We start from the raw sequence: 72,089 nt of genomic DNA, 5'->3' as shown, positions 1-72,089 counted from the left end.
ATTCTGTCAGACCTAGAGTCTGTTGTCAATCATTTCTGCTCTTTCACTGTATGAAATAATGGCCAGTTTGTAAACTACCCCAGAACCCTTCTGGCTCTCACACATAACCTTTAACTGATTATTAATCCCTTAATATCTCATTTTCCTTCAGTAGGGAACCAATTCAATCAGTTAACCAATTCTACTGTTTATGAGCATCCACTTATCCCCCCCTACAACCACTGGCCTCTATTTCTCAAATTACTGAATCCTACACCAGAAGGGCATTCCCCTCTACTAAGATGCTTCCATAGATCGCTTCTGGTGAAATCTTTAGCAATTAGGCCACCACCTTCTGTCAAGCACTACCTATATCCTACCTGCCTACCAAATGGGATGATATCCTCTTTGCTCCTTGGTAGTGATTGGGCCAATCATAGATCCCAGTCTTAGTTCCTGCTTTCTCAGGATCACCTGGGTTGGATATGCCAACAAGCAGCAGATGAGACAGGCAAGGCATTTTTTGGAAAGATCATATGCACCTACAGAGGGAGACAGGAAAGGATTGGGTAGAAAGAGTGTCAGACAGCAGTGACATTCCAAGAAAAGTTCAGCCAGGCCTTTAAAGGGGCTCTGCATCTTACCAAAATGCCCTTAGTGCCCTAGTGGTGTTCAGTCATTTGGGAGAGTCTTGGTCTCCGCGTGCAGCAAGAGAGGCAGAAACTGGGTCCATCAGTCAGTTTTGCTCCTTGCAGCTAAAGATTTGATTAGCATGTATTCATGGGCTCTACATTAAGTAACTGGGGAGACTCCTTGTATTTAATAAGTGTAGAATAAATGGTAGCTGTAGGAATTTGATGCATTTAATTTTTCCATAATGACTCAATTTTCTAATGTGGCAAATGGGAATAATTTAACATCTATGAAATCTAATTTCTAAAAGTTTTTAAAGATTCAATATAACACTTTCTAATAAAGGATGCTTGAAAAAATTAAAAAGGAAGGAATAATATTATTGACAGGTCTGTATAACCAATTGCAGTCTTAATTGTCCCCTTTTATTTAAGGGAACAAGATTGAGACTGATTAAAGAGATAATAAGCATTTGAAACTACTGAACCAGATTAAATGTTTAGGTATCAGTTTAAGTCAAGAGACTGAGTATTTACTGACTAAATGTTCTTAAGAAATACATCCCAAATTCATCCTATTGAGAACTTTAATCAAAAGTAATAAAATGGGGCTGGGGATATACAGATATATAGAGTGCTTGCCTCACATGCACAAGGCCCTGGGTTCAATCCCCAGCACTGCCCCCTGCCATATATAATAATAAAATGAATAATACTTAAGAGAGTTTGTATCTATTTAAAGTACAATGATAGTAAATTGCTAAGGTCTTTTATTTATGCAGGTACAGATTAATTTACACATTAATGTCCAGTCATAAGATTCTCTTCTAATTTCTTTAATTATTTTTTCTAACAAATGCCATATCACAAAATATAGTGAAAAGGACAACTATATATACTTTTAAAACTTATTGTAATTTAAGTAATCCACTCATTGTTGGACAGGTAGGATATTCCATTTTATTTACTATTAATACACATGTGTTTTTTTTCCCTCTTCAGAGTCTCACTAAGTTGGCTGGGCTAGCCTAAACTTGCCTCAGCCTCCCAAGTGGCTAGAATTATAGACATTCAACATCTGTCCAGAAGTTCTTGAACTATTTAATTCTGCTTATCTCTTTCTAGGCTTTCATCCTACAAGTGATCATTATTTTGCATTTATTTAATGGCATTTGAAAATCCCATTAACTAGATACTAGTATCATCCTTTTAAGTAATGAGTCTTTGTTTAGCTTACTCACAAACTTACAAGTGTCATTTGCTATCTTCCCTTCTCAACTCAGTCCTTTCTGCAGTATGTTATTAGAAGTTCCACAAGTAAGTATCTGCTGGTGGTAAATATTTTAAATTTTTGTCTGAAAAATATTTTTTCATACTTACTCCCACGAGATAGCTTACCTTGATATTCAATTTCATGTTAACATGGATTTGATCACAGCATTTTGAAAATATGATGTCAGTAATGCCTTCTGATTTCTATGTTTGCTCCTTTCAAGTCTATTATTAATCTAGTTGTAATTACTTACTGGAAAATTTGTCACTTCTCTCTGGCTTTTAAAAGAGATCTTCCTGTTGTTTTGTTACGGTTTGGATATGAAGTGTCCCTCACGTAGTTCACGGGGGAACACAGGATTATTAGAGGTGAAATGATTCTATTATGAAAGATCTAATCAGTGGATTTTTCCATTTCCTGGATTAATAATTTGAATGGCACTGTAGGCAGATGAGGTGTAGGAAGATCACTGGAGATGTGCCCTTGGGGATTATATATTTTGTTTCCAGATCTTCTCTCTTTTCTTCTCTCTGCTTCCCGGCTGCCATAAACTGAGAAGTTTACCTTTGTCATGCCCTTTTCCCATAATGTTTTACAATCAGGCCTAGAGCCATGGTGTTGGCCAATCATGGACTGAATCTCTGAAACCGTGACCCAACTAAACTTTTCCTCCATTGAGTTGTTCTTGTGAGTTTTGGGTCATATTGACAAAAAAAAAAAAAACTAACACCGAAATTGACACTGAAAAGTAGGGTCTTTGCTGTGATTAAACTGTTCTTGTTGTTAAGAAGCCTTAGGAACAGGTTTGTGGGAGGAGTTTAGAAAGTTTTAAGATGCAGGGTGGAGAAAGCTTTGAATGTTGTAGGCAGTGCTTAATGGGTGATTCCCCGGTGAGAGTTCAGCAGACCAGAATGCTGATAAAAATGCAGACAGTAAAGACTGTGCTCATGAGGTTTCAAAGGGGAAGGGGGACTCTATTTGAAATAGGACTAGAGCCCATTCATGTTACATTTCAGCAAGGAATTTGTCTACATTTTGCCCTTGTCCTGAAACTTTATGTGAGGCTGATTTTAAAGGCAATCAATCAATCTGGCAGAGGAAATTTCAAGGCAGTACAGCATTCAGATGGTGATATGGATATTGCTGCCAGCTTTTAGTCAGGTTTACTATGAGAATTGGAAGCAAAATGAAGAAAGATTTGAAAAACTTGCAGTTTGGCCAGAGAAGAAGCACATGTAAAATTGGGTCAAGAAAAATGTGATTGTTGAAATAGAAACTCAGTACTTTGCACCAAGGCAATAGGAAAGATGCCCTGAGGGCATCTTAGGAATCAGCAAGACTATACATCTGGCAGGCTCATGGATGTAAAAGTGAAAACTCATTTGGAAGACCATGGGGATGCTCTACTCACACAGGAGTACAGAAAGCTGTTTACTGGGGATTGATTTCACTGTGTTGTGCAGGTCAGGCATTCAGAGATTGCTTCCCCCATGGTTCAAGGAAGCCTGGCTACTATTTGAGATGGCATCAGACCTTAGCATCATTTACGTGGTGGTTCTGTAGAAATGCAAGATGCTGGAGTTAGGGGGTTACAGAGGTTCCACTGAGATGACTCACCATGGATTGGAACCTCTGAAAGTGTTAGCACAGAATAAACTGTTTCCTCCTCTAAGTGGTTCTTGTCAGGTATTTTGATTGAAAAAATTACTGAGTGTTAACTTTAGGCAGGTGGGACATAGCTGGAAGAATTAGGTCACTGTTCTAATAGTGGGGACATGCCCTTGGGGTTATATACGTTGTCCCAGCTTTGGTCTCTTTCTCTCTGCTTCCTGGCTGCCATGAGCTGAGAAACCTCCTTCCACCATCCACTTCTTCCATGAAGTTCTGCCATATCTCTGTTGCCCAAAGCAAGAGAGTCAGCCGAACATGGATTGAAACCACGAACCTCAAATAAACATTTAATACCTTCTTCACAGGTATTTTGGTCACAGCATGCAAAGGTGCCTAACATTTGTTTCACAGTGCTGGGAACTCAGGGCCTTCCTCATATTAGGCAAGTGCTCTCCACTGAGCTAGATGCCCATCTCTTCTTTTTCTTTTGATGCTCTGCACATTCATTATTGTGTTCATTATGTTCATTTCTTCTAACTTATCCTGTTTGGTATTCATTGTGCTTTCTGAATCTGAGAATTTGTGTGTTCTGTCAGTTATAGAAAAAATTTCCTATTGTTCTTTTCACCATCTCTATTGTTTCCTTGCGGAACTCCAATTAGACCATGAGAGATCTAATTCTGTCTTCCATGACCATTTTATCTGATTCTGTCTTCCATGTCCCTGTACCCTGATTTCAAATCTCCTACCTCTTGTTCTTTTTGTTTTACTCTAATTTTTATATGTGTATATATTTTCAAATTCTCTATTAATTCTAATTTTAATTAATTTTTACTTCATTTATGCTTAATCTACTCTTTGATTCACTATTTTAAAATGTTAGCTTTTCTGTTTTTCATTTGTGAGTTTTCATTTCATTTTTATTTAAATCCACCCAGCTTCATGTTTTATCTTGTTACTATTTCACATTTTAACGTTTACTTCTTTAACATTTTAAAGCATTATTTTATATCTCTACTAAATAAATCTATTATTGGAAACTTTGGCTTTCTGTTCCTATTTGTATTTACTGTTGCTGGTGTGTCTTATATTTTGGGGGCTATGGTATCATGTTCAGTAGAGCTTTTATGAAGGAATTTTATGGATCAGGATTGAAGTTTATTTATAAATTCTCTAGAAATAATTTATTTCTTTATTTTTCCTTCTTTTGGGCAATCAGGGAGGGGTTCTACCCATCGAGAGCAAGTTCTTATTATACTGACCTGAAATATATGATTTTTAACCCAAAGCTCCTCTGTAAGCAGTGTCATCTTTATAAATGTGCAGGTCAGATTAAGTAGAGACAGACAAGTATCCTGCCTTCTCCCATCACTGACAAGTAAATTTATTTTATAAATTTCCCATTTACCAAGGTCAGAGCTGTGATTAAGGTAAAGTAAGTGCCTTACTCACTTGAATGGAATCCCAGCCCTCACTAAAGGTATAGCTCTTTAAGTCTCTCAACTTTTAAAAGGACATTGGCTCACACTACTCATCTAGCACAGGCTAAGTCTCTGTCTCCTGGCTCCATTCAGCTACTAAAATCCAAGCATCATGGATATCAAGATTGACAGATGTCTCAAAGGCAAGTATAGTGCCAGACACAAACCACCCTAATGTTTAGCTGAGTTTTCAGTCTGGGGTACCTCACTTTCCCTACTTTTTGCCAGCTCAGCTTTACATCTAAAAAAAAAAATGCTGTTTTATTTTTCCATCTAGATATTTTGTAAGGAGTTGTTTTTAATAATATCTACTATCCTGTAGTCTTGGAAAGAGAAGTTCCTATAGTCTTATTATAAGAGAAATAAAACCTTTCCCAGCAGGATTCCTGTAGAATTTCCCCTTGTGTGTCACTGGTCACATGCTTGCATAAATCCATCAAATGCAAGGAAAATGGAGTTTCCAAAATTGGAAAGACTTGGCAGGATTTACTTCAGGGACACGCAGGAAAAGGGAAGGACCATGAAACAAAATTGGGGAATAGGGAGGGATAGCGGTTGGGGAGATGAAATAGCATGTCTGCAACATGGATAACTTAGGGGATATTGGCTGGATTAGTCTGATTAGAACAGAGTGCCTGACCTAGAGAGTAATAGGACATAAGATTGGAAAGGTTTTCCAGGGGTCAAAGTGTGGGAGTAACCTGAATGCCTAGTTAATGAGTTCATATTTTATCCTGTCCATGAAGTTGTGACACTGAGGATTTCTGAACCACAAAAAGACAATAAAAGCATGTGAGTACTGTTATTTTGACAACAGTGTTAAGAATGAATTAGATGAGGAGGAGAGTAGAGGCAGTAATTATAATTCAGGAAGCTTTTGTAGTAACTTAGGCATGGAAAAAAAATAATATGAGCCATGTTGGATTACAATAGGATTTCAAACGAAAGGAGACACATTATGAAAACAATAAATGAAATTTGGTGATGAAATTGGATACAGAATAAATTATTTTTATAAACATGAGAATTTGGTGCACTTAAATACATTTGATAGTGCACTATAGACCAGGGAATTTAGAGTCAGATTATAAGGTTCTAGTTTCAGATCTACCATTTCCTAGGTAGTAACCTTGGGCAAATCACTAAGCATCTTTATGTTCATTTTCCTAGTTTGTAAAATGGAGATGGTTATATATTTACTACCTGTATTAAAATGCTGTAATAATTAAATAAAATAGTTTCTGAATGTATTTAAAATTATATAAAACTATGTTAATATTTATTTGAGCATCTCTATTAGACACAAGGATTTAGTTTGGGCATCAAAACAGAAAGTGTCAGATATAGCTTTTTCCTAAGGCTGTCATAGCTCAGGGCTAGTAGTTGTTGTTGTAAGGAGGTACTTTTAATTCATCATATCTTAAGAAAGATATGAAGAGTAAAGGGTGATGAAGTAGGTAAAGGGATGGAAGTGCAGAATTGGATACGTTTCCCAGCTCTCTTTTACCTAGATGATGGAATATGACTGAAGAGTGGAGTCACTTCCAGGCTGAGAGAGCATCCTTCTGTAAACCTACGGAATTCATGCTATACATAGTTCACCAAAATATGAAAAGAAACTGTATTCTACTCAAAGGAAAGCTGACCAGGAGAGCTGATGACCAAGAACATCAACAACGGGTTTTACATAAGTAAAAAAAAAGATTTTAATCCTCCCCCAGTTTTATTAAGGAGAAATTGACACCAAATATTTATGGTGTACAATGTGATGTTTTTCTGTGTGTTTATGAAGAGCTTTAGTTAATAATTTAAAACAATCGAATTAACATATCAATCACTTTGCATTCATTTTTATAGTAAGAACATTGAAAGTCTACTCTCTTAATGATTTCCAAGTATACAAAACCTTATCGTTAACTATATGCACTCTGCTGTATAATATATCTCTAGGACTTAGCTTGCATTACTAAAATTTTGAGCCCTTTGACTAAAAAGTGTTTCCGCCTCTCCCTAGTCCTTAGAAGCCACTATTCTACTCTTTGATTATTGAGTTTCATGATTTTTGTTGCTGTTGTTAGATATTTGATTGTTCTGAGATGGGGTCTCACTATGTTTCCCAGACTGTACTCAAACTCCTGGGCTTAAGTGTTCTCCTACCTCAGCATCCTGAGTAGCTGGGACTACAGGCACACACCAGTGCACCTAACTTGACTATTTTAGATTCTTCAGATAAGTGTTAACAAATTGTGTTTGTGCTTCTGTGACTGGCCTATTCACTTAGTATAATATACTCCAGATTCTTCCATATTGTTGCATATCGCAGAATTTCCTTCTTTTACAGCTGAATAATACCTTATTTTATGTGCATGTCACATTTTCTTTATCCATTCATCTGTCTATGGACATTTTGGTTGCTTCCATGTTTTGACTATTTTAATAATGTTGTAATAACTATGGGAAAGAGCAGAAATCTTCAATATACTGATTTTAGGGCTGGGGTTGTTCACTCGCCTAGCATGAGCAAGGCCCTGCACCAAAACAAAGGTTTGATCCCCAGCACCAAAACAAAAACAAACATCAAGATATTGTTTTTAGGGCTGGGGCTGTAGCTCAGTGGCAGAGCGGCTTGCCTAGCATGCATTGGTGAGGCACTGGGTTCAATCCTCAGCACCACATAAAAATAAACAAATAAAGGCATTCTGTCCACCTACCACCACAAAAAATAAAAAGTAAAAAAGATATTGTTTTTAATTCCTTTGGATAAATACCCAGAAGTAGAGTTGCTGGATCATATGATAATTCCATAATTAATTTTCTTCCATACTGGCTACACAATTTATAGTCCCACCAACAGTGTACCTTAACAATTCCCTTTTCCCATCCTTGCCAATACTCATCTTTTTAAAAAATAATAGTCGTCTTAACAGACGTAATGTGATATTTCATCACAGTTTTGACTTATGTTCTCCTAACGCTTAGTGATTTTGAGCTTTTTTAGGTTTATTTATAAAATAGTTGAAAATGAATGTGCTGAAATTAAATGAATTAACATTTAAGTGAAAAATCAAGTTGTTTAAGGTTATATTTAGTATGAATCCACTTATGTAAAGTTTAACAACAAAACACAATACCCATATTGTTGAGTAGTAAGAGACCATTTATACAAAGTTTAACAATATAAAAAAATACCTACACCATTTTTACTATATCCACATAGCGAAAATACACAGGCATGCATGGTGTCTTAGTCTGTTTCTGCTGCTATAATAAAATATTTGAGACTGGGTAATTTATAAAGAACAGAGTTATAGAGGCTGAAAAGTCCAGGATCAAAGCATCATCACATTCACTGTTTGGTAATGGCTGTTTTCTGTTTCCAGGATAGTGTATTCTTGCTGCATCCCTACACAATGGAAGGGGGCAAAAAGGTACAAACATTGTCTTAACATGGCAGAATAGATGGAAGAGCAAAAGTTCATAACTCACTTGAATAAAATGTATGAAAGATGATATGTCATGAGCTTTGTAATGTTTTGAACAACCAATAAAAAAAGGGCAAAGGTAGTTCTCTCCAATTCTTTCATAATGGCATTAATCCCATTCTTGTGGGTGGAACCCTCATGACCTAAACACCTCTCAGAGACCTCACCTTCAATACTATCACTTTGTTGATTAAGTTTCAAAGCAAGAATTTTGGAGAGACACATACATTCAATCCATAGCACATGAGAGTAATATATCTAAAATAATATAAGGTGGGGATTTGGAGCAAGAGAAACATGCTTGATGTGGTGTGCACAGATTTAAAAACCGTTTATATAATCTTTTGTTTCTTATACTCAGTGGTAGGGATATGGGTATTGTTACATTGTCCTTATATTTTTGTTTGTTTTTGACATATTTATAATAAAATCTAAGAACAAATAGCATTCATCCTTCCTTTCTCACTGAGCATTGCCATGTCTGGATATGATGCCTGAAAACTGTGGCAATCTAGGCTGTCATTCTGAGGTGGGCAGTATAGTTATACATGGATTCACTGAGGGAAACCAGAGCTGAAGATGAAAAGAACTTAGTTCCTTGATGCTGTCAGAAAACCACTGAACCAACCCACACTGCAATGCCCATCTCTGGACTTCTTGTTCTGTAAGATGATCAAACAGGATTGGCATTTGCTGTTGCTGATAACCAAAAGCATCCAAACTAATACCATCCACAAAAGCCCTCTTCAGATCTTCCCATTGCCTAAAACAAGGTTTCCATTCACAGCACTATCAAAATTGTAAACATTCTTTATAATCATTCTTTACATCCTTTATTCTCAATTCAAATTCTACTTCTGCCATAAGACTTTTCCTTACCCCAAATCTCTCCTTATTCTGAATAGCTTCATCCCTTGCTATGAATCATTATTTAGGGATACTCAATGGATATGTAAATTTAATTATTTACAATCAAGATGCTTTGAAAACATGGTCTCTGGAATGTTAAACTGTAATTTTGGTTCACTGTACAAAGCTTTTATTTAAATTAGCGGAAAATCTGTTTAATTATGCACACATATACCAAGCTTTTATCATTTTTTCAATAAAAATTAATAATCATTCAATCAAGCTAAGCTGCATGCCATTGTGGATTGATTGTAAAATGGGTGGTTGTATTGTTAAACAGCTGAGGACTAACATATTAAAGGACTAAGAGCACAAAAGAGGTTTCTCAGTTCAGTAATAATCACAGCTAACTGTAACTGTTATGGACAATTACTATGTGCCAGGCACTTTGCTAGATATTTTATGTAGACTATCTTATTTAACTCACAATAATTTGGCTCTAATTCACATTTCACAGAGGAAGAAACCTACACTAACAGAATTTAAATAATCTTAGTCACTGAACTAGAAAGTGGATAGGTTAAGATTCAGTTAAGACAAGCTCTTTCCACAAGCCATACCACCATTCCAGAATTTATTTACTGACTAAATTATGGGTTAATCACTCTCTCTAACTATTGAATAAAATGGTAGGCAGAAGATACACATTCGTTCTATCATTGAACTTAAACTGGTAGATGAACCATACAATTCGGTTTCAAATATACCACTGATTATTTCAGAAATTTCAGTGTAAGCACAGCACTATATTTTATAGTGCACAATTGGCCATGAAGCTTTGGTTTTTCTTTTACCATTGGTCTCAGTAATGTAATGCAAGCAGGGTTAGTTCATAACAATGCCATCCAAAATGTGCCATCAAGAAATGTGATCCTATAAAGCAACTGATGTTGACATTCTTACAGAATTATACAAATATGACAACCCACACAGCAATGGTACAATTTAACTGCTTGAGAAAAATCGTGTTCCCCAGGATTTCAAATACACATCAGCTTTATACCTGCAGAAAACCTAAAGGGGTTGTGCGTGCTGTGTTGATCACTGAGGCATATCACTTGTACCCACCACTGGGAAGATATTAACATGGATCATACTCAGTAGACTAGTCATACATGTCAATGTCATGGGTATTTGACCTAAAACTCAGTGTGCCTTTCATTCCAGTCATGGAACAGTAGACATGCTTTTCTCCCTCAGGCAGCAACAAGAATTGCAAACAACAGTCTGATTTGTATGTTGTATTTATGGCCTTAACCAAGATCTCTGTTACAAATGTGATAGTATGTGGGAAATCCTATAAAACAATGGCTATCCATACAATTTTAAAGCACAGCATTGTGCTTTTAAAGGATTTGTTTTACTAATGTAAAAATTCTTGTAATTTTTTAAGCAATTTTCTTGCTGGAAATGCTACTCTTAACATTGAATAGACATTAAGAGTAGGCTTCGTTTCTAATACTTGCATAACAAAAGGTCTAGAAGTAATTAGTCTGGATATTTTATGTGACAGTGATTGTGTGCATGTAGTTTATAATTGGAATGATTGTTCAGGGTTAACAAGGCTGCATTTCACTGTCAACATATACTTACTTCATTTGGAATGAAGCCCATACACTGCATTTACCATTAATTCAATGACTGGGAGGAACTTACAAAATAGATTGCCAAAAAAATTCACAGTTACATTGTTATCTTAGTATATTGTGTCTCAGAACAATAGCCTAAGAACAACTGATGTGCTAGTAAATCTCAATCATGATTTCTTAGTCATAAACTACTAAAAGAAAGTGCATTTGTATAATTTCTTTACTATGCAACTCACATTTAGGTTTTTGCTGCTGTTATTTGTTCGTTCATTCATAAAACAAGCTTTCTTTTTCTTTTATTTTTTAGCATTTCTGAGGTACTTGTGCTACTGGCAATACAGATAAGTCAAATAACCTTTGTTCTTAAAGATCTCACAGTCTGGCAGTAAAGCAAAACTCATAAAATTATGCAAGAGAAAAAGCACAAATGAAGAGTCAAGCTTTGGATTTTATATGAGCCTTGAGGTAATGTTTCCAGCCCATCCTGCAGAGGAGACAGGGGAAGCAATGAGCAAAGTGAGGAGTCCAGGAAGACTTGATGATGTGGGAGGTGATGTGGTTTGAGGCCTTAAGGACAGGTAAAGTAACTTCACTAATCCAAGGAAAAGAGATTGAAGATTGAGGCAGAGATGAGGGGTAGGACATTTCTTGTCAGAATAAACAACATACACAAAGTATGAATAATAGCTCTCCAGCACTTTGCAAAGGGTGCTAATACAAAATAAGTCCTCATTATTCACTACCATATATGGTGTGTGTGTGTGTGTGTATCTTTCTTTGGGGGGGTGCTAGCGATTGAACACAGGGGTGCTTAACCACTGAATCATATCCACACCCCATTTTATTCATTTATTTTTAATTTTGACATAGGGTCTTGCTAAGTCACTTAAAGCATCATTAAGTTTCTGAGGCTGGCTTTGAACTTGCAATCCTCCTGTCTCAGCCTTCAGGGCCACCAGGATTAAAGGGGTGCACCACCACATCCAGTCATTATTTATGTTAATGGACTATTCTCTTCTTTATAATGAACTACAACAGTGATAGAAGAAAAAGAAAGAATAATTTGAGGCTTTTTAAAAATATATATATTTGAGATAATTAGAGACTACCTACCAAGCTTGGCAAAACTTGGTGATAGTCTGGATGGGGAGATGTGAGAAGAGTTCAGGACTAGCCCAAGATCTCTTAAATCTAAATGGTTGGTTAGCTGTGCCTTTATAATGGAACATAAAATGGGGAAATAAGATTTCAAATGTAATGATGATTAAGTCCATTTTGGGAATGAGGAGTTTGGGGATATTGTTAAATGTTTATGTCCAGCAGGCAGATAAATATATATGTGTGTTGCCCTCACAAGCTTTGACCCTGATTAAGAAATCTGTGAGTCATTAGCATAATTAATTATAACTGATTAAGAACATAAACACAAAGTCACTGGAAGTATGATACAGTGAGAGGAACAGTAGGCTGAGGATTGCTGAAGAACTGAGGAAAACAAACATCATAAGAACATAAATATAAAGAATTTGTAGTATCATAGGTCAAGAAGAGATCTCTGAGGTGCAGATAATCTACCCCTTTAAAGCAGCATGGAGTTTTAGACAGGTAAGCAGTATATAAGGGCACTGGATTTAGCAGTCAAGTCAACCCTGATGTTGGCAGTGGGGGTAGAAGCCAGACTACTATTCTTTAAAGAATGATTGAGAAAGTGGATGAGCAAATGAAAAGCCTACATTACTTCATATTATACACGTTCCAAGATAACAAAAACAAAATGGAATGATAAGGGCCAGATGCAGCAGTTTTTTTGCTCTAGGCATGGAACGACGTTGGTGGAGTGGCATCTACTGTGAAGTCAGCAGAGATTTGTTGGGCTTGAAAATAGAAATGGTTATAATTCCCCAAAGAATTTTCTAAGACCAGCTCTGTGAAACAAAGTATGCTACTGGATATCCGATTAAATGGAAAAAAGATTCCCTATAGGCAACCTTAGGGGCATGTAACATTTGCTCTCAATCATAAGAATTGATAGTGAAAATGCACTCTACATGGAGCACGACATGTCACAACATACCATTCGGGTATCTGAAAAACATCAGATACATAAATCAGTGTCCAAAAGGAATTCAATAAAACAGGCAGAATATGGACAAGAAATTTGTTGGTAGCTCTATGGCTCCAGCACTGATTTGTCCATGAACAGCTCAATAGATTCATAATTCATTAAAAGATAACACTTAAAGTCAATTAGAGGCAGGATTTCAAGAGCTTAGATGAGATCATTTGATAATGAATGTATCTATTTTGTTTGTCAATAAAATAGTCCATTGTTCTTTAATAAGACTTTAGATTTAGTATTTCTTTACATTTAGTTTTTTTCAAAAACATTTATTTGTAATAATATGTAATCTGTATTTTCAAATATGCAGTATTATGTACAGAAAATAAATGTAAAATTTTGTATGGCAGTTTTGCCCAGTAGTTGGGATTATACATTTCAGAATGAACCATTGACTTCTTTGTCCAATCAAAAATTCATTATTCATTACTCAATATGTGCCTTAATGCTATGTGCCAAAGGAGATGATGTCCTGTGAGATATAAAGATGAAAGCGATATGCTCCATGTTGTCTTGTTTATGGTATTTTGGGAAAACAATGCCCAAGAAATGACTACATTTGAAAAGCTAAAAGTTCTGCTAGGCATGGTAGTGCACCCCTGTAATCCCAGCAGCTCAGGAGGCTGAGGCAGAAGGATCAGGAGTTCAAAGCCAACCTCAGCAAAATTGAGGCACTAAGCAACTCAGTGAGACCCTGTCTCTAAATTTAAAAAAAAAAAAAGTACAAAAAATGGGGTTGGGGATGGACTTACTTGTTTAGTGACCCTGAGTTCAATCCCCAGTACCCGGCACCCCCATGCTGCCCACAAAAAATCAGTGATCTATTTGTTACATTGTTCCCTCAGCATTAGTACAGATCATTTTCAGCCATAGGTTTCTTTGGGTGGGGTTGCCTATAGTCATACCCAGGACAGCCTCTGATTGGCTTGAGTGTAACCTATACTCCTAAGATTGGTTCAGGAATGAATCCATGATGAAGTACACTGTAAGACTACCAAGAGGGATACAAGTCTTCTCCTATCCTGGAGCTTTATAGCAAGGTTCCTCTATATCTCTATCTCTGTCTCTATCTATCTATCTACCTGCACAAGGATGAGAAACAATGATATCTTAGGAACTGTCTTCAGCTATCTTTCATCAATGAGAAAAGAGCCTTCCTGAAAAAGAACTAGCCCCGAGGAGGCTAAGCTGAAAAATGGAAAGAACTAAGCCTTGGTCATAACATGGAGTCTGTAATCAAGTTATGCCTCATGGTTATATATGCAAACAAATTCCTTTTCTTATAATGAGAGTTGAGTTGTACAAGATATATATGTATATACAATATATGTATACTAACCTACAGCTCTAACATACCTATTTAAAAATTAATATAAATGAAATATAGGGAAATGCATTTCCCTGAAACCTGCTCCCCAACACAGCAAGCATGTTCAATATCAACATAAACATCCCAAATGAAGGGAAGGGTTATAAAACATATCCAGTATCATATTACATGCAGGTCTGTAGCACAAAACAAGTCTTTCTAGACCAAATCTAGATGTAAATCCTTCAAAAATTAAATGAGAACTCAATCTACCATACTAAAGTGGGGTTTAGTCCTCCACTTTTGTTTTTTCTAGTGGGAGTATAAAATATTTGAGAAGAAACAAACACACATATAATAATCTAAGGGTCAAGTCCTGAGGAAGATTTATAAAACAAGAAGCACCATGAAAGTTACTTGATATTCAATGAAAGACTATAAAGATCAAATAAAAACTGAAGGGATGGATAATGTATTCAATATCTAATTGATATTCTAATTAAATTACCAATTATTTAGGGATCATTAGTAGTGAGATACTTTCTCATCTCTTTTAATAACATAGATTTCCAATGTTGATCATATTTTAAAGATATATCTATAAGAATCAACACAGTGGTAACATGTAAATAGCCTTTTCAGCCCAAATGTTCAGAGGCCTTGACTAAGCAGGATGATTTTTAACCTGGGAATGGAGATTAGAAAAAAAGTTCTGCCTGATTCAGTGATCTGCCTTACCAAGTAATCTGAAAACCAGTTTTACATCTTTTAAAATTACTGTTTTTTAATTTTAAAATAATTACGTTCATAAAAAGTTGTAAATACCGTACAGAGATGTTCTATATACCCTTCACCAAATTTCCCTCAAGGTTTACATCTAACTTTTTTTTTACAAAATGAAAACCAGGAATTTGACATTGGAACAATGTGTGCATAGTTCTATGACACTGATCACAGGTAAATTTGTGTAATCATGGACCAGATACAGAACTATGACATTGCCACAATGTCATAGTTCAACCCCTTTACAGTCACTTCCACACTCCCATCTCCACCAAAACAAATTTCATGTAACAACTACTCTTTCTAGATGACTCCATTTATTTTTCTATTTAAATCTGGTCTTGTCTATTTCATATCTGTAAAATGCTTTTCTCAGTTTGAATTTGACATCCTGGCCTATTCATGGGCCTGATGCTCAATTTTGAAAACACCTCAATAAATCTGAACCTTCAAACTTATTTCCTTTAAAATTTGGTGGTGATGGAAGTCTGACTTATGGTGAATTCTCTTTTCTAATAAAAAGTACTCATTTTTGGTGATTTCAATTTTGGCCCCATGCTTCCATAGCTTTCTCTAGAATCTCCCTAGAGGTTGGGAATGGGATGGTGCCTTCCAGGTTTTAAACTCTTTTCTCACAACAGTAAAATCCAGATTCTAATTTATTATTCCAACCAAAGGAAACATTTTCAAGATAGGATTACAACATATTAATTCACCGAGATTTACAAAGTACCTATAATGTTGTTTCAATTAGGTCTTAAGACTGAGCCTAGGATTGTGGCTCAGTGGTAGAGCACTTGCTTCGCATGCATGAGGCACTTGAGTTTGATCCTCAGCGCCACATAAAAATAAATAAAATAAAGATATTGTGTCCATCTACAACTAAATTTAAAAAAAAGATAATTAAAATGATTACAGCGTTACACGTTAAATGCAGATACCATAAAAGGGCTTGGATGCTCTATGGTGGCTAAGTCATCCTTCTTGTGGGCAACTAAAGACTCTTAACTCTTGTCCTCAAAGATTCATTCCAGCTCTTAGATCTTCACATTGAAGAGAACACACACACACACACACACACACACACACACACACACAAAATTGCTACTCTTCAATCTGGCCTTCTCTTGAAACCTAGGCTAGAGGTTGGGAATGGGATGGTGCTAATTTAATTCTAACACCTGAAATTACCTCCCGAGTTTGTGCTAATTTTCTCAAAATCAATTTTTTGGGGCGTATCAGGATAACTTTCAGCTCAAGAGACGAAATGTAATTTTAGTTTGGACTTTGTAAATACTTCACAACACAAAAACAGCACCTTTTCTTATTCAGCACGCAGATTTTACTTTTGGTTTTCATTGTAGGGTGGGGCCAAAGAACCAAGATTCTGCTTAAACTTTATTCCCACCCACAGTGCCCGTAAACACGACCTTGTCCAGATAAGCCCAAGGTGGCAACAGACCTCAGTTTCTGGGATTTCAATAGTTGAGCGGCTGTGCTCAATGTAGTCTAATCTGACATGAGAAAGCTGCCCACCCTCCTCTCAGGAAGAAACATAATTTTAATGTAGATGCAGAGGCGGGGCCGCACTCCTCGGCGCCTCTGCACTTCCTTGGCGCCACATTAGCAGCCTCCGGAGTCCACCCAGGTACCGCGGGGGCAGCCTGGCAAGGCTCCAGGCCCGCGCCCCCGCCCTTCTTTCCGGGGTGGCTGCGCGCGGCCGGCGCCCTGCACCAGGCTTGCGCTCGCCTCCCAGCCGGGCGCGGGCAGGGCGCTCCGCCTCCCAAAGGCCAGCGGCGGCCATGGCGGCCAAGGCGGCCAGTCAGGTCCGGGCGTGGGCGGGCGCCGCGCTCCGCAGGCCAGCCCACACCGCCCGGCCACCAGTCCCTCTCTGGGTTGGCACAGGGTTCCGACAGCGTCTGGGCCTCACGCTGGCCTCGGCAGAGGGAGACCACGGCGGGTCCACGCCCGGCTCGCAAGGTGGGCCCGATGGAGCAGCAAAGCTGTCGGCGAGCGAAGAGTTAACCGCAGCGGAACAGCAGATCGCGGAGCTGCACGCCGCCGCCTGCGCGGTGAGACCCCGCCCGGTCCCGCCCAGTCGTCGCGCCTGCGCGCGCGGCCTCTCCCGCCCCGAGGTCGCCCCACCCTGGAGAGCCGCTGCGAACGCCGGCTGCTGGGTGTCCGGCCTCGGTCCCCAACCTGCACTATTTCGTTGGAAATCCGGCGTTCTGGACAAAGCGTTTACTGCATATTTTGAGGGAGAGCTTGACTCATTTTCTGGTTAACATCCTAGTTAAACTCGGGGCGCAGAGTGGGACCCACCACCGAGTGTGGGTCTGTGCGCCCGCGTCCGTGTGCGTGTGGCGAGGGGGGGGGCGGGTGTTAAGGCATTGATGGAAATGAAATAATTGAAATCATAGGAAAAATTTGCTGTGTTATAGAAATATGATGTATCTGTATTCTCCCTTGAACAGTTTTCTGTTTCCAGTGATTTTAATAATGAGAAATAAGACAAATTTTGCTACCTTCCTCTGTTCTTTTTCCTCTCATCGGGTGATTATATTCTTCCTAAACACTCTTGAACTACATTTGCTTCTATTTTGTGGTTTTAATGATTGCTTCTTACTACCAATATCCCCGAACTGAGTGGCTCTCCCTGCCCTCCACCACCAGCCATGCTGGGGATAGAACCTTGGGCCTTGCACGTGCAAGGCGCTCTCTCACTGAGCATACCAGCAGCTTTCCCTTGTAACTTTTCAGACTGCATAAGTTAGAAGATAGCACATTTACCTTTGTATTTCCTTCAAAAAAGAAAGGATGGGATAAAAAGAGAAACATTTCTATAACAGTGATAGAAAAGTGATATGAAATTAACTGCAGGCTCATGTGTGTGTATGCATCCATGTCCAATACTTAATAGGACTAGTGTTATAAGGTATGGCCAGAGCTAGAGGGGTAAAAAAGAAAATCTTGGAGCTTGACTAAAGTTGATTTTTTAAAATGACAATTTGTAGGCCTTGAGAATCCACTGACCCATTCAAGTATTGAAACTGAATAAAGATTCATGCCTGAAATGACTGACAGCTTTTGATTATTCTTGTTTATACTTTTTAAAACAGCATGTGTGATTTGTTCCCACACTTCACACATAAATATGGTGATATAGCCATAAGTTTCATTCTCTTTAGAGCAAACACCAGCAGCATATAAAGACAGGTTCAGTCAGCATGAGGAAAGAAAAGAGCTTTTTCTCGCTCAGGGACTCCACACTTGTTTCATCAGTGTCAGTATCAGGTAAAATGACAATCCAGGAAACCGTTAGTAAACCCAGTGACAATTTTGTTTTTCAACAAATCAGAGCTAGCTCACAATGGTCCTTCTGTGCCTCAGGCAGGATGCTCTCTTACCTTTCTCTCAGTGCTGATGTGCATCACTGATCACCTTGGTCTCCAATCAGACTGTCAACCCTCTTGCTGAATCTTTGTTGCCACCATGATGTAAGCCTCCTTTATGAAGGACAAATTAAGTGTGTATGGACAACTAAGGAGCTCAGAGGTGCTCAATCAATGTGGAAAGGAAGGCAGCCAGCGCATGTGCAAAAGCAACCCTTTATGTTTCCAAGTTGCCAGATAATTGCCCTCAGAATACACCCAGAAGCTATGAAAAGTAAAAAGAAGACTGCTACAAAGTTCTCAGTATTTTTTTCTTTTTTCCAAGTTTCCAAATAGGGCTTTGTAGATAAGGAATTGAGGTCCTGACAATTGGTCATTCAATAGTTGTGTTTAGTGTTCCTGGCTTCATGTAATCTGCTTCTGGTCCCAGAGGATGTGGAAGGCCCCTGAAACCAGCCTTGTGCCTTGCTGGATTTCTGTGGCCCTGGTCTAGCTTTACTAGAATGTCTTAGAATGAACTTGTCCTTTTGCTACACACTTTATTCACAAAATTTAGTTGGTTAAAACCTCAACCAGAATAAAATATCCAGCCATTAAATAAGATAGTGAACAACTAAAGAAGTAGTTTGTGACTCCCTACAAAAATGTATGTCTGAAGATAGGCTGGTTTCATGTGTATTTTAATGAAAAGTTTCTATACAGGAGTGATTCAGTGACTTACTACATGGTAAGAGGTTTATATAAAAACCTCATGGGGAATTTACCCTACAAAATCTCAAAGCTAAGTAGTGTCACCTATATGACCCAATCCATGAAGTTGTAATTTACTTTTACCTTCACAGAAAGTAATTGAGATGCTTTTATTCATTTGTTTTACTATGTTTGAATGTAGGTAGAGAATGTTTCCTTGACATGTGAAGTAGTCTACTAAAAGTTGACTTTGATCAAACTGGTGAAAGCAGTGAGTGTTAATATGTTAAAACAATACTTTTTCACTTAAAAATAGAATAACACTCCAGGAAAAAAAAAAAAGGAAAATAGTGTAAAACGTATGATAGGGTAACACATCATGAAAGTAAAGAAAAGCATTCAATAATAGGAAAGGCAATACTTTTCTATAAGGAATGCTGGTTTTGATTAGCACCTTTTCTGTAAGTTTAAATCATGATTCACATATTTTAAGTTCTAAAATTGCAATTGCAACTTCTGAGTGAAAGTTCATTTTCAGCCTCTTAAGCTCTTAAAATCATTTAAATCACCTGTTATTAAGTGTGTTACCTAGAAACTGAATGAAAAATATCAGAGCAGTGGCTACATTGTTATTGAGTATAGAGGAGGTCTTGTTTTCCCATCAACTTCTCATTTTTCTCAAATTGTATATTTTCTCCTTTAGTCATATAAAGTTAGATTGTATATAATGTCAGAATGCATTCAGTCTTTAATTGCAAATGCCGCTAACATTGCTGAGAAGTTTAATATTGTTTTTGAAATTGTTTTTGCAGTATTTTAGAAGTTATGTTGAGATATGATGAACATAGAGATTAATGAATTATTTTGTTTTATTACTCTTCAGACTGGCCAGCTTAACTATGTGGACCCAGCTACTGGCTACACGGTGCTCACACGGATAGCCCACTTGCAGAGAGGTTCCTGCTGTGGCTCCGCCTGTAGACACGTGAGTAACAATTCTCGCCTTACAGCAGCAGTTTTTGGTGCTTCGTAAATACCTATTATTTGAACAACAAGTCAAATAAAAAAGCTAAATAAACCTGGAGTGCACTTTTCACAAGCTACTTTAGCCAAGGACAATGAAGTCCTTAGTACCAACATAGGACCTTTAAAGTTAATGGAATTTTGTAACCTTTCACTGCAAGTATCAGTTCCCTCAAATGCTATGACTTGATATTCATGGGAGCTCTTTATTACAAGGAAACTTTTCATGAGGTTTCAAATAAGTTATGTTTACTGGGCAGGTACAAAGAGACAAGAAGAGAAATCAAGAATGTTGCAAACTAGATCCCAGAAAGCTTTTCTTTTATTATTAGCTGAATAAATAGAAATTTGCCCAGCATTGAGAGGTGGGTTTACTTAAAATAGTAAAGATTTCTTTCTTCCTTGCCCTCCCTTCCCTTCCTTTCGTATCCTTCTCTTCCCCTGCATCCTTCCCTTTTGTCCTTCCTGCTTCCTTTTGTCTTTGTTCCCACCCCCCAGTCTGTGCTTCAAATAGTCTGTGAAGTTAGATTACCCTGAATTTAGTGCTTTTCATTTCCTAATATATTTATGTCAATAGATATATTTCTATTTATACTGATTAAGATGAACTAACTACTACTGCCCTATTTTGATTAAAGAAAACCAGGATTTTTTTTTGAACTATCAAAAGGCACCTCATTAAGGTAAATTGTTATAGAGTTAAGATTATAAACTTAACATCTGTATACAGAACACTTTGTATGTTTTGTTGCAAGAAGGTGTTATTTCCTTTAACTAACCTACTTGAAAATTATAGACATTAAATGCAGGTATTAATCATAGCCAATATTAAAAATTTCACCCTTCACTTTTATGTATGCTCCTACCTACGCCATTAGCTGTTTCTAATCAAATGCATAAGAGTTTCGAGTAAATTGAGGACTTCAGTATTTTCCAAGAGTGGATTTTTGACAGTAAAATTCTTAAAGTTGGAAGGATGCATTTAGGAAATGGTTCTTGGACCTAATTAGGACCATTTGCCTGAGGTTGCCATTATTTTCCTCTTAGTCTGCAAAATGTGATAGACCAAATGATCTATATAATGTTATTAGCAGTCTTTTTTTCACCACAAGAAGTGTGTTTTTTCAAGATGATTATTAGATAACTCAATAATGCTATGTATTATTTCTTTTTCAGTGTCCATATGGTCAAGTCAATGTTAAAGATCCATCTAAAAAGAAGAAATTCAATTCGTATTTTTATGTTTGACAACAGTTGTATCTCCATTGTCTAATTGAACTTGTAATTTTTAAGAAATGAAGCCTTAATCCAGGATTGCTCTCTGTGCTGTTAAGTATTTGAGCTCTAATCTAATCTTCAATACATATATTAAAAGAACATCAATAAAAGAAAAAGCTAACAAATGTTGTGTGTTTCTGAAGTGGCACATTGATAACTATTTTCCTTTCTTTTTGCTTCATTATCAGACACATATGTTGAAGAAAGAAAATAATGACTGTTCTATTAAATAAAAGTAGCAGTTGGGTCACATGAGTAGCTCTTGATTTTTCTTAGCCTTGGGTCTCCTACTGTTTTCTCATCAGTGTTACTATCCAAGGGGGGTTGCTGGCAAATAGAACAGTGCATCCTTCATTTTATTTATATCTGGAGCTATAAGGAGATTGATATAATGTTATGTTGTGTAGCATATGAGTGCCCAAGAAGTGCCATCCTGCATTAAGAAATGCTCTCATCTTCCATCTGTTCCTTCAATGAAAACTTTAAATCATTGTGACTTGGGGGTCAGGCCGCTGAAGATGCCACACTTAGACCATTCTTTCTTCCCTCCCCCATCCTTTCCTCCTCCATCTCTTTTGATACTTCTCAGGCAAATTTATCTTAGAATGTATTATTAGCTGCATTCATTCTGTTCACCGTGGTGATGCCCCTGTGAAGTGTCAGTCTCCAAGCTGAGTAGGTGCTCCCAGGGACTGTTCTTTTCACACCATCTCAGCTTCTCCATGAGGATAGCAGCCCCCAAGAGACCCTTTTCTGCCTAGTGGAATTCATTCAGTAAAATGAGGCTGCTGCCTACTAGGAAGGCTGGCTTTGCTCATAACTGACCTTCATTGAGCCTTACACTGAATCTGAAAGGTTCTTGAACACCTCAGGGGTCTACCTCAGGCTGGCCTGTGGCCCCAAGGGCTTTCAGTTTTGAAGCAGAGGGCCCTGGTACCTTCTATACTCAATTCAAAATAAAAGCCTTTTCCTACTGTACAACATGTGAAAAGAAGCCTAGTGATTTCAGTGTTTCTCTTAATTATGGCTCTCTGTTTTTTTATGTCTAATATTAAATTGCCTCCATATATTGTGGCATTTTTCATGCCCTAGTTCTGCTGATGCCTTAACCATGGCACCCCAAACAATATTTTCCATGGGCCACGTGAGAGGTCAGTAACTTCCTTGGATACAGAAGTTTGGTGATTTTGGCCTGTTTTGTCCTCTCCTCAAATTATGTTGTGGAAGGGAGTAGAAGGTGATCAGCATTGTGATTGTGAAGATAGTTACTCTTTCCAGAAAGGCAGAAGGATTTCTGGGAGCCAATTTCCTTTCCATTCTTAGGTTAGAAATCAACCAGATATTTCCCCCCTTTTCTGCCAGATTTGGAGAATTAACAAGGCTTTTTTTCTGGTTGTTGGATGGATGGTGCTTTCTTCAGTAGCCCCAAAGGGAAGAACAGAAGGAAACTGAGTTTTTAAAGGCCATCTTTCTAGAGAACTAGGAAAGGAGGAAAGGAAGTAGTTCTTTTGAAAAGAGCCCTATACATAGGGCAGTGTTTTGAGAAAGCCTCTTGGTAGGTGGAAGTAACTCCTAGGATGCCCCCTTCCCACAAACAGTTCTTTCTTCCTCCCAGAGCACTCCTTGAAAAAAGGAAGTGGCCCAAGAAAAAATCAGAAATCACCAAGGACCCTTATGTGGGACCTTGGCAATTCTTCCTGGCAGAATTTCAAACTTGCTGGCAAGACAGCAAAGTTGCTGATGGGTCAGGGAGTGGGGTCAGGAAGGGATAGTCTTTCTCTTTCCTGCATTTTGTCCAAGGGTCTGAAGTTTGCAGTGGTTCTGGAGAGATGCATGTGAACCACACATCAGGGGTGGTAGCAGGGCGGGTGCCCCCACATTAAACACAATATGGCCACATAAATAGGCCTCACTGCAAGAGCTGTAAGCTATATTGTATTCACACATTGTAAAGTAAAAATTCAGGTTTCTTATTAGGTGTGTATACACAAACACATGTGGATGCCAAGAAATAGAGACTTCCCCATTTAAATAAACTCTGGTGCTGGTCACTTCCAAGGTTTCTGGAGACTCCTCCCCCTTGCGCCCAGGGTATAATAAATCAAGGGGATTGATTTCCACATTGTTTCTAACACCAAAGAATGGAGAAGCAGGGGTTTCTTGGGTAGGGGTGGGAACAGATTTCTGATGCTGTACTTCTTCCCTTAACTGGAAAAGGGCCCTGTCCTGGGCAGTTCTTCTGGCAAGTGAATGGTGATGTGCACTCTTCACACTTTGGAAGCTGCACTGTCCCCACAGATTATTCAAAGGGAAGAAGAGGGGGCTTTTATGCTAATAAAATTCAGGGTGTGGTGGAACAGATCAGGCCCTGAAAACCCAATATGCTCTCTGGGCCCGGTTCAGGTCTTTGTTTCAGTGAAATGCTGCTTCTCCAAAGGATTTCTTAAAGTCTGTTCCACATACACAGTTCCACCATGAGAACCTAGTGGAGCTTAGATTTGATTCTCCACATAAGGTTAGAGAAGGAGGCTCTCTATATTCAAAATGAATGACTTTTGGTATGCTGATTTCCTTTGAGCACTTTGAGACCACACAGTTGGTGGCCAGAGGAGAAAGAACCTCTATCTCCTTTCTTGTCTGTAACTGCTACTTCATCTTCTCTACATTCCAGCAAGGGCTTGAGTTTGTGGACTGACATCTATCACTGTAGAGAATTTAAAACAGAGTGCTATTTTTCACTACCTTGCAACAATTAAGAGGTACTCCTGGATGCCAAAACTATTCTCTCCCTTGGGGGGGGGGGCAGATACTTAAGTGTGTGTATATAGGTGAACTTTCTGATCACATCTGTAGAACCTGATTTAAAAAAAAAAAAAAAGGTTGTGGAAGAACCTACAACTATCTTTAGGCAGAGACTGTGTTGGCCCTACAATATCCAGTACACCCTGGACTTCTGGATGCCTTGATATGTGCCCCTGTGGGTGCTGTGTTGACCCTTCTCTCCCAAACAGTTTTGAGGTTGGGCTGATGACAGGAGACAGACTTAGGGCTCTCCTTCTTGGAATTATGTTGTAAAAGAGAATGTTAAGTCAGGAATTATGGTTTCTAGAGGCATTTGGAGCATCTGTGACTACCACATCCTCCCACCGGATTTGTATTCTGAAGTGTAAGCCTTGGTGTGCACTTAAGTGTGTGTGTGTGTGAATCCACATAATTGTAAAGTACCTAAACCAGTTTCTGACCCCCAAAGAGTTTTAAAAACAGTGCTTTGGGCATAAATGAGTTGAGAGGACTAGAGTGTTTTCCTTTTCTGGTGGGTGTCGCCATTCATCCATTCCATGACCTCCTTGACTAACTTAGAAGCTAAAACCCAGAGTCTTGGCCGCTCCTGGCTGCGAACTGACCTGACCGAGATAAGGGCATCCTGAAAGAAAGAGCTGAGGAGGCGAGGATGGAAGAAAAAAGTCGGGGGCGGGGAAGCCTAAAAGGTAACCTGGTGGGACTGATTGGCTAGCAAGACTAGTTAGTGAAGACAAGTGTTCGGGTAAAAAAGTGGCTCTGTCCCCGGTGCTCTGAGCCAGACATTTCAGGATTTGGAATGGAAAGGGGGCTCAGATTCGCGCTTCATGCTCTGTCCCTTTCTAAACTGTTTGGCAAAGCTTACGGGGCTGGCTGGCTTCCATCCCTACACCGCCCCACGTGTCGCCCCCAATCCCACGCAGTTTTTTGCTAGCTTCTAGGAGGCACACCCGCTCTCCCGGCCCTTCGCGCCCATGGCCCACGCACAGCCAAAGAGCTGTGATGGCACCCAGGGAGGGGGGAAGGCGGGTAGGGAAGGCGGGTAGGAAGGGCGGCACCATCATCCCGACCAGCATCCTAGAGCTGCCAATCTCACTGCTCACACCCCCTTCCCCACTGGCGCTGGAGCCTAGTAATATCCCGCGCCTCCCCATCTCCGGCTGTGAGGGGCGCACCTGGTGGGGGAGTGGGTAAAGAATTGACCGGAGGCCTAGCTTCGCGACTCTCCCTCCACTTTCCAGCGGCCTGACTGCGCCCGGGGCGACGCAGCCCCTCGGGAACCTGAGACCAGGTAACATGGCCCCCCGCCCCGTCCGGTGTCTGGCTGCGTCCCTGCAAATATTCGTCTGCTAGGGTTTAAGTGCCTTTTTTATTTTCTCCCGGAAGATTAATCGCTACCCCGCCCCCTATTAGGGGCTAGAGCTGGAGAGAGGCCCGGGGCCCCTGGGTTGGCCGGGTCACTAACACCGCCCTCGAGCTCAAAATACTCTTCAACGTGTTCGGTTAACGATGTCCAGCTTAAGAGCGTGGAGAGTCAAGGAAAGATTGGGAGGGGAAGGCGGGGATGCGGTGGGTGAATGATCAATGGTTTAGCCCTGTTTCCCGCAGGAGTTACCGCCCATTCACCGTCTATGCAGGCACCAGCTGGCGGCAGCATCTTTTGGGTACCAGCTCCAGGAAAGCAAAGGCTGGCTGGAGGGCCGGAAGTCCAGGGCCCGCAGCGGTACTTCAGCCCCCCACTCCAGCCCCGGCTGCGCCCAGGTCTCAAGATGCTCTCGGCTTTATGAGGTTCAGTTACCGCCGAGTCCTCCATTAACACCTCCTCTGATTATTGAGAGGCTGGAAGGGCGGAACAGAGCCTCGGAAGCGTGCGTCCCAGCGCTAGCCCGCCTCTGTCTGTGCCCTCTGCTCATTCCTTCCTCCTCCGCTTTCCGATTTGAAAGCATAAACAGAAAATAAAAGACAGGTGGAGGGAGCTGAGGGTCAGAGGTGAGGGATTCCGGGTCAGTTCTTTGGAGAGAGAGGGACAGAGAGACGGAGAGATAATAATTTTCATCCAACAGTTGATTTATTCATCTGAATTAACAGGGGGACCCTCTGCGAGAGACGTGGGAACTGGCCGGTACCTCTGGCCGCCACCTTCCGCGCTCGCTCTCTACGACCGAATTCTTGGCGGGAATATCTGACATCTGGATATTAAGGTAAGATCTGGATGGGGCGGGGGGGGGGGGGGGTTGCCCGGGCAGAGCACTTTTCAGTCCTTTGAGTGCGCCGGGCCCGCCGGGAGCTCCAGGGTGGTCTCGGGAGTCTATCCCAGAAAAGTCCGGCTTTGCTCAAAGTCGACGCGTACTCGAGGTCTCCGGCGGGACCAGCGATTGCGACGCGCCCACCAGATGGGAGGAGGTGCTTGGGGGACCCTGGCGGTGCTGCCCGGCTGACGTGTGGCTTTTTTTTTCCCCCTTTCCCTTGCCAGTGCAACCACCATTTAACTGCGTGATCAACTCCTCTTGCTCTAAGAATGCTGAACGGCACCACTCTAGAGGCAGGTGAGTTTTCATATGCCAGATTCCTTCTCATCTTCCTTGCCCTTTTCTTGGGCTGGCATGTATATCGTGTGTGCGTGTGTGTGCACGCGCGTGAGCGTGCCTTGTTGAATGGAACGAAGAAGAATGTGTGCTTGCTTAAAAAAAAATTAAACTGGGGTTTTGGAGGCTCGAAAATACACACCCTTGTTCACTGTCCTGATAGGGCAGGATCCTGAACCGGCGTTTTCTTCCTTTTGCTTTTCTCATGAATGTCTTTGATTTTCCTCAGGATCCGGTGTTCTGGGCGCCGGGCAGAGGTCACGGTGCCACTGAGTCCCGAGTAGTCACTGATGTGAGGGAATCGCTCCCGACACTCCGCTGAGCTGCTGGGGGCGTCTCCTTGATCAAACTGATGGGAGGTGGGCTGCAAAGACTCCCATTCCCTCCTTGTAGGGTGGAAAACTGGCTTCACCCACCTTTTTTTTGGTTGTTGTTGTTGTTTTCAATCCTATTCCAACGCAGCGGTTTCTGCGCGTCATCTCCAGGGAGGCAGTGTAGGATTTACCCCTTTATTTCCGGGGAATGGGGAAGGTGATAGCCGGTGGCTCCACAAATCTCAGGTAAAAGGGCTTCCGATTCTAGAAGCGCAATATTTTTAGCTTTGGCAGTAGCCCTGTTGGAAAAAGCCTCAGGGGCCAAGGAGGACATAGATTTGAAGGGAGCAAGCAGCTGGTGGGTGGCTTTGAGGACGTGAATGGGCACAGAGTGTAGACCTGAGGGTCCTGACCCAGGAGTCCAGCCGAGCTAGCAGCACGCAAAGGTGCGCCGCTGGGCTGTGACCACGGGCTCCCCTCTCTAGGTAGCGGAACTCTCCCAGCGCCAGCTCTGCTTGATTCACTCCCATTCTCTTGACCAAGGCTACTCTAGCAGGACTGAATCAGTGGGGCACCTGGGAGGCAGCACCAGTCGGGATCTGCCAACCTTGGTCTGAGGAAGGTTTGCACGTAGAGGAATCTCTGTCTCCACTCTGGAGAGAGAGGCCCGGGCACCTCCAGGCCATCTGCTCACCTCCAACACAGAGCAGTCGGGGCTTCTGAGGCCGCGTGGCACTACATTCAGCATAGTTTCTGCCCTCAATAAGACGCTGACTTCTCGAGGCCCTTGAGGTACTCCCGACAATGCTAAAGGCGGGACAGGATTTCAAGAGTTTCACCTTTCAGAGCAGAAGGGCTCTTAATAGAATCTGGGGGAAAGGTGGCACTTCCCTTTTTGTTCAAACTTAGGAACACAGGATCATTGTCTCCAAATTCAGGTCTAAAGAGACCTGAGTCAACTATGCTCTCAGATGCATGTTTACTGAGTTATTTTCCTTCCTCAACCCTAAAACCTCATCTTCTCCCAGGACAAAGCCATACATCCTTTTTTACTTCTCTTCTCCCCTCTGGGGAGTTCGACTCTATCGGGACTCTTTTCCCAGGTGGGATTGCCAGAGCCCAGGACAAGTGTGCCCTAGTTTTGTTGACCTTAATGGAAATTCTAGAATCTAGAATTAATTCACAATCTGCTGTCTCACTTGAGCCCAGCCTCTCATTTTCCTGAATGTGGAAACATTAATCAGATGGGAGCAGAAAGGAAAAAGAACCTAGTGGATTGCGAATGTCCAATAGTGAGAGGACAGTGCCAGGCTAGGGATCTACCCCATTCCTTGTAATAGTGCTTAGAACTCAGAGAGGAGACTCGAAATCCTATTGGGGATACGGGCCAGACAGAACCTGAGTGCACCTGTCCCATTGTTGGAGGTGGGGTTTTAGCCCAGGAAATGATAAAATCTAGCACTCTAACTTTTATAGAACACTTGCCGGCCATTCAGTTCCTGAGCTGTGAAAAGGGGGAATGCTTCCTCCCCAACTGCTGCCAGTCTCAGCCTCCTGATTGAGGCGTAAAAGGGTGCAAAGCTACAAAGATGCTCTCCTTATTTAAGTGCTCAGTGTCCTTTGAGGGTGGAGAGGGAAAGGGAAGGGCTCTCAAACAATCTCAGGGTTCCTAGACAAAAATGTTAGCATACTCCAGGTGACACACCTAGTTCAATTAGTAGGCCAACCTCCAACTCCCTTGGGCTTCTTCTCCAGCAACTGCCAGTGGTTCCACAGAACTAACAAGGACCTCCCAAACTCCAACAGATCCCTGCCTCACCCCCAGCTTTCCACAGACTTCCTGCATTCACTGAACAGGAAGAATCCTGGCAGTTCCCTTCTTTATGGGAAGTAGCAAATCCCACTGGGCGCTGGAACATACAACCTGAGTTTTACAAGAAAGAGCCATCATACCTAGGATTCAACTGTGAAGCTGCTTGCTGGAGGTGCTCTGCCCTGCCTGAAACTAATACATGTTTTAAATATATATGTTGAATAGATGAATGAGTGGATGATTGGAGGGCTTGCAGGACTTCTATGTTTGGCCTCCCTGGAAATTTCACAAAGTTCTGACTTTTTTTTTTTTTTTCCAGGAGTTGTTAAGCTTTTCCCTCATGAAGTCTTCAAAGTTTGTCTCTTACAAGATTGCCTTGGTGTTTCTTTTTTAATGTTCTTGCTGAGTAGGACCAAAATCCAACAATAACCAAACCTATTTCCAACTACTCTTATTTCGAATGGGGAGGGATTTAGTGCAGAAGCTAGACAGAGTGGGTTGAGGTTCTGCATTTACTTTGTTTGGAGATTCCATGGGTTAATTGAATGTTCTTCTTCTGATAGACCCCTCCTCTTTCTCCTCCTTCTCAGGTTCTCAGTCAGTTTAGCTGCTGACTTTTGTAAGGCAATCTGCCCCTTTGTGAGTGGACCTGCTGTCTCTGAAAGGGCTCCTGCGCCCAGCCCCTCCTTGGGGGCCCTTCCTGTGTGCACGTGGGTTTGAAAAGCTCATTGATTTCCATCCAAAGGGGCTAATTACATTACTTACAGTAAATAGCCGCCCTGCTGTCAGGTAGGGCTGCCAAAGTAAGGGGGTGTCTCCAGCTTAGTTCACTTGATTGGCTTCATTTTTTGTGTGAAATTGTGTTTTATGAGCTGTATTCTGGCACCCAGAGGACCTTAAAAGTGTCCAATCTGCAAATAACATTATTTTGGACCCTGAGAAAAAAAAACGAAGGGAAGCAACAGAGTCTTGGATTTCATGGAAGAGGTAACTCCAGCAGTCTCAGGTGGCGGTGCATTGGGACAGGAAGTCAGGCTGCTGCTGAGGGTGTTTTCCTCCTCTTCTCCGTTCCTTCCTTCCTTTCTTCTCCTTCCTTCCTCTCTTCCATCTTTCCTTCTTTCCTTTGTTTCCCTCCTTCTCTTCCTTTCCCTCTCATTCTCATGCTTGCTTTTTCTTTCTTCCTCTCTTCCCCTTTCCCTTTCTACTTCTCTCCCTCAATCTTTCTTGATTTGGCTACAGTCTATGTCGGGCTTCCCAGGGTGATGGAATGGAAGCGGTTGGCTCTTCTAAAATCTCCAAGATGTGCCCAAGACGTAAGCTCCGATGTTCCTGGGCAAGTTGGCGGGGAGTGGTGGGAAACCCAGGCTAGCTACAGGGACCCAAGGAGCGAAGAGCGGCCGGGCTCCCTTTTCTGGTTAAGGCGGGGTTGGTTCCTGTCGCCGCGCCCCGCTTCGGGCCCCTGAGGAGCCTCTAGCCTTTTGAATGAATCGACAATATATGAGTATTGTGGACACTTTTTAATGGGGCCGGGGAGGGGCCGCAGCCAACAGGAACAGAGAGCGACAGAACAATCCCACCTCTTGTGAGGAGCAGGTCTGCCATTCTGCTTGTCAGTTCTCACCTTCCCCTCCTCCACAGCAAGGAGTCCCTTTCACACCCTCCGGAGTGTGCGGTGCGCCCAGTTTTACAAGTGCCCTGTCTTGCGAGGGTAGTGGGAACAGCACGCACAGGGAACGGCGCGCAGTTCTACCGGAGCAGGCGCCCAGCTCGCCAGAGTCCTGCCCACGATGACAAGATTCAAATGGGACATTAGAATCTCAGCAGTTTTCCTTCAGACCTTGAGTAAGAGAGTAAATCATCCTGTATACCCGAGTGTACAAGTTTATGCCTTGTCCCATACACTCTAATTTATCCAAAAAATAATATATATATATATATATTTTTTTGCCTAAAGTAAACTCCAGAAAGATTCTCTAAGCGCCTTTTCACTTTGGAGGACGCTCCAGTGCCTGGTAGTGTCGGGTCTCCCAGGAAGGTGAGGCAAAGAGATGAACTATCAGACAACTGCTTCTAAAAGATGAGCTGAGGAAAGAGGGGTTGGGAAGAAAAGAAACATGCACTAAATTCTCCACCCCAGTGAGGGGCTCGAATTCCTGCCTAATCTTTATATATTGACAGTTTTGTAGACTGGGGATGAAAGTCCACAAGAAGGAAACCCAAAGTTTTGAGCTGGTTTTCTGTGTGCCCTGAGCTGGGGTACGATCTTGAACTGAGATCAAATAGGCCGACTCTCTGCCTCCTGCGTCAGGACGGGGACAATAACAGCTCCTTTCCCCCTTTTAAAACAAGGACTCCTTTCCTCTTTAAAACACGACTACTGAGAACTCTTGGAACGATATGTGGTTGTGTGTGTGTGTGTGTGTGTGTGTGTCCGCGCTCCAGCGAGTGTTATGGGGAGGTAAATGCCCCCCTCCTACTGCCCCATCCCCCCACCCCTTTGTAATGTTTGTCCCTGCTTGCCCATCACCAGGGGGTTGAGAGGAGTATGACAGGTCTTTGTTGTCTGAATAAAAATCCGTGGCAGCTCCAGGGAGAGAACTCCTCCTACTAAATTATCAAAAATGGGCTGGCTTTAGTCTCTTAACAAATTGGACACAGCTCCGGCAGGAGCAGTCCCCAACCCAACCTACAGGCACTGGGAACTTGCAAGCAGCCAGGGACCGCTGAAAATAGCACTTCGTCTTCTTTCTTTGTGTTCAAAACTATTTTCTTTCTTCACCAGATTTTTGTTTTCCTCCCCCCCGCTGCAGTTGTTTCCCATTAGTAACTCGATCTCTCTCGGAGCAGTAAGATTCGCCTTCGCCTTTCCCCTCCGCCCGTGTTTGTTTGTTTTCTGCACATCTCCTTCAGGGAGACGCCAGAGTCCCCCCACCCCGCCTATTTTTTCCCCCTCTTTCCCTCTGCAAGTAGGCCTATTTTCACTTTGTCTGACTCTTTCTTCTTTGCTCTCTGCCTCTTGCCCTCTGTCCCCGCGCGCCTCTGAGTTCCAACATCGCGCAGCCCTCTGCGGTCCCTTTTGCCCCAGCACTCGGATGAGCTGAGAACCCCGGGTGTGTGTTTATGGAAATAGTGGGGTGCCGAGCAGAAGACAATTCGTGTCCTTTCCGCCCCCCAGCCATGCTCTTCCACGGGATCTCCGGAGGCCACATCCAAGGCATTATGGAGGAGATGGAGCGCAGATCCAAGACCGAGGCCCGTCTGGCTAAAGGCACTCAGCTCAACGGCCGCGACGCGGTAAGAAACTGCCCCTCGCTGGCGGTAGCCGAGCGCCCCTGCGCGCTTGGTTAAAACGAACTTCCATTCCCTGGCCTGGCGAGATTGGGAATGGTGCGTCGTAGGGACGTCTTGTTGAAGATCTCTGGGTTTTCACCGGTCTACCTAGCTCTGCCAGGATAAGAAAAGTTCCCATTCTGATTTGAAGTGCCTTTACTACTAAACCCCAAGCTCATTTCCCTCTGTCGTAGCTGTTCCCGAGCAAGTAGGGCGGTCAGGAGTGGAAAGAGAGGGGCGTCCTCTTCTGCAATCTACCAACTCCTTTCTCTAGTCTCCCCGAATTCCCGGGCGCCTCCCCAGCGAGGATCCCGCAGCCCCGAGGGCAAACGGCGCAGGCAGTAGTCAGACCGCTTGCTGCCCAGGCGTCCCAGCCAAGAAGGGCCCGGGTGAGCTTAGTCTCTGGACCAGAAGACCGGGCCTTTGGAGTATACTCAGAAGCGACCGGTCCATTTCCAATTGTCAGTACTCTCAGGGTTTGGCACCCCAAACCCAGAGATTTTTGTCTTCGGCATCCCGGCTCAGTTCCTCTATCCACGCAGAACTGCGTTTGGTTCCCGGGCTGGGCGGGTGACGTGTGTAGGGGAAAATTTAAAAATGTGGAGGAGCGAGGCACCCAGTCCAAAAGCAAGAATTTTCTAACCCTTAAACGAAGTAATCAAATACCACTGTTATTATTATTGGTAATAATAAAAGTCATGTTCTCTTAAAAAATACCAGTAATCTAAATGTTTTCCTTTCCCATTTATAAACCGGAGAAAGAAAACTTAACTGGAAGTCTCCGGAAATGATTCCAGCCAAAGTGTGCTGTGTAGACCTTCTTGTATCACACCGAGAACTGTAGCTAAAATTTCCCCAGGAGACTGACTGCTCACGCCAGTGGTGTTTTGGATCGCATCAAATACAGTGTGTGCATTTGTCTACATTTGCAACACTAACTCAGCGTGGTCCCCTAATTGGAGTAAAGGGGGAAACTTTATTTTTCCACGTCTGGCAAAATATCGTGTGGAAGTCCAATTCATTTCTGCTAGTATTGAGGAAAAGATCCAGATATAACTCTTTGTTTCCTTCTGTGGTTATTCTATTTAAAACTAAAAAGCAGTAACCAAACCCGAGGCTGGGCTCCTCAAGGTGAGCTTAACATCTTGGTTATCTGAGTTAGGATCCAGGTGGGAAGCTTAATTTGAGCACCAGATTTTCAGGACAAAGTTCTCTTGTGTTTATGCTGATGCCAGGGAAAGAGGAATTGTGTATAGGAAACTGGACATTGGTCCTTCTTTAGGAACAGTCACTTCACACTCTTAGCATGAACAGGACCAAACATTCTGAAAATGGAGAAACAGTAGGATCTGCTAAATATATCCCAACCAAAACAAAGCTGACCAATTTAACAGCACGGGTATTATATTCTCTCCCTGGCTTTTGATTTCAATGTTTCGTCTGTACAAATTTAGAGAAACCGAATAGCAATATTATTGTTTTGTGCAAATACAATCTGTGCTAGTTTAAATTTCCTTTTCACTTCCTAATTACAAGTTCCGTTTGATTTTTTTGTATTTTCGAAAGCCACAATTTGAAGTTTGTAATTATCTCTAATTTGACAACACTCACCAAACTATAGTAAATAGGCTCTCCGTTCTTTTAAAGCTAGGATTGGGATGGTTGGTATGTCTTTAGTTTTGTAATAGTAGGAGGACGCCGATGCCAGTTCATGCCAACTTGGAAGATAACTGAGCCGCAAAGGTAGAAATTGCAAATGTTTTTCCCGACTTTTGCCTTTGAGCTGTGGCCCCTGACCCTAGCTTCTCTCTGGCACTCCGCTTGCGCCCTGGATTCGCGCAGACTAGCGGGGAATCCCGCATGGTGCGGAGACGCCAGGCGTTCTCCTCAGCCTTGTGTGTGCTTGCTTTGCAGGGCATGCCCCCTCTCAGCCCCGAGAAGCCGGCTTTGTGTGCTGGCTGCGGGGGCAAGATCTCGGACAGGTACTACCTACTGGCCGTGGACAAACAGTGGCACCTGAGGTGCCTGAAGTGCTGTGAATGTAAGCTAGCTCTGGAGTCTGAGCTCACCTGCTTCGCCAAGGACGGTAGCATTTACTGCAAGGAGGATTACTACAGGTACTCCACGCACTACACCTTCCTGACACCAAGTACCGCTGGCTGGCGGGGGCGGGGGCACCTGCCCGATTCTGGAGTCCCCTCTTCATCCTCCACATTTTGCCCCTTCAGGATACTGTTATCATTCTCCAGACCTGGGGGAATTTACAGCATATGCCTTTAAGCTGCACTCCCCTGGATGTCTGGTGAGGATGGATGACAATAGACACCTAAGGTCTAGCTAGAGCAGTTATCAGTGACTACCATGCACTCCCTTCTCTTCCCAGATCTGTTGACAGAACAGGGTAAAATCTGGGATAGAGTGAATGGGCTGGTCTCAGTTAATTATCTGAGACTTGAGTGGTTTTGTTTTTTTGTTTATTTGTTGTTGTTTTCGATTTTTTCCACTTACTACAAACTGAGTAACTTGGTGCCTTGGAACTGAACTGGTGGCCCAGGAAGCAGCAATTGGATGGGTGGCAGATGACCTTGTAAATGACTATGAAAAGGAATAAATCCCACTGCCAAAACCCAAGTCATTCAGTTGCCTAGTTCCCTTTACGGCTAGTTAACACTAGACCAGAGAGAAAATTCAGCATCAGGCATGTTTATTGATTCTTTCTAGTTGTTTCTGGATTGGAAAAGACAGAACTATGTATAGGTGACCTAGCTCAGCACTTAGCAGATGGGAGGTGGTTAAAGAAGAATAACCTTTCTCTACAAAATTGTCATTTCCCGAGGCTGGCTGTATGTTTTCAGGCATGCTCAAATGTACAGGCATAATAATAATACCTTCATTCAAGAATATTTTGTAGTCAATGAAGCTGTTCACTTGGATTTGCAATTTAATATTCTTTCAATAGTGCTGTGAACTAGCTACTGCAGGTTTTTGTTTGCTCTCTCTCTCTCTCTTTTTAGATGCAGAGAAAGAAACTGAAGCTTAGTACCCAATTTTCTGACTTTAATATATGGATCTTTGTCCTGGTTCACCAGAACTAGAACAGGTCAATGAGCAAATAAATTGATGTTGAAAGTGGGCCCAGTGACTTGTCCTACTGGAGCCCTCCCAAATCTCAGTCTTTGACTACTGCAGCCAAACCCAGGTATTGCATGTGGAAGTGGCTGGTCCTTAGATCAACAAGTACCCTGACCCCTCTGTTTCCTTCCAGAAGGTTCTCTGTGCAGAGATGTGCCCGCTGCCACCTTGGCATTTCTGCCTCTGAGATGGTCATGCGTGCCCGAGACTCTGTCTACCACCTGAGCTGCTTCACCTGTTCTACCTGCAACAAGACTCTGACCACAGGCGACCATTTCGGCATGAAGGACAGCCTGGTGTACTGCCGCGCCCACTTCGAGACCCTCTTGCAAGGGGAGTATCCTCCACAGATGAGCTACACGGAGCTGGCGGCCAAGAGTGGCGGCTTGGCCCTGCCTTACTTCAATGGCACCGGCACGGTGCAGAAGGGGCGGCCTCGGAAGAGGAAGAGCCCAGCGCTGGGAGTAGACATCGTCAATTACAACTCAGGTGGGCCGGCATCCTTACACAATGAAGCTCCGGTCACCAGGTTGTCAGGAGGATTCAATAAGGCCCCTTCCCTTTTCAAGATCTGCCTGCAAAGAGGGTATTTTGTCCAAAATGCCCGTGTTCTCAATACAACTTCCTCTCAATCTGGAGGAAGAGAAAAAGGGAGAGAGGAAGGAGGAAGGAAGAGGAAAGGAGTGGGAGAGGAGAGACAACACTTTATTAAGGTTGCAGCAAAAAAACACATTTATAACTATGGGGCTATAGTGATTTCCCTCAAACAGGCAGAGCCAAATCCTTGTTGCCCATTAGTTAATGAGCCCATTAGTTTCTGGCTCCCAGTTGGAGCAAAACAGCCCCAAGGCAATTCCTTTGTGGAAGCCAAATTATAGATCCTGGATGAGGTTTTCTTAAATACTGAAGGGGGGGGGGGACCCAAAACTTCAGAGCCTAACCCCAGTCTGTCTAGAGGGGGCAGAGGCTGTGGTCACCAGCCCAAACTTAATCAGCAACACAGTTGGCAAGTGTTGAAAAACTGAATCCCTGATTTTGGCAAAAAGCAGCTGTAGGGGTAGGAAGCACTCTCCACGGCTGAGCTGGCCTGAGCTCTGGTAGGTCAGGGTATTCATCCAGCCTACTCATTCCCTGTGTGATAGACCAGCCAGATATCCAGACCCCAGACCCCAGCCAAATGAAAGAAGCTCCAGGGCAGGCCCACTGGGGAGGCTTAGTAGTATCTCAGGCTGCTCTTTTGTTCTCCACCAGCCCCCTCTCTTAATTAAAAACAAAGTGCAGGCAACAGGCTGAGAGCACACTTTCCTCCTTGCTTTAGGGGCATGCCTATCATTTATCAGTCTGTCTCACACACATACATCAGTTTCCCATTTTTGGTAGCCTTTCCCCATCCTCCATCCCCCAGATGACTATGTTGACAGGACTGGAAGACCATTATTTACACTGAGTATCACAGAAGTTCCTCTGGTGAGTCCCAAATGCTGGGAAAAGGGATTCCAGAAAGTCCTGGCTCAGTTTGGGGGAGTTTAAGGACCTTGACTCTCTGACTTTGCTTTGCCTTGACCCTAGCCCTGGCCCAGGCCCAAACCTGTCTGGGAATCTTGGCAAGCAGGAGTCTCAGACCAGGGGAAACCATTCTCCTGAGAGGAATCTTGGGAACCACCTAACTGTGGCAACTCCATAATCATGACCACCCCAGATACCCTGGCAAATCATGAAGCAAAATCACACGTGCTTTTTCTCTTCCAGCCCTTATATCTGGTGTGATGCTTGATGTTGTTGCTTAATGATAAAGGAATGATGCTCAGCCAGTTAGGTGGTTTGTTTAAGGTCACACAGCCAGTGTGAACATGGGAACTAGGAGAGTTTGCAGAGGAAGCCACATGGGATTAGCAGGCACTCTTTCAGCCCTCTCCTAGCTTCTCTCTTGGGGTTCCCCTTCCAACTGCAGAGGAGAAATGCTTTTGGGCAGGTGCAGTGGGTGTCATCTCAGGGATAATGGGAATGCAGAGCCCATCCAAGCTGCTTTTGTCCCTAGCAGGACAGTGGGTCTGTGGACCAAGGCAAAAGGGCTGGCAGTCTCCTGGGACTCTTTTCACCAAGGTTGTTTTGCATGAGGAATGTGGGCATAGAACTAGATTTCGGCAATCTTTGGCAGACACAGCCCACCGCACCCTTGTTCTGGCCCCTGCTGCGCTGGGGCAGAGGTTTTGGTTAGGGGCCACTTTGCCTGGTGCACACACTTCATGTCCTTTGATGCGTGGTCCCTGGGGCAGGACAGGCAAGGCACTAATTGTTCTTTATTAATTGAAGATGACATTGGAATCTCAAGCCACTCACCAAGACCTTAATGCCCTAATTAGAGAGAGAGAGAGGCGGTGGGGCGGTGGGGCGGTGGGGCGGTGGGGCGGTGGGGCGGTGGGGCGGTGGGGCGGTGGGGCGGTGGGGCGGTGGGGCGGTGGGGCGGTGGGGGGCAGCGAGAGGAGAGAGAGATGGACCCATACATAACTAGCTGGTCCCTTGAACAGAGGAAATCTCTCAGCCTGATAAAAGTCCAGAAGGGTGGAGATTTCTAGCTAAACTGTGGGCAAGTCTGGCTTTTCTCTAGTTTATTTAATCTAATTAGCTAAATTTGATTTTGCCTTGAATCTTACTTTATGTTGAAAGATCCGAGAAACTTTAGGAACAATAGAATTTAGCTTCTCTTACTTCTCTGAAGAGAATTAGAATACATATACATTTCCTAAGAAGAACGAAAACCTCTTTCTGAACTACTTAGATCTTTAGTTTGCAAATTAGTGCTGCTATACATTGTTGAGAAAGTTGATAGTCTTACTATGAAAGAGAAAAGTTGCTCAGACCCACTAACCTGAAGAGTTTGTGCATCACTCACTCAACTATATCCACTCCATCCTTATTGGACGTTTCCCCAGAGATGTGAGTAAATAGTATACATTCGTTAAAATTAGTTAGAAATAAATCTAGAGGAATTTTAAGATGCCTGATCAGACATTACCCGCCCCCACACACACAAAATTTAAAATAGTATTTATGAATCTGGTGCCAGTTTGTTACAAAACTAGGGAAAGAAACCCCTTAAAGTTAAAATTATGTGAAAATGTAGGAAATAAAACGGACCCACAGTTTTAACTCACTATTTTATTCTCCTTTGAATTTTAGATCACCATTTCTGCTTAATTATAAACAAGCCTAATTTAGGGCAACGTTGATATGAAATGCAATATAATTTAGAGATATGTTTTCAAAAATATGTATGCAAAACATATTTATCATTCAGAGATTCTTAAAGAAGATATGAAACTTGCAGAGGTCAGTTAGTTCTTGACATAAGGCAGATTCCTTTTAATGAGACTTTTCCTAATTTAGTTTATACTTCTTTGTGCAAATTAATTGGGCAGATATTTTCGAAGGAGACATGGAACATTTATCTGGAAAACTGGATTGGAATAAAGCCCTCCAGGGGTGAGAAGAATTAGTTTAGGATAGACAGGTCCTGTTTGGGTAATTTATCATTAATGAGGAGACTCATTTCTTGGCCACTCCTTAGAACCTTTTTTCCTTAGGTTCTTTCTACCTAAACTTCTGAAGTTCCCGATTGTTGTTAAATTAGCCTGGCACTGACCCCTAGTGGTCTCTCAGGAATCAGTTAATTCTCAGAAGGCTACAAACCTTCAGAAGAACATAAACTTACTTGATGTAGGTGACCATCTCATAAGTGACTGAAAATAAAATATTTATATCTTCTCAATAATGTTAACAATTCTGGATGTGTATTTACAGGTAGAAGTTTCAGACAATTTTTAATCCAGAGAGGAAAATACCCCTAAAACTTTAAAAACAGGCTATGGGGGGAATACAATCATTTGCAAGTTTACATAATATATTTGTAGTTAAATGCAAGTAATTTATGGAAATGAACTGAATTACTCCGTGGAAAAATGTATTTCTCTATTAAGTTGTATATGTAAGTGAAAACATAGTCATATGAAAGTTGTATGTAGTAATATCTGTTGAAGAAAGACCTGACAACCTATCTTTTTTATACCCTGAATTGTATATTTCATGTGAAAACAAGCTCTACAATTATAATTAATGCACTAAAATGCTCTGTTGAGTTTTAAATCAGCAATAATGGACACAGAGTACATATTCAGGAAAGCAATTTCATCAAATATTACTGCAATTATTTTTAATAAAATTCATTTTAAAGACTAGTGATTATATAGCTAAACTGGGAATCATATTTGTTTCTAAGAAATATTACCATGTTGGAGGAGGAATGGATAAGGGAAATATTTAAACACCAAGTTAAGGCTTCTGTCCCAAGTGTAATTTTCAATTTGATGTGTCATTCAGGAAAAGTTACTCACTTATGATAGGAATGAAATTCTTATTTGAAGAAGCCATGGATGATATTGTGTCCCTCTTTGTCCATTTTGTTGTGGGTACATTTATAATCTGGCTGTGAAATATGGTTCAGTTTACTGGAGATAAGTATGGTTTTATAGTAGGTCATGAGTTGCTGTTTTATCCATTTGAGGATATAAAGGTACAATTCTATAGACTATTTGAACCTGACATATCCCCACTGGGCTGAAATAGGGTAAAATGTAAAGTATATTCTCTCTGCTATCTCTGGGTATATGTTACCATTTCTGGCAGGCTTAAGAAGTTTATGTTTTACATTTGAATGTATATATCGGAGTTGCATTCCTTCCAGATAATTTTGATTTTGCATTTGCTTGTAATCTTATTGATGAACAAAGCATTTTAAATTTTGATTGAATCTTGTTGAGTTTCTATCCCACTGTGTGACTCGGGAGTTCCAGAAGTGAATGTGATACAGTCTTTTCCCAAAAAGAACTCACCTGTGCTTTGCAGAGTGTGTCTTCCCATGTATATATCTCATGGAAATACAAGCCTAGGAGACATTAGTTCCTGCTTAATCTTATTACATCAGGGATAATTTCTTGTCAAACGAGATTTGTATGCAGCTGGTCTCTGTTGATAACTGTTCAACTTGATATTTTCAAATGTGCTAGATATTGTTTAAAAAAGTAGTTCTAACCAGAGCAAGCAGGCAGATAACATTTTGGTAAGCTGAAGGAAAAAAAAAACTAGTATTAAGAGATGCCTCACTTTTTTTGTTTGTTTTTGTGGGTGCTGGAGATTTTTGGAAGGATACTGGTACTCCCCGCCCCCCTTCAATTTTTTTTTTTTCTCTTCTGAGTGTCATGATCAGGTTGATTTTTAAATAATGCATTAAAATGCAGAATGATGAAATTTGAATATGTATCAGATACATACATGAAATAAGGGCTTAAGGAAAAAAATTACCATGTGCTTGAATTTGCAAATTTGGCTGAATCTGCAAATATTTAGCAAAATGTTTTCATTCTGCAGTCGTATTTTCTATACAGAGCCAGCAGGTTTTTGGAATGACCTTTTAAATGTGCAGCTTTACATCCTGGGAATGATGACTTTTTAGCTGGTTTCAAAGACTGATTTGTTTTGCCCTTGGTGTCCAAAAGAGCTTTCCAAGGGAAGAGAAGATGCCACCCTCTCTCTGCCAGCCCAGCCAGTGGTACACATCGCATCCCACACACACACATCCAGAGCAAAAGGAACCAAGATGTGAGACTGGAAATACGCACCATCAGTGCCTCTCAGCTGTGAGCTGTGGGGCATGCTTCAGGCATAAACTGAGTGAGGAGAAGTCTGGGCTCATTTTCTTTCAGAAATATTTATTAGAATAACTCCAAGGGAACAGTATTTTCTTCCTGGCATAGCTTTATGGTAATCAGTTATAGGTGAAAGCCCTCCAACATAATATTCTTAGGATTACATAAGAAGTTTGCAAATATTTATTTTCTAACATCTCCCCATTTTTAACCACTTTCCTCTTCCTCATTTAGAAAGCTCTAGGAATATGAAAAATGTTAAATATTATAAGTGACTTAAATTCTTCCTTAGTTGGTGGGTTCTCAGAAAACTTCAAACTTGAGGGGTGAAATACTTGTTTTCCATGTCTTTTCTGATAAAAAGCTGTGCCTTCACATAATTACATGTCTTTGCAGAAACAAACAAAAAATGTAGAGTCTCAAATTGTCCAGTCTTGAAGATATAGATGTGGGCAGTGGGGTGCTGGTATATGTAAATATGTTTCTTCCCTTTGCTCTTGTCTCTCTCTCTTGTGCCCTACTTAGGGTTTATTCATTTCCCCAAAGGTTTTTACCAACCACCAAGCAAAAGGGAGGATTTATCTAATATTTTTTCCTCTTAGGTAAATTTTTATTTTGTCCACATTAACACACAAGTTTGGCTGATGGTAGCAATTAAGTTCTTTCTTTTTGTCTAGAGATTGTTCATAATTGAGTTGACAGCCATTTTCTCTGTCACTTTATTATCATAACAGTGTCATTAGCCCACCGTCATTTCCATTAATGCAGGAGTTTCCACTGAGTAGTTGTTTTCCCCTGTTACTGTAACAGGTTGTAATGAGAATGAGGCAGACCACTTGGACCGGGACCAGCAGCCTTATCCACCCTCTCAGAAGACCAAGCGCATGCGAACTTCCTTCAAGCACCACCAGCTCCGGACCATGAAATCCTATTTTGCCATCAACCATAATCCGGATGCCAAGGACCTCAAGCAACTTGCTCAGAAAACAGGCCTGACCAAAAGAGTTTTGCAGGTAAGACACTTCCATCATTGGCTGTGCATACATCTCCCATCCCCTTGCCAGTAAATAGTTCTCTTCCCCGCTTGGCTTGATGTGGCTATTTCCTATACTGCTGCTTCTTAGTTTATCTTAGTTATTTCCCTAGAGGGTAAACTGAGACTTGCAGGGGCTTCCTGGAGGGTACTCAGAGAGATCCAGGGTCTTACAAGATGCAACCACGTTCTCCCTACAGATAGGGAGATGGGTCTCCAAAACCAGCTCAGCTTGCCTCACTCCTGTGCAAATGCAAGTGTTGTCATTTGCACAAGACATGGCTCTGGAGATTTCCATTCATGTTAGGCTCAGTGTGCTGATTTGTGAGGGATCTGCTAGCACTGTCCTACTCCATTGAGTTCTTGGCAGCCTCTTTCACATTACGACTTTCCAAATTCAGGCAGGCTTTCCCCCCAACTGCCCAAAAGCTAAAAGTTATGCTAGTATCTCAGCAAATATTGGAGCAAATATTTTTTTTTTCATTTTAACAAACCATTATTAAAAAGTGGGAGTTAGTTCTGCTGTCCAATTGCTTCCTCAAATTCATCAGGCTATGAAATTATAATGGGTTGCCGTGAGTCTCCTGTGATCTTCTCTCATTTCTCAGTGATGAATAGCAGACAGTTTTAATTCTGGTACATAGTCTCTGGCTATTTGGGGTCTGTGGCCCTGGAAGAGTTTTTCCTATGTGAAAAATACTTACTGGGTGTCTGACTCAGGGATATCTTAAACTCTATTTCAAATGACGTTCACTTCCTATGAGTGGTTCTTACTTTGCAGTAGTTTTAGCCGACCTGCTTCTCCTCATTCTCATAAGACAACAGTCGAAGAATGAGGGCATATCTTCCCTGATTTATCTCTGTGCTTTTATTTCATGGTATCTCCATGTGAGCATCAGTTGTCCCAAGTGGCATTGGTTAATGCTGGGAGGGGACACATGCAGTAGAGAGAACAAATCTATAGTATTACTTGAGTTACTATGTTACGAAAGAATGAGGGAAAAAAAATGAAAGCACCCCTTCCCTCTCAAGAAAAATAAACAATTATATTTAAAAGAAATATATCAGGAAAAAAAAAAGAGATAAAATATAAAAGTTAAAACAAAAAAGGAGAGAAAGGAAGAGAGAGAGAGAGAAAAAATATATATAAAAATAAACATCGGTAAAGAAATCAATTGGGATTGGTTTGCAGGTTTGGTTCCAAAACGCACGAGCCAAATTCAGAAGGAACCTTTTGCGGCAGGAGAATGGGGGTGTTGATAAAGCTGATGGCACGTCGCTTCCGGCCCCGCCCTCAGCAGACAGCGGCGCTCTCACTCCACCCGGCACTGCGACCACTTTAACAGACCTGACCAATCCCACTATCACTGTAGTGACATCTGTGACCTCTAACATGGACAGCCACGAATCCGGAAGCCCCTCACAAACTACCTTAACGAACCTTTTCTAACATTGGTTTTTTTTTTTTTCTTTTTAAATTCTTCCTCTTCTTCTTCTTAATTCTAATTATTATTATTTTATTATTTACAAGCCCTTTTTTTTTCTTCCTTCTAACCCACAAAATATTTGGGGAATAAAAATAACAGCTTGGTGTGTAGCATCTGCAGCCACTTGGCAAATGAGTTTACAGTATTGTCTCCTTTAAGTGAACATATTTTGTCTACAAAGTGTATTTGGAATTTTTTTTTTTTCCTTTAAGCAATTAGGTCTTTCAATTGGTAAGGGGAGCTTTTGAATCATTCTAATAAGTGCCTCTTAAAATTGTATGTTACTTATTTCCAGAATCTCGAAGAAAAAAGTTAAGAGTGATGTTATGTGGGTAAATAATCATATTCCTGCTTAAGTGATTAGGTTAATAATGAACCAGGTAATTAATTAGCTATTTTTAAAATCTTGCAACTGTATATGTGATTATGAAATTTTGAAAACTTGCCATTTAAAAAATTTTATAACTGAAAGAATGTATTGAGTATTGCTATTTCTTACTTGAACTCTTGATTCAAATAAGGAATATGATTAAGCAAAAGCATTAATAAGAACAATTTTAAATAGCATTGATTAGTTAGGTGGGAAATCACTCCACAAATGTGACTTTTCCTTCTTATAGGGATGTACAACCTAAAAACCTTCTTACTTAATTCTTTGTTTCTTCAATATTTAAAAAATACTTAAACTCCCTGTAAAACTCCTATGAAAATTCCACATAGAATTTGAAATTCTATACTTTTGATCTCCAAAAGCTAAAAGAAAAATTCAACTGACAACAGCAAACACAACTCTGAAAATATTCTTTCTACCCTACCTTTTTTCCTAGGGAAAATGGAAATAAGCAAAATATGATTTTTTAAGAAGTCAAAAAGTTGGTATGATTTAATTAATATCTCTATTAATTGGCTTCAGTTGTACCATGATATTGTATCTGGCATTGTTTATGAATAATGCTTTAAAAAAATTCAGTAAACTTAACACCAACAATGAGAATTCTTTGGTTTTGTTTTGCTTTATTTTATTTTTGCATAGTTTGATTAATGTATCACACACACACACACACACAAACTTTTCTGGCATTAGAGATTTGAAATTAGTAGTCTTAAAGTAGATAAACTCAGAAGCCTTGTGGATGCTGATCTGAATATATTTCCTAGTTTACAGTAGCTTTTTTTTCTTTTAATTTAAGGTAAAATCTTAATGGTCTGGGCAGTGGTGAATGTTCATCTATATGCTTCTGTTGTAGTTAAATACCAATTAGATTGTGGATTTCCTAAAAAAATAAAAAAGAAGTCAAGATATATGTCTTGCTTTAGTGGATTGTTAAGAATAACTTTGCACATATTTTCCACTTTTTTTGGACCCCTTAAATCTCCTCTGGTGGTCTGAGTGGCTGTTTAATAGATTTTAAAGGTGTCCTTCTGGCTGTATAAATGTGTGGTTACATATTGACAGTTCACTGCCCACATTAAAGTGCATTATTGTAACTTTTGCTCAGGGTCTTTAGAAAATTAGCACAGAAAGTAGCTTATTTTTTAAAAAAAGATGATGGAAGAGAAGTTAACACTGTAACAGAAGAAAGGTGTGATTGCCATTATATATTTAGCAAGTGTGGTTATCATCTTATATGGAGCTTAAATCTTGACTTTTCATATTTCTATTACATTTTGGGCATTTACCACTAACCAGACCAAACAACCTTGGTAAGGCTGAGATCTTATTAATACACTTTTACAGGTAAAATATTGATACTTATAAATTTTGTTCTTTGACAGAACAATATATGGTACTATAGATCTACTTTATTAAGTAGACTAATTATAACTCAGTTCTCCTATGTGCCTTATGATATAACTTGGAAGTAAGTTTGTGAAAAATCAGGATTATATGTGTTGTTTGTTAAATTAACTGTTTTAAGCCCTTTTGACACCTCACTAGTTTTGTACTGTTTTACCTCTTATTTCTGAAACTCTTTTTATGGTGTATCCTGTTAGAGGGGACAAACATGTCATAGAAAGCAGTTGTGCACTCTTTCAAATATAGTTGATAAATTCAATAATCTTATATATTGAGCTTCGTGTTTATAGTACAGTAAGTGGTATAGCAAAATTGTCCATGTTTCTTTGTTTATTGATAAATGCATTGTATAGAAACTATTTCCCCTAAATATTTATGGACCAAACAATTGTGATATATCCTATTAAATTTGTGTGAATAAACCATTTTGAATCTAAGGAGTTTTATTTCCCATAAGTTTTATTTAAGTTTACCTGTTCTAGTGTTTTCAATATCTTTATGTAAAAGGCATTAAAATGGTAGTGGAAAATTTTTTAAATATTCAAACATACAACCAGTTTTTAAATTTTCAAACTTCTGATTCATATTAAATGCACACACCATTGCATATGCAGTGTAAATCAATCTTGAAGTACCTTTAAATATATGTGCTTATAATACAAGTAATGCCCCACGGATTTAACTCAGTCCAATTTTCAGAATAAAAAAATTAGCAGATAAAGTAATTGCATGAAAAGAAACCTTAAATATGATTAAGATTTAATGTTAGGTCTATTGAGCACAAATGGATATTTGTAAATCTAAATAGAAATTGCAGACCCCTAAAAGCCAAGTTGCTCTGTAGTTAATAAATTGTCACTATGATTTTTTTCAGGGAGAACAAATCTTGGGGCATTACAGCCAAACATCCCGACGTTTGAAAATTCCCTAAAGTATTAAAAGAAGGGGAAAAGTTTGATCGGAAATCCACTGCAGTGAAGACAAAGACACTATTAGGTTATGATAATCATACATTTAAAAACTTATTGAGCCAAAAAAAAGAGAGAGAGAGAGAGAGTGAGACATAAATGTCATTTATTGAATGTTAACAAAACTTCTGTTCTTTATGATGTCTAACACAAATGAAGGCTTAAAATTATGTGGTTTAAAAACACTAAATAAACCTGTATTAACCAGAGCAACCTGGCAGTAATATGCCCACCCCATATTTGAAGAAAATTATTATTGAAAAAATTCCCACACATTTGTCAAGCAACAATAGCTGTAAAATAAAGTCCAAAAAACATTCATTTCTCCTGCTTGCTAATGTGTATTAGTCCTATCTGTTAATGGCATTTTTCCAATTGTAAATTCAAAGAAAAGCTATCACTCATTTAAAAGTATAGGGATCAAACCCCAGTAATTTTAGTATTATTGTTTATTACTTCCTTTTTAAACAGAAGTCTCTGCATGCACTTTTACATCTGTCACCTCTAGTGTACATCTCTGTAATGATGACTTTGCTGTTTCTTGTATGATAAATAGCTTTCATTAATAAACATTTTATTTGATGCAAACATAGTTAACTTTATGTTAAACACACACTGTTGAAATTAATTTTGAACACTGTCTTAAGGAGGCAGCACAGTACATTCACAACTTGTTATAGTTAGGAAAAAATCCAAACAATTTAATGAAGTTTAATTCTGGTAGTCTAGGGTAAAATTACTTACTTGCTTTTTTTTTCTTTATTTTTTCATGACTTATTTTCATTTGTTGTATTCTACTGACACATGTATTAAAAATAAAAAAGCAAACCCAAGTTACAACATAAATAAAACTCAGTATAAATTATTGTGTAAAATTTCAACTTTTTTAGGGTAAAATTTATAGATTCTCTATGAGTTTACGTGTTTGCTATGCAATGAGCAGATTTATTGAAGTATACAATATGTTCTGAACTATGAAAAGATCCAGTCTTTGCATAGTTCAAGATACTTATGATATTACAAACAAAGGAGCAAGTGGGAAGTAAAACAAATATTTAGAAATGAGGTTTTTTTAATTGTTAAAGGGAGTATTTGAAGAAAGAATTTTTTAAACTATTCCTATTTAGTTGTAAATCCAAAGCATATGTTAAACAAATTAACATATAAAATACTTTCCAGAAAATTTTTCATTATGATGAAATTTTTATTATATACAAATGAACCCTATGTAAATGATGTAACTTTTTATGAAAAACAGACATTAAATATTTCACTTACATATATTCTCAGAATTTTGAATGTTTTCTTAAATGCTTTCACTTCCTGAATACTAAAAAAGAAAATAATTTAAGAGAAACAGTGACTTACTACTACTACTACTACTATTAATAATAATAATAAAGCAATGCACCATGACAAGCAGACTATTTTGAGTGATCATGAAACATGTTGGTTTTGTCAGTAACTTGAATGTGTATGCCTCATTGAAACCTCACCCATGGCTCTAGCAACCTAGATAGATTTCCCAACACATTTTCAGCCAGTTTATTCAAAATTTTGTCCTATAAGCTTTGCCTTCTTTCCCTGCTCTGTCACCTATAGCAGTTTCATTTAGAAATATTTTGGAAACTTGCCTGGTTTTACAGACCTTTAAATATTTGTCTGGAATGTGAAATTCGGGAAGAGACCAAAGAGGGAAAGAACGTAACTGAAATTAGACATCTGAAAAAAATAATACAAATTTGAAACAGGCACATATTTAAAAGGGAAGGAAAGGAGCACTAATTATGTGAGTGGGAAAAGAAAAGAGCATGTGATGCCGAGTTGGGAGTTGTATCATACTTTCCCATGATGCTCAGCAGTCTTTGGGGCTGGGCAATTGCAAATGCCAACTAATTGTTTAGCATGGAATGGGAGAATGTGGGCTTCTTTGAAGGGGACAGGGTACCAAGTTTTTTTGGCTTCTACCTCCCCAATTCGTGGGTTAGTCTAACTTCTGGTAAATTGATCTTGGGCACCAAAAGCTTTATTCAGAATTGGTGTCTGTGACCTTTGGTTGAACAGTCATTTTAATGCTGACTTAAAAAATATATAGGTTTTTGATACCTCAAATAAGAATAAAACTTCATAATAAAGAAACCAAAGCAAATATCCTTAAAATTTTGGAGACTTTTCATCACCTAAAACCTAAATAGCTTTATTGAACAAAATCCCAGTGAAATCCACTGTATATTCTTTGGAGTCAAAATTTTTTTATTAGACTTATAAAAACCTCATCTCATTTTCTATTGTCGTTGCAAAGGGCATTGTGATGGAAAGTGTTAGAAATGGGAAGTTCTGAAATTGAAATCTGGAGTCATGACATTCCAGGTTCTTAAAGAGAATTTTGGGGATAATATTGTTGTTATGAAAGATAAATATGAACATCTAATTTTCTATGGAGTTCTGCTGTTTAATTTTTAACTATGTTATAAACAAAGTTAGCTTTACTGGAAGAAAGATTGTGTGCTTTCGAGGTGATTCAATACCTGTTACATCTTGTGGTCTTTAGACATCAGGGGAAAATAAGGACACTTGGACTCAGAAATGCACTGTAAATAGACAAAGCATATGCACTGAGCATGTAGATATACTCTGAATTGGCCTGTGGATCAATTTTCTATTTTTCTAAAGGGGAATTAATTCTGAATACTGTAATTAAAAGAAGCCCCTCTGATGCACAATACTTTGCTTTATAGACAACGTCAAAATAGAAAGTTAAGTTCTTTATGGTTTGCTATTGATTTAAAGCATTTTAAAAGTCATACCTACTTGTCCTTATAGCATTTTTTTTTCAGAATAGCATTATGATTTTTCTTATTTTCAAAATAATTTAGAAATTTAAGCTAATATGTTATTTTGAATATTTTCTGGGAAGATATCTATTTCATTTTACCTGGTTCTATAGCAAAAAAGATTTTTTTTTAGAAGTTCAGAACTGTGCATGATACTCAAGGAAAAGTCTCTGAATATGATATAAGTAACAATATTCTTGCCACAACTCATTTTCTTTTTAACTGTTGCAAATAGATACATTTATCTTTCAACATTTCTCTGTGAATATTAATAAAGTTAATCCTCCATGTTATGTACCACATTGGCAAGTTTCTCTTTTCTTGGATTATTAATTTTTGCCTCTTTGTATTACATTTTATCTTGTGCTGAAATGACAAAAATCAGGCAAGAATAAGGATCCAAGTATTAGCCATATGTAGAAAGTTCCTGGTGTGCAATTCTGTGTGCTTTTCCCTCTCATATTAGAATTGTCAGGAATGTTTCTTTCCTTTGGAACTTTCTATTTACATCTTGCATGATCTTATAAATTAATCTGAGGAGTAACTGGATACCTTTTATGGTTATTTGAAAATAAAATTTGCTACAAATAAGATGCTTCAGTCTCTGTTGCCTCATAGAATGTATGCATATATTAAACTTTCCCTATACTTTCACATTGAACCAGAAAATATTAACCTCAGAGGATATTTAAATTGTTATTTATGACAAATATACAAAGATGAAGAAATTCAAATGTGAGATTGCCTTTACTTAAATCATTATTATTCTGTTCTTCTTCTTCTTCTTCTTTTTTTTTTTACCTTTTCCAAAGCAGGAAAAAAAAATACATATCATGAATATCATGAAGAGCTATCAGCTTTAACTCTGACATTCAAGGATTTTGACAGTTTGCATCACTTAAAGTTGTATTTATTATTCAGTAAACTTTATAGAATAGATGCCCTTTATGAAATGTGAATTTTGAAAAGCACAAAAGTGTTTCAGGATTTCAAGCAGCTAAAGTTGTTTGAATTCTGCAAACAAATAAGATTAGTTTTTCAGAAGAAAAACTATTTTATATATAATATTTGAAGAATTTTACCTGATTGACCTAGATATTGTATGGGAATTTTAAAAGAGCTATGAAAACCTTGAAAATGTTCCAAGGTAAATAATTAATGGATGGTATTTTTCTATAACAGAAATTGAGACAGCTTATTTTATAAATACAATTACATGGTTACTTTATTATTTTGGTGCAGATTAAGCTCTCTTCCTGAATATTTTAATGATGAGGAGATGTTTATATTTCCAAGGGTTCTGATTTAGCTCTCTATTCAGTTTTCTTGTTAAATTCAGCATCATGAGCCCATGTGTGTGTTGTATATTTTCTTCCTAACACCCATGAGAAGATACATACCTTTATAAAAGAAGACATATCTTTTAAAACCAGTGAATGATTAAAAGCAAAACAAAAAAGGCAAAATGACGGCAATTTTTCTTCAGTTGAGATATTGCAGTGGGCCCACCTTTCATTATTAGCCTCTGAAGAAGCTATGCTCCCAAAAATTTCCCTGCTAATGCAATACTAATCCTTCCAGGTTCCTTGTAGATTACTGACTTTTTTGAGCTTGGCCATAATTTTTCTTTTTACTGGAATTATGTTGCTGTTTTGAACTTTTCTGTTCAAACAAGTTTGACTAATGCTTGTATTTCAACATAAACCAATAACAGAAAAGGCATTTTTTTGTTGTTGTTGGAATGAATCATTTAAGTTAGTTAAAGAGGCACAGTAGAAGGCCAGGAGCAGTGGAGCATGCCTCTAATATTGGCTACTTGAGAGGATGAGGCAAGAGGACTGAAAGTTCAAGGCCAATCTGGGTAATTTAGCTTGCTAAGGCCTGGAGATGTAGCTTAGTGGTGGAGTGCCTGTTTAGCATTCATGAGGCCTTGGGTTCAATTCCCAGTACTGAAAAGAAGAAAGAGGCATGGTGAAGGTGAAATGTTGTTTCACAATTCCAAGATATTATTTAAATTGAGTATTATTAGTATATTAAAGTGACTGGCCCTCAACAGATTCATTAGTCAATATGAAAGATAAATTTGCCTGTTCATGTATAGGCACACACAAGTCACCATTATGACACACTGTATGAAAGATAGTGCTAGATTCTGAGATTCACCAAAAAACACATACACAACTTCAATAGTCTGAATAACAAACACATGCTGCATTATGAAGCATTTGGTATAACACTGATGTTTGCTATTTTCCTAGAGTACCTAATATTAGAATGCATCACCAATAAAAGTTCTTACCAGGGACTTTGCTAGTGTGTGTATATGTGTGTTTTTTTTTGGGGGGGGTTCCCATAAACCCCAGTTTTCATCATCATCATTATTATTATTATTATTTTAATTTATTGTTGGTCGTTCAAAACATTACAAAGTTCTTAATATATCATATTTCACAATTTGATTCAAGTGGGTTATGAACTCCTATATGTGTGGTTTGACTTAGATATAGATAAATTCAGAATCATTCTTTGTGCTGGAAAGAGCCAAATGAAGTTATCTGGTTCAAATTTCCATTTTCTTTTTCAGTTGAAACAGCACCAAGATAGAAAGTATACTGTTTTAGGTACAGAGACAATTGTGGACCTTCCTCAGAAAACTATGGATGTCCAAAGTTTCTGTTTAGTCTTTAGATTTACTTTTTTTTTATTGCTGAAATAATGTGATTGAAGCAATATGGTCACTACTAATACCTTTTATTCAATGCTTCTGAATTATTGTTGCAAATTGCATTGCATTTAAAAAGATGGCAATTATTACAAAACATGGATGGTTATTGATTCACAGAATTTTCTCCAAATGCTCATAGTTTCTATCAGTACATCAATTGCTCACCACCATTTTCCCTAAATTCTTTTATCTTACTTTTATTCCTGTTACAATATTAGAACCACCATCCTTAAAGTTAGCAATGATATTTTCCTTTCTCAAATCATGGTGTTTTCCCTGCCTCTATTCACTTTGTCTTTTGTGCCAGATTTTACACCCCTTGTGACTTGCTTCTCTTGAAAACTATTTTCCCTGCAGGCCACACACCTGCTGCTTTTCCCTGTGGTTCCACTGATTCAGAGCCAGCACGCCAGGAGCTCCTCTCTACTCATGCTCTCTTGCTTCCCTGGAAACGACATTCTTTTTTAAAGGTCCAACTTTTCAGTGATGACTCCAAATATATTTCTTGGGACATTTCCATCTGACTGTTACTGCTTGAAGTGCAGTATAAGTGAAATTGAATTCCCTTTTTCTTCTCAGCAAACATCTGAACTTTTTTATTTCTGTTAATGACATTACTGAAGTTTCTCCCAGTCATCCAAACTAGGAGTCATGGATTCTCCATCACCATCTCCTTTTTCTTTAACATTTTTTATTGGTGCATTATAATTATATATAATTATGGGATTCATTGTAACACATTCATACATACATATAACATGATTTGTTGAATTTCACCTTCTCCTCTTATTAATTATCTTGTTACCAAATACTCTATTCTGTGTCTTTGGTGTAGTTCTTGGTCTATCTCTTTTTTCCATTCCTCTTTCACCTTCTCCCTAGAACTAAGTCTTCTTAACTTGGGGGGAGATATTCTCAGTAGGAAGTCATATGGATTATTTCAGATATTAGCACTTCCTTCCACATCCATACCCTCTACTTCCCCTTAAGAATTCAATTAAAAGTTGGAATTTTTTAAAGGATTATATCTAAATGATATGGAATAACTTTCTTAGTAACATAGAACCATATGATCTAGAAGATTGTGAACATTCTCTGTGGGGATTTACAGGAGGATAGCTATCACTTATTTGGAAGAGCAGGAGAAGAGCTTTCTTACTTCGTGTATGATTGGAATAGAATATACTTATTAATTTACTTGATGGGGCTAAGGTTGTGGCTCAGCAGTAGAGTACTTGCCTAGCACACGGGAGGCCCTGGGTTCAATCCTCAGCACCACATAAAAATAAATAATATAAAGGTATTAAAAAATTATCAAAATCCAATTTAAAAAATTTACTTGATGAAATTTTAAATATTAATTTCATATTGCAGCAAATAGGAATCTGTAATATAAGAAAACAGAAGTGTTGCTTGACATGTAAAGTTAAAAATCTGCTACTTCACTGAAAGTTTGGTTTGCAGGTAGACCTCCTAGAATTGTGCCCCTGATTCTTAGGTACACTTTTCTGGAGACGTTTGAGAAGCAGTGGAGTAGAATTTAAAGTTATTGCTGTTCTAAGCACTTATGACAGGCTGCATGAAGAAGCAGAAGAATCATGGATTTTGGAGAGACATACAGATCTGTGTTCAGACCCTATGTCTTCTGCTGAAATTCTAAAGCAAGCATGTCATTCATACACAGTCACATCTTTGTGCACCTCCAAGGACTAAGCCCTTTCTCTGCTCAGCTCCTTCCTGTAAAATGCAGTAAGAGCAATATTTCTAAACGCTGTCTTTCTACTATACTTTATTTCTCAGAAATTTTAATGGTTTTCTTATTGTAGATTTAATTAAATATAAACTCTTCTCTGAGACACTCAATGTTCTTTATGATCATCCTTCTTTTCTACTTTACTTTTCATTCCTTCCTAGCACTAATTCCTCAGTGTCCATAGAACATGGTATTAATTCCAACTAACATGTTTTCGTACATAACATCTTCTCTAATTATAAAACATTGCATTACCTATATGCCTAAACCTTACAAATTCGTTTCTTCCTTATTTACTGCATACAGAATATTAATAAAGAAAAAATTTAGAAGAAATAAAATCTCCCGCGATCCCCAAACCATCGTGCAGCAACTGCATACATTTTTTCCAATTTTTAAAAAATATTTTCATTAGTTGTTGGTGGACCTTTATTTATTTATTTACATGCAGTACTGAGAATCAAACCTAGTGCCTCAGACATTTTAAGCAAGCGCTCTACCACTGAGCCACAACCCCAGCCCTCCAAGTTCTTTTTCAGTTAAATTATAATGATTTTGTCTGAGGATGTAGCTCAGTTGGTAGAGTGCTTGCCTTGCATGCACAAGGCCCTGGGTTCAATCCCCAGCACCACCAAAAAAAAAAAAAATATATATATATATATAATGATTTTGTTAACATATGTGGTTTGGTATCTGGGACATGATAAGCACTCAAAAATGGTTTGGAATCTCAAAACTATTCCATCATTTTCATTATTATATTTCCATGAAAATTGTCTCCATTAACATTTTTCTTAATTGAAACCAAATTTCTTGACCTGTAATTCTTACTGTGCATCCCATACACTTGACATGAATAATAGTAATCCCTTCTTATCTACATAAGTCTAATAATTTTTTATACATTTCCCAATATTACACCTTTTATGAGAGAAGGGGTAATGTCTTATACTTCCCTTTTTAATGGTATGAGGATAACAGTAAATTGTTCAGTAAGCATTTAAAAGAATGGAGTTGTGAAGCAGTAGAAGAAGACATTCTGATCAGAACTCTGGGGAAGAAGACACTTTTATCATGCCCATTCCCTCTTGGTACCAGCCCTGCCTCATGACGTAGGGCAGGGTACAGGCTACTGACATGAACCCAGCAGGCCCATTCAAGTCTTACTTTCCTTCTCTGAAACCCAGAACATTTTCCATAGGGCAAACCTACCCAGAATGGAAGGAAGAGTGCTCACCATATTTATTCTGCTTTGTTGCTAAAGTTATGCATTATTGTTATGAATTTCTGATCTGGAGAGCATTCCAGTGACTAGTCCTGGTACTTTGACGGGAAGGGCAGGACCTTGTGGCTTAAGTCTTTGAGTTCTATTACTGTAGTATTTTTTTGAATTTTAATTTCATAAGAACATTTACCTCTATAGAGGTTTTGGGGGTAAACTAGAAAGGAACTAAAGACTTCAAGGAATATTAGGTAAGTCACCAACAATGACAATCGCTTCTTTCACTACTGACAAAGGCATTTAGTAGCAGCCTCTTTGTTTCTCTACCCTTCAATTATGCATTTTGGGGAGAATTTTTTTTTGAGTGTGTGTGTGCGTGTGTGTGTGTGTGTGTGTGTGTGTGTGTGTGTGTGTGTGTGATGCTGGGAATTAGAACCCAGGGCTTTGTGCATGCAAGGCAAGCACTCTACCAACTGAGCTATACGTTCTTCATCTTTGTTTGAGTTAAACTGTGTTCTTCCCTAAGCAGAATTTCTTAAATATTTGTAAGGCAAAATCTCACATTTCAGTAAAAATAAATTTTTTTTTTGGGTGCCAGGTTACTCTTAAGCTACATATTCTCCTCCCACAGGCTACAAGTGTATCTGGCTCCACACTACCTCAAACTGACAGCATTATCTTATCAGTTTATACCCTCAGAACAAAAATAAATTTTACATATTAATCAGTATTTGGCATCAAACTTCAGAGGTTTTCACAGCTTAGCTCTGAAGTGTTTACAGTACCTCATGGGCTTCTTGTCCTGGCTGAGAATCACTGTTAGAGAAGGTTCTTGCTGTGTTTTCCCCACGCTGCTGCCCACTGGTTAGATGCCTTATTGTTTTCTAAGGATGGCTGTTGATTTTGCATTTTTCATGCCAGAAAACAGTCATCTGTTTCCTCCACCAAATCGATGATAATAGTCCTTATTAAGAGTGACCTCTTTGAGATACATGGTGACAAATAATTGGTCATCTCTACATTAATAAAATAAATATGACCTTTAGATAAATTTGTGTAGATATTATAAGCAGTGAGAATTAATGAAAATTGGATGAACTTTAAAGTAAGAGGCTCTGAAGATTTTTTTTTCTTTTGAGACAGATGAACTTTTTAAAAAGGCCAGTTTTGCAGATGAGAATATTTTAGATGAGTTGATCTCTAATTCTATTTTTAAGCAACAAGCTTTGCTCACTGAACTTTTTTGTAGAACTGAATATATAAAGCAGATAAGAATAAGTCTACTCTTGTGGGGAGAGGAGGGCATGAAGAGAAGAAACCTACAATTCCACCATTCTGTCTCCAACTTCTTTGCCTACAGCAGCCTCTGAAACATTCTGTGGTGTCTGAGGCTTCTAGGTGCATGCTTAGGAAACCATAATTTTGGATCTAGTCCTGAGATTCTGTTGAATATTCTGCTAAAAGTATATAGGGAACAAAGGGATACTCTTGGCAGCCATTTGATGTTGGAAACATAAACATGAGAAAATAAAGCCATAACCTTGAATGAATCAACTTGAACCATGTTGGTTTTAGTTTCTTTATTTGTTAAATGAGAGACTGCTCTAAATCACTGTTTTCAAACTTTCTTGACCTGCAGAGTTATCTGGAGGACTTTTAGAGGAAGGGTCCTGGTCCCACTGCTTCTCCACGTAAGGGCCTGAAATTTGTTTTATATAATTATGTCCCAGGTGATCAGGCAAGCTGGGGACCACACTGGCGTAGAAACTCCTCACATTCCGCATTAACTTTCTCATGATTCTCATTTCTCTACTCTTCCCTAACTTTTGGGACCACGATGTTTTCTTCAGACTGGGGAGGGCAGAGCAGCTCTGAAAAGTGAAAATTTAAAGTTGAGTTTAAACATGAAGGAGGACTGCAGTTAGAGGAAGGTGCTTTGCTCCCAGAGAACTGGCCCAAACAGCTGTCAGGCATCTTCTAGAAAGGAGCAGAAACTAGGGTTTACATCAGAAAATTGTTTAGAGTTCAGCAGGCTTCTTCTCAGTGTTTCAGGATAGGGTGAGATGTGTTCTGAACAACTTCCGTATCTCTGCGTCTCTCTAGGCTTCATCTGTTTGGGGATACAGACAGGATCACACCACTGTAAATGTTCATCCTGACATGTTGTCTCCTTTGTGCTACTCAGGGACTTTCACCTTTCTCTTACAGCCTCACTGTCTGGTCTGTGAGTCCCCAGATAGTATTTCAGATATGCTCTTCTATCACTCTGCTAGGGATGTGTTCCTTCAGCTCTGATTTCCCCTGGATGTCCTCTGCTTATAAAGCTGTATGAGGATGCTCTCCATGAGAATGTAAAGCTTGTCTCCAATGTGGTATTCCCTAACCCTAACCTCAGAAAATGAAAGGCTTTCTCCCCTATTGACTAGTGAACTTTTCAGGTCCCTAAGGAGCTGAGCAGCCCTATGGGAACCCACTGCTCCAGAGACCTTCTTGTAACCTCTCCCATCTCTAGACCTTGATCCCAACCCACAGGATGGTGTCGGGGAAAGACACTCATATGACATCAATTCCTTCACCCCCAGGCATCTGTGCATAAACCCTCCTCATTCAGTCCTCTACCCAAGTTCTCAGTCAACTGACTCTTGCAAATCTGCTTTTCTCAGGCTTGTCCATTCTGCTAGAAATATTTGAATCTCAATTGGGGCTCAAGGTGAGACAGCCACTATATATAGTTATATAGATTGATAAGTGATTTGAAAAATCAACCCCAGAGAGCACCGATTAATGAATTAATATACCCAGTGGGCAGGGGCTTGTTCAAGGGCTTTACTCTTTTCAAACATTTTTATTATAGAATTAGTTTGAGGACAGAGCTGTCAAGCTAATGACACATGCAGATTGCACAAAGCTGGGAGGGACAGAAAATAGAGTGGATGGCAAAGTCAGAACTGAAACGACACTGAGATTGGAATGCTGATCTTAACCAAGGAGATGAAATTTAGCAGGAAGATAATGTAAAGCTTTATGTAGGTCCTAAGTCCTACCTTCATGGATATGAGCTATGGCAGTGATATTAAAGTTTATTTTTCCATGGAACACTTTCCTCAAATGAAATCTTATCAGAATTCTCCTATGCAAGAAAAATTGGTTCTGCATGAAGCAGGAATGGAGGCACTGATGACCCTTTCCCTGTCACTCCTCCTTATTCCTCCCTCTCCACAGCTCTGGAGGAGATCCTGTGCAAAATAGTGTGAAAACTTGGGCTCTGAGGTGGTGGCAGGAGGATGCATGGGGAGAAAAAGAGGAGGACTGAACATGGATGAGCAGAGAGATATATGAAAAAACCTGGTCAATTTTGGTTCAAGGCTGACCGAATATGAACCAATGGTGTGACGTGGTCCTTCCCCTGAACGTAGTGATTTTTTTTTTTAGGTTTAATTTGTAGATACAGAAGAGTAAGACTGGAGGATGTATTTCTGCATGACAGACCATGCAGGGACATTATGTTCTCATAACGTCATGATCATCTGGAAGCTGTGATTTGCATCTTATTTTTCTTTAACATTTAGTCATTATATTATTTAATATATATTTAACATTTAGTCATTATATTATATTTTGCCCATTGTTAGATAATGATGATACTAATGGCTTGACACTATGACATCATGCAGACATGCCATGATTTATGTGAACATTCACACTGTCAGAAGATTGGTCAGGAAGGCGCATATGGCTTCATAGGATGTGCACTGCACAAGTCCAAGGACACTATTCACAGAGAATATAATGACTATAAAAAGCATTTCTTCTTAATATTTATCTGTTTTTCCTTTAGATTGCCTGCCATTCAGATCTCTAAGATGTCTTCTTTTAAGATCAGACATACATTAATGGGTTTGGCTGGGAAATTATATTAATAAAAAAAGATACAGTTTTTCTAGGATTTAAAGATGTCTAATGTCACCAGAGTGTGTGTTTTCTCCTTGGTCTTTGTGATAAGAAGAATAACTGAGGCAATAAAAATACTCAGTACATCTCAGGTTTCCAGTATCCTTTTCACAACCCATGAATTGTGTCCGACTCTCCCAAATGATCAGGGTGGCTTCAGTTTAATCACTCAGCTCTGACCTTGTTCAGTACCCAGTTTCCTCTTCTGAAACACAAATTATTTAGATGAATCATTTCAATGTTCCTCTCAACTCTGATGCTTCACTATTACAGTTGCAAGCAGTGGAAAACACACTTTTTAGAAATAGGTGATAATACCTAAAATCGAACCTACCATTCCATGTCATGCAAGCTTCTTGAGATGCTAAAGCAACGATTCTTAAAGTATAGTCCAGGGAATTCTGAGGGTTCCCACTACACTTTCAGGGCCCCTATGAGGTCAATACTATTGGTACCCATAATACTAAGATGTTATCATCCATTTTCATTTTTGTTTTCTTATGCATGTACACCATGTGAGAACTGTAGTCCTACATTCCCACATTCCACACTGCAACAATCTTTTAAGAAATTTCCATTGTCAAGTTTTGGTGAAGTGCCAAACAAGACTATTCACAATTACTTCAAAGGATACCAAAGTACTCCTCTTTTTTCCAAATGCATATCATCCCTATGAGGCCAAATTTTCTTAAATTTCAACCAAAATAACAGATTGGAAGTAGAACCAGTTATGAGAATCACTTTTAATTTCTAACATAATATGCATTGATATGAAAGACAAAAAAATCTTTGTGGTCCTCTATAAATATCCTATCTGTTTCTTTCTGATTTGGGGAAGATGAAGATTATGTAGGTGAGGCAGTCATAGGCTGGCTTTGACCCTTGCTAGATAGCATGCAGCATTACAAAGGACAGAGTGGCTTTTATCAATGCCACAGGCATAATGCAGGCCCTTTCATTCCCAATCAGGTCACCAGTAATGAGATCCTGGAAACTTTCCCTAGGGTTAGCCCCTAATATTGCAGTCAGACTCACTGTAATTTGGGCTCATCAGATGGAACATATGAATTGAAGTGGTGACAGCCAAAATTTTGAGCAAATGCTGGAATAGTTACATGAGGGCTGCCTTGAAGCAAGGTTAGAAGTAGTGAAAGGTTTCTATAATGACATACAATCATATATGCAATGGTCTAGCTATGATTATTTTCATACATGGAATTTTAAAGAACTAAGTCAAACACGTATAGAACTCATTCATCACATGCCATTCATTTATTCATTCATTTACTCCTCTGTAAACCTTTGTTATACTCCCAGTTGTCTTTCTCCATCTTTTCATCATATTTGAATGACACAAATTCAAATGTGGCTACTTTAAGAGTGTGCATTCTCCTGACCACCTGACATTCTGAGCCCTACTGGAGAAGTTGGCACCCTGTCAGATGGCTTCTTTGAAAAGCTCATATACTCACCTTAACCTTTCAAGGAAATCCTATTTTCTCCAATGAAATTAATTTTTGTCTTCTGCAACAACTCTGCAGATCTTCTTCCCTGTCCACATACCTCCTGTGCCATCTCCTCTATGATACCACCTAACCCTACTTCCCACTCTTCCTTAGACCACTGGGTTTATTTCCCAGGAAGTAGAATCTGTTAGATGGGAAATATACCAACTTTCCACCAAAAATTGCACCGCAGCCACATCAAGATATAGTGTTTCTCTTCCCTCATGGCATGTAAAGGTGGTCTACCTCTCCTATTAAAAAAGAGGTAGACCCTCTTTCTGTGGAAAGAGGGTTCCTGGCCTGAGATTGAGTGCACAGGAGGAACAGAAAAGAAGAGAAAGAAAGTCAGCATGATAGGAAGGTGAGAGCCAGAAGGAATAAACTCAGAGCCTCAAAGGGCACAGGGAAAGCCAATTGTCCAGAGTTCTCGTTCCCACCTGAGATGGGAAGTCATCAGAGGGCTTGCAGCAGAGATTCGGCACAAGATCATGTGTTGGTAGTTTTTGGTAATGGGAATCAATCCCAGGGCCTCGTGCACATTGAGGACCCACATTCTCTTGTGTTTTCAGGTGCCTTACACAACACCTTTTATTTTTATGTCAGCTAGTCTACTGACTGTCCCCACACCCACTTCTTATCTGATGTTTGTTATTTTAGGAAATAACACCACTGTTTATCCATCATGCAAGCAGAAACCCTGAAATCACCCTGGACACTGAGTTCTCTTTATTTTTAATATCCAATGTATCATCATGTTCTGTCAGGTTCACCTCCTGTTTCTCAAGTCCACCTGCCACTTTCCCATTCCTGGGGTCTTGGATTGCACTGTTTCCTCTTGGATGAAAGCAAAAAAAAATTTTTTTTTTTTTTAACTTTTTCTGCCTCTCAGGCCCTTCAAGTTGTTTTCCATATTGTTATCTCTTCAGAACGTAACTGTAACTATTCACCTCCCAAGCCTACCCCAGGTCTTCCTGTTTAAAACACTTTTTAAACTGCTCTCCATCATTTTGGAAAGCCCATAGTTTGTGAGTTGGGATGGAAGGGCTGCCTCTAGGCCTCATCTGACTTCCTGAGCTCCCACCATGCTGGCCAGCTTCTCCCTCCACACAGGCCGTTCACAGCAAGTTCCCTCAGCCTAGAAGGTGCTCTTGTCCTGTTCCACCTGTTAAACCCATGCACGTCCTTCATTTCCAGCTCAAGTGACACTTTCTCAGAAGCACACCTCAGACAAGATCAATTCTGCATTATAAGGTTTCACAGCATTATAAGGTTTCATGTGACTTTTCTTCATACAACTTATGACAGCTGCCATTTTATATTTATTCATGAGATTACTTAATAATGTCTCTTTCCTCAGTAGCCTACAAACTCGGGGGCAGGGGTAGGGATCATTTCTGCTTTTGCAATGTATCCAAACTTACTGCCAGGCAGATAGTAGGCACTCTATAAATATGTATTGAATGGATGTGGATGGAATAAATGTTCAGGGGACTGTTTTAGATGCTCTAGGGCATTGGATCTCTCAATCTTTAGCATCCAAATCACCTGAAGGCTTGTTAAAGCACAGATCGCTGGGCCTCAACTCCAGAATTTCTGATTCACTAGTTCTTAGGCGTCATGTAAGAATTTACATCTCTAACAAGTTTCAAGGTAATGCTGATATTGCTAGACCAGGGATCACAATTTGAGAACGACTGCTTTAGGGAATTAAATAAATGATTGTGATAGGGTTATGATCATCAAGATCCTCACAATTTTGGGAGGCTGGGGTTGTGACTCAGCAATACAGCGCTCGCCTTGCATGTGCAAGGCCCTGGGTTCGATCCCCAGCACCACATAAAAATAAATCAATAAAATAAAAAAGGTATTGTATCCAACTAAAACTAAAAAATGAATTTTTAAAAAAAGATATTCACAATTTTGTTCTAGGTGCAAATAGATAAAGAAGAATTGAGTAAAAAACAAAACTGTATTTAAAAATTGTGGAAGCCAGAAAAGAAAAGACATGGAATGATCTTATCTATCCTTGATGCATATAATTGATCCCTGCATCAATTTTATAGCCAATAATTGCTCTTGATATTTATGAAAAAGAAAGATTATTTCAGATTAAAATGATTGTAAAGGTAATTTTAAAAATTTAAAGGTGGAATTCTCAGGGTAGTATAAGATGAACAAAGAGGGACATCTGGTGATAGACTTCTTTTGGCAGAGTTCTGAAGTGGCATACAGCATCTCTGGGTGAAAGGGTATGTGAGTATGAATGTTGGTTTCTTTTGGTCTTTTTCTTCTTAAGTGGTCACCTGGATTCAATCATGGGGTCTCTACAATAATGACTTTATCTAATCCTAATTACCCTCCAAAGGACCCACCTTTAAATATCATAGATAAATGTATTTTTCATCATTTTTTTTTTGAGTCTGGCCTCAAACTTGCATCTTCCCATTTCAGCCTCCCAAGAAGCTGAGATTACAGGCATTGGCCACTATACTCAGCTTGTTTCCACCCTCACAATGTCAATTAAATTTCAACACCCAAATCCCTGGGAGACATTCAAACCATATCCCAACCATATTAGTGTCTTTATGAGACACACCAGAGATCTAATTCTCTAACTCTGAGCACACACTGAGAAAGATCTAATGAGGGCAGGAGAGATGGTGGTTGTCTGTCTTTAGGAAAAAAGTGCTCATTTGAAACTGAATTGGCTGGAGCCCTGACCTTGGACTTCTTGCTTCCAAACCATGAAAAAATACATTTTTGTTGTTCAAGCCATCTCCTGTCTAGTATTTTGTTATAGCAGTCTGAGCAGGCTGATACAGAACACATGTGATCTATAACAGCTGTCTTCCAATTGTTCCTAAATTTCTATCAATTAGCAGTTCTACTAGCCCCAAGATGAGCTACAGAGAGTGACATTCTCCTAAGTTTTAAAGGCAACAAGAAGGTTTCACCTACGACAGGAATACACTGCAAATTAGGGGAGTAAGTGGCCTGGTAGGTGTCACTTACACAATTCTTAATTTATTCCCCAAACATTTTTGAGGCTGCCCTGCCATCTGCTGCTGTTCCAGGTGCTTGGTGTGTAGCAAGAGACAAACAACATCCCTGCCTTCATGAAAGTTGTGTTCTAGTTTATCGTCCACTATTGTCAAAGAAAGCATACACAGCAGCACAGGTACAACATGACAACAGTTTTGGATGGCAATGATGAGCTAAGGAAGGAGAACAGGGCACAGCTGGGAGGAGTCAGCATTTTAAAACAGAATTCACTGAGGGTCTTGCTGAGATAGCAATTAAGACCTGTAAGCAAGGAGGGAATGAACCCCGTGGCTTTCTGTGGAAAGAGGGTTCCTGGCCTGAGACTGAGTGCACAGGAGGAACAGAAGAAAAAGAAAGTCAGCATGGTAGGAAGGTGAGAGCCAGAAGGAATAAACTCAGAGCCTAAAAGGGCACAGGGAAAGTCAATTGTGCAGAGCTCCTGTTTTAACTCCACCTGAGATGGGAAGTCATCAGAGGGCTTGCAGCAGAGATGTGGCACAAGGTCATGTGTTGGTAGTTTTCGGTAATGGGAATCAATTCCAGGGCCTCGTGCATGCTAGGCAAGCCCTCCATCTCTAAGACACACCCCAGCCCTCGTGTTTTAATATTATCACCTGCGCTGTTGTGTTGAGAAGGGCCTGAAGGAGATAAAAGGCTTGTTTAGGAGCCTATTGTGAAAATCCAGTTGAGATGTGATGGTAGATTCGACCAGGGTAGAGCACTGGATGCGGCAAACGGTAATCCAATCTTTGGATATGCTTTGAAGGTAAAGTTAAAAGTATCTGTTGACAGATTAGATATGGAACAGGAATAAAATAATTGTTGAAAAAGACTAATCTCGGCAACTAGAGGATGGAGATATATCCACTAAGGTGGGGTAGGCAATGGGAGATGTCTGGGGTTTGGGAGTAGGACAGTGAGATGTTGGTTCTAGCTAAATGAAGTCCAAATCACATATTAGATATTTAAAGGGAGATGTTGAACAAGTAGTTAAGAAGCCATAATTGAGAAGGCATAACTGACATTGTGTTTGCTGGTGGTAAAGATATGGCAGAGGAGGGAAAGTTGATAGAAAGCTGATAATGGGGGGTGCTTGCTGAGGTATGTTCTCAAGTAGGTGAGAAGGGATGAAGTCTGGGGAACACTGCAGCTTATTTCACATCAACGGGAAAGAGATGGAGTTTGTAGCACAGGTGCAGGGATGGGTAAATGTGATGGTGGAAGCTTGTGGAAATCCTCTAGTGACTAATTTTCGGAGTGAAAAGGGAAGCGGGGTGACAGCTGAGGGGGAGAATAGGTCTAGGAATATTGGTGGTTTAAAGAAAAAGAAGATATGAAGCAATCGTCTAGGTCAGCCAGAGTACATGAACTTGGAAGTGATGGCAGAATTGCCTGCTAGCCACAAGAACCCCCTTTAAAGTTATGGTTGCAAATTTAAACAGAGACCAGCCTCTCTCCAGCCACAATCGGCTGAGCAGGTGCAGCATGGATTAGGCGGGGAGCTCGAGTTTCGCCAAGCAAGGAAGACAAAGTGAGAGAGGGTCCAGGGAGCGAAGGGTCTGACCGAGGGAGTAATTATCATGATGGACCACGAAAGCTGAGGTGTTACTTGAGAAAGGCGTTGACAAGATGGGGCTGTGGGACCTGGAAAAGGTGGCAGGATCAACAGATTGGGGTTCCCTAGGCCAGCAAAGGATTGTTGGAGTCATAGAACCAGAGGAAGTGAGCTGGTAGGGAGAGGGGGTGGAGACCCAGAGTGTGTCCTGAATCCTGGGCTACAATTCACCAAAAGGCCTTTGGCTAAGGCCTTTGACTAACAGGCAAAATTTATTAATTAATGTGAGCTTGAAATAAAGTCAAAGTACCCCCATAGCTACACCTTCTGTTTGTTACTATCTGCACAAAGAGTCAGGCTAATAAAAATGTTAATATATTCCTAGGAATAAATTAATAACCAAACTAATGCCTGGAAGCAACTTCAAGGGGTCCTAGTCCAGACTACCTCCCAGGCTGCTACCAACTCTCAGCACCCTAGAGAACAGAATGTCACCACCAAGGTGAATTGCTACTCGCTCCATGATTCTACCACATTACAAGATTCTGTAAAACACTTATGTATGGCTTCCCTTTCTGAGGAGAAAGGAAGAGAGCAGGTCACTATTGTCGAAAAGCCCTTAAGCTCCAAGAGGTGACTTTCAGGTGTGGCTTGTTGTATACAAAATATCACCTGGCAGGAGGTTTTCACCTGGAGGAAAGGTGAACTACAAGAAAGACCTCTGCTGGCAAGAATCAGAAAATTCAAGATGGTACACTGGGTTGAAAAATGTCTTATCCCTCCACACTCCAAATACCCTTCATGACCTTCACGTGTTTACAACAGCCTGAAGTCTCAAAAAAACTGAGCCTCACTTCTAGGAGTTGCAGGTAAGATTCAAGTTTCCAAAAAATGTATCAATGTATTTTAAACAACTGCCTTCTATCTAAGGTTGGAACTGTTTCCATGCTACTACTTTGCATTGCCTTGAAATGTACTTGAATACTTGGTTTGCCTGTTTTGGAGACACATTTCGCCTCTCTGGTTTTGCAGATTTGGAGTAGGAGAGAGCTTGTTAGGAGACTTGTTACACTGTGAACCAGCTGACTCAGGTGCTCTTGAGGGGAAGTTTGTTCGGAGGAGAAACTCTATTATAAGGCCTTATTACGGTTATTGAGCCTTGGGCTTTTTGGCAGGTCAATGTGCTAAATCATTAAATAATATGGAAAGTCAGATAGAAAGCCTTTTTATTTTTAAAAGGCTGCAAACAAGTTGCACACCAGACTTGTAGCCAGAAATCAAAGTGGAGGGGAGAACAACTGCATGCAGTTGTTGCCAATTTTGTTGAAAATTGTTGATTGCTTCTGGTTCTGATTAAAAGCAAGTAGATTTTTAAAAGGAAGCACCCTTTAATAAGGGGGCCTAAAAGTCCAACATTGAGAGAACAAAGATGGTTTCAAACTTGCCTCATTTACTGCAGTAGCACATACCTACAGAAACTCGGTAGAGGAATTCTAACTGAAAACCGTGATGTCAAAAGAAGCAGTCAGAAGAAATGTGCTTTTCAAGATGGTGTGCTTCACGTGGAGGGAAGAAGGTAGGAAAGGAAGGCAAGAAGAGATACAGTGGACTAAGATGTAGAAATTTCAACTAGCTGAAGAGGAGATGGAGCTCGGGGACTAGAAATAGGAGCCAGGATGCTTTGGAACCAGGTACTATCTCCCTTTTTTCTCCCCTCCCCAGCCCCACACGGGCTTTTGCCTCCTTTACTTTCCTTTCACTCCTCCTGTCTGCTGGCTCTCTTCTCCACAGCTTAACGCTTGGAATTTTGCTGTGCAGCGCCTGATCACCATGTTTGCGCAGCAGCCCCTCGAGGGCGCATGCGCAGAGAGGCTCAAAGTGGCCGGGTGGTGGTTCTTTCAATTCCAAACTCCTGGAAAGAAACTGTGATGGACCCCATTGTGGTCAAGGACATACCCAGAGAGGCAGGCGGGCTCCTATGGTACAAACCAGAAGGCTAACCATTGTGGGTGGGTGGGCAACGGAAGTTATCTAAAACTGTGGGCTGAATGGTATAAGACCTCAGGAGTGACAGAAAAATAGACTTTATCACTGGGTTGATTTAAACAGGTCTTTGGCTGATGTGGAGTTTACATAGTGGTCCAGTTCCCTGCCCCCACAACTGTGAAGTATCAGTTAATTGCTAGTTAAGTCCAACTCTTCTTGCCTGTGTTCTGGCATATTCTAAAGCTCTTTTGGTGACCTGGAATGAATGTACAGAGCTCACTGCAAATAAGCAAGGGTCTAGTTACCTTTTGGGTCCCTTTCTTTTTGGTGCACTGAATTGAAATTATGGAGAATATGGTAGAGTGCATTTTATCTTTGAATATATGAACACTAACTTAGTAAACCTGTTATGTAAATGTTACACTTTTAAATATCTGAGGAAACTGCAGCAAAAAGTATTGTCAATAAATTTGACCACAGACCCACTTAGCAGCACATGTTTGATAGGAATAAGATAAACTAAAAGTAACTTTGTGCTTTTAGGGAAGATTTCTGAATTTCATAAGCAACTTAAATGCCGTTCTGAACGAGTGACTATTTCTGCATCTATTTGGACTAGAACAGTAACAAATGTGTGAAACCACTTTGGCTGCTGTGAGTCAAATATTGCTCTCTGGAGGCTGCAGCACTTCACACATCCTCCTTTCTGAGCGCACGGAGGGGAGGAGAACGTCTCTTAATAGAATAACTGTTTTCATTTGGAAGATTTTTGGAAATGAAATTTAGGGCTCAGTTCTTCACGTTCTGCATGCCTCTTGGCTCATTTATCTTGCCAGGAAGCTTTTCAAAACTAGCCCGTATTTAGAGATCCCGTCCTCAACCAAGAAGTAAACTGTGAAATTCTCTGCAGTTCTTTGCTTTAAAACACTTGGAAGGCATTTGGTTTGTTTTTGCTGGTGTTAATATTTTTAAGATAAAATGCTAAGTTCTATTTTCATTTACGTAACTTTAAAACGGCTCTTGTGGGTGTGTTGTCAACAGCATCTCGGGACCAGAGTGGAAAAGCCCTCCTCCCACTAGGTGACCCTTCACTTTATTAACCAGGATTATGAAGCATGTAGACACATCTACATAAGCATTATTAATACATTCCTTCATGCTATTGGTTTGTAGCAATAGTGGGTAATCGGGGAAAATGACTGTAAATATGAAAGTGGATTTGACGTGATGTCAGACTCTGAAGTGGTACAAAGGCTTTTCATTCCTGCTCTGTTAACATCTTGATGTATGGATTTTGACAAGATACCTAATATTATCTTGAGGTGGTTCTCATTGTATGCATGAGAAAGAGAATGACATATAATGTCATATCTGGGATGAAAATTGACAGAGTCATTGTCTTCTACTGGTTGGTGTTAAACATACATGGTAAGGGTAGATACCTTGGAGCCAGGTGGGCAGGCCAGAAAAAACAAGTTTTTGCACAGGGAAACAATAGTTTGATATATCCTGGGACCTGTTCCTCTGGTTGAAAACCATTTTTATTTTTATATTTTTGCTATTTCTTCCTAACCTTAGGAGGCTCTCTGAGTCTGGCTCATTAAAGAATTAACACTGACAAACATCTGAGTTGATTTAGAAACACACAATTTATTTTCCACATGATGATCTTTCAAGATCCAGGTATTGTTTATTGTTTTTTGCCATGTAGGAATTCCAGTTTCGTGGGCACAGTGACCGGGAAGGACGTTTGAGTAGGATATGGTTTGGCGATTCTGGAATCAAAGCAAAGGTTTTGGAGTAGCTTATTTTATTGACATCACAGTAAACCTTGGAGAGTTTTGCTGGCTCCTCCACTGGCTGTATTTTTTCTGTGACTGACTAATCTTCTAGGATGGGGTCCTTTTGCTCTTTCTGATTCAGAATTGTATAAGCACTGTCAAGCTCGAAGTCTGTTTTCCAAGTGTTCTATATTCCATGCAGCCTGTGGCCTTACAGTTAAGCCATGGATGTCTTTTACAGTTGACCGTATTTTCCTGTGGCTATGTGATCAGAAATGTTGGACTTGGGAGATCTAAATCACTCTTATAGTATCTTTCAAGGTGGGCTTCTTGCAAGGATGGCTGACCTCATAATAACTAGTGGGTTTTGGGGGCAGGGCAGTCTACAGTATGTCGCCAAGCTCATGCTAGTCTTCACTATTTTAAAAGTGGGGGGAGAGGGTCAAAGGTTTAATGACTTAACCTTTGGGTCATTCAGCTAGACAGCGAGTTGGGATTCAAAACTGATTGTCCTCCTTGTGCCTCCTAGTGTTCTTCCCACTTCTCAAAATCTGAATATTTTAAAATATTTTGCAAGAACTCTACTTTCCCCTTATATCTTGATTATAGTAGAAATCTTATATTTTGGCATGAAAGACATGGAATGCAGTCTTCCTATCACTGATGGAAATGCTGTGCCTAACGTCTAGTCTTTAATATGTATCAGATATTAATAAACTTGCATGATTTTTCTTACTCCTAAGGTCAGTTTATTGAATGAAGTTTGATACTACCAACAATGGACACTTGATGTTAAATAACAAAATTTAAGTAACTCAATAGTGAAATAAGTCACAAATAGAACTTTGCTATATGACCAGGTTTCAATTCTTACCCTTGAATTTCAAATTTCAAAGATCCTACTGGCCTGTCTTTACATAGAAGTCTCACTCAACAAACTGTATTCCATGTGAGCTTGGTGCCAGGCTATAAGTCATTTTCTAAAAAATATTTCTAGGGGCTGGGGATGTGGCTCAAGCAGTAGTGCGCTTGCCTGGCATGCGTGCGGCCCAGGTTCGATCCTCAGCACCACATACAAAGATGTGTCTGCCGAAAACTAAAAAATAAATATATATATATATATTTTTTTTGTGAGAGTTTTTAATATTTATTTTTTAGTTCTTGGCGGACACAACATCTTTGTTGGTATGTGGTGCTGAGGATCGAACCCGGGCCGCACGCATGCCAGGCGAGCGCGCTACCGCTTGAGCCAAATCAACAGCCCAAAAAATATATATAAAAAAATTCTCTTTAAAGGTTTATAGAAATATTTTTTTAAACGGTATAACCATAATTTGAAGTTATAAGCAAGGAGCTATCTGGTGCCATGAGAATACAGAAAAGGAGCAAATGAATTCTGCCTGAGGGAGAGGGATGAGAGGGCATTGGGCAGAGGGACAAAGAGGGGTGAGTAAGGTGAGCCATCACGTAGAAGGGGCACTTGGAGTGGGGGAGGCCCTGGCACAAGAGAAATGTATTACCCATTGGCTGGAAGCCTGGAGGCGCACCTCCCCCGCCCCCCCCCCCCAAAAAAAAAAACCCAACACAAAAACACAAAGGGCTTAGAAGGCAAGAGATGTTGCTAGAGAAAGCGGGGAGAGCTGGTGAGTACCTGGACATAAGACTAGAAAGGAAGTATGGGCACCGAATTCTGAAGAGTGCACAGGGTTTGGATGTTAAGGGCAATAGGTTTTTAGGTATCGGTCATACAACTAGCTGAGATGTGTGGAGATGGGAGTCCAAGGGGAGGAAAAACTGATTTAGAAGAGCAGTTTTACAATAATAAAGGCAAGCACAAAGGGTGAGTGACTAGAAAAACAGCAAAGGAAATGAAGATGACTAAAACAGAACCCAGATGAGATTGTGGCTGATAGAGCCATGGAACCCAGCATGGCTTTGGGGGTTTCACAGTGGGCAATAGAATGAGTGGTGACTTTCCTAACAAGTATAAAAAATCCAAGATGAGATACTTATTGGTGGTTTTTCTTTGTTTTTTTTTTAATGCAGTAATGCTCATTCTCAAGTATCTTTTGAATAATTAAGACCATAAAAAATTAAAACTTACATTTGCAACTTCTTTCCTGACATTTTAATCAAAACATTTGATACTTCAATGAAATTTATTGAATATCTACCATGTGCAGGGTACACTTGACCAACAACTACTTAGGTAAAACAAAGACAGGTATTAGAGTTGATGAACCTTGGGGTTCTCTGGTTCACTTGTGACCTTTTTAAAAAAAAGTCAAAATTTTTTAAATCTACATTTAGTGCTGAGAATTTGACCCAGTGCCTCTCACACTTAGCAAGCACTATGCCACTGGGCCACGACCCCAGCCCCTCACTTGTGATCTTGAAGGACATTGAGTGGACACTTGGGCACCAAATCCCTCTTGTGTTCTTTGGACTGCACAAATGGCATCTCTCATAATAGCCTGTCGACTACTTTGCAATTGTTTAGTTCTGCTTTTGACTACTTACTTTCTTTCATAGAGGGTATTCTTTTCAACCTTATGTAAGAATTTGCCTCCAGTCATCTATTATTCACATAGTCGCTAGATAAATTCTGGTTCCTCAAACATATAAAACATGAAATATATAAAATAAAAAGTGGGTTTTGAGACAGAATAATTATGGCTCCAAGGAAAAAGGCATTTCATATAGTCTTTTTAACTTTTTTTCAATCTTGTAAGAGTATAATGATTCAGGAAGCAAACAAGGCAGTGTTTAGTAAGATGCCTTGACAGTATGTCACAGTGCTGTCAAGTTATTTCAGCCACAGGGTTCTAGAATGGAAAATGCTATGGATGACATGGTTTAGGATAGATGCTTTTTATTAGTGTCCATCTATATTTTCCATAAATGGAAAGCTAGAGTAGAAGCTTCTAGCTCTTGCTGGGAGTCTGCTCAAGTATGCCATGAGAGCAAGATCAGGCAAACAAGAAGGTGGTTAGGCCACCCTCTTCTCCCTTCCCCAGTTTAGGGAGCCTAGCCTGCCCCTTCCAAATACAGGGGCATGTTTTTAGCTTCATGGTGCATTTGTGTGTGGGGAAGGGGGGGGTCAGGGTTAGTAGCCAAACTTTGCCTATTCCAGACTATGGGACATAGAGAGCTCAGTGACATTTCTTACATTCCTGGAATGACAGTCCCCAAGGCTCTAAGAAAAAAGCTGAGATCTTGGACCA

The 72,089-nt window shown here is 39.9% G+C and overlaps 2 protein-coding genes across 5 annotated transcripts; both read left to right on the top strand.

The window, feature by feature from the left end:
- Window positions 1-16,740: 16,740 nt before the first annotated feature.
- On the top strand, window positions 16,741-21,802 carry LOC308652497 (uncharacterized protein C1orf53). The gene is made up of 3 exons (XM_081300339.1): window positions 16,741-17,239; window positions 20,133-20,234; window positions 21,449-21,802. The coding sequence occupies exons 1-3, from the start codon at window positions 16,970-16,972 to the stop codon at window positions 21,518-21,520; spliced, it is 444 nt and encodes a 147-aa protein (XP_081156465.1). The 5' UTR covers window positions 16,741-16,969; the 3' UTR covers window positions 21,521-21,802.
- A 4,975-nt stretch (window positions 21,803-26,777) lies between these two features.
- Window positions 26,778-46,474, top strand: LHX9 (LIM homeobox 9; the record flags this gene model as incomplete). Of its 4 annotated transcripts, none has more annotated exons than XM_081299488.1 (6): window positions 26,778-26,895; window positions 32,237-32,355; window positions 34,306-34,508; window positions 35,657-36,012; window positions 42,036-42,238; window positions 46,418-46,474. In XM_081299488.1, 6 exons carry the CDS (start codon window positions 26,868-26,870, stop codon window positions 46,472-46,474), a joined length of 966 nt encoding a protein of 321 aa, XP_081155614.1. The 4 variants fall into 4 exon arrangements, with proteins under 4 accessions (XP_081155614.1, XP_081155612.1, XP_081155613.1 ...); XM_081299486.1 differs by lacking the exon at window positions 46,418-46,474 and adding an exon at window positions 43,451-43,708; XM_081299487.1 differs by lacking the exon at window positions 26,778-26,895 and having other exon boundaries at window positions 32,182-32,355.
- Between the last annotated feature and the right edge of the window lie 25,615 nt (window positions 46,475-72,089).

The sequence above is a fragment of the Spermophilus citellus genome (assembly GCF_964194105.1).
Source record: "Spermophilus citellus genome assembly, chromosome: 6".
Lineage (NCBI taxonomy): Eukaryota > Metazoa > Chordata > Mammalia > Rodentia > Sciuridae > Spermophilus > Spermophilus citellus.
Note: the sequence above shows the minus strand (reverse complement) of the source record. Positions and strands in the feature narration are given on the sequence as shown.

Coding starts and splice junctions, on each gene's coding strand:
- LOC308652497 (XM_081300339.1), top strand. CDS start 16,970: ATGGCGGCCAAGGCGGCCAGTCAGGTCCGGGCGTGGGCGGGCGCCGCG. Junction 17,240..20,132: donor TGCACGCCGCCGCCTGCGCG/GTGAGACCCCGC, acceptor ATTACTCTTCAG/ACTGGCCAGCTTAACTATGT. Junction 20,235..21,448: donor GTGGCTCCGCCTGTAGACAC/GTGAGTAACAAT, acceptor TTTCTTTTTCAG/TGTCCATATGGTCAAGTCAA.